This window comes from the organism of the source record quoted next, unplaced genomic scaffold, assembly GCF_019419815.1.
Source record: "Pyrus x bretschneideri cultivar Hongxiangsu unplaced genomic scaffold, Pyrus_bretschneideri_v1 Contig94, whole genome shotgun sequence".
NCBI classification, from domain to species: Eukaryota; Viridiplantae; Streptophyta; class Magnoliopsida; order Rosales; family Rosaceae; genus Pyrus; species Pyrus x bretschneideri.
The window spans coordinates 537,269-608,298 of record NW_025999836.1 but is presented as its reverse complement, the minus strand read 5'-3'; the positions used below and the strand labels follow the sequence as shown (position 1 = coordinate 608,298).

The window sequence follows — 71,030 nt, the reverse complement described above, 5'->3', positions numbered from 1 at the left end:
CCCACTCACGCTTTTGTTTTGCGCCCCTCCAGGTTTTAGCTATCTAGCAAGGTTAGTGGTTTCCCAGAGTGCTTTTCCGGCATTTCTGACAGACGATCACCAGCGTATGTCCACCTTCGGGTGCACTGTTGTAACGCTATTTTAATTTGGACTGCTTTAGGCTTTCTGCTCTGAACTAGTGTCTCACTTACGCTAGCACTTATTACTTTGACCTTATGTATGCTAGTTTTTATTTATTCGTACTTTTATATTACTATTCTATTAGCTTCCGCACGGTGCACATGGTTACGTCACCTTCGCGTGACGGCCAGCACGCCCTGATCCCGGTCGGGGTGTGTCAGACCATACATCTTTGATGAAGATTTAAGGTTGAATCACTATTATTATTTGTCAATATTGAACTGATAAATCAATATGACTAGATTCATATCCAAGAAGAATTAATGAGTACATTCTACTCAAAAGTGTTTTGTTGATTAATTCTTGTTTGTTGTTTAAGAAATTGAACTTGTGATTTATTTGTTATTGATGGATAATTAATATGATCGAAGGTGTTTTCTTATTTAGTCAAACTATAAATCAATGTATTGTTAAATATGAATTGACAAGATTGTATATGTTTCGTTTGCTCAGAAGTATTGAGGTTATGTATGAATGCCCTTTTGTTTTGTGTTTTAACTATGAAAACCCAATATAATTTATGTCTAAAGATGATTATGGAATTATATGTTTTTATTGCAATTAAAAAACATTGACTTAATTTTTTTTTTCTATCAAATGTTAGATGAATAAAATTGACCGTATGATTTTGTATAGTTTTTCAGTCACTCACTTCCTTGCAATATCGGCATAGAGATGAAGTCAACAAAATTAGTAGTTGATATTGAACCCTTAAAGTTCATAATTATGGATCATTTGACTAATGTTTGATTAGTGGGAGTGTTTAAGTGGTATGTTTGTTTATTTTTTTTACTCTTTTAATCAGTGGGAGCAACTATGTGTTTACCTGTATAGTATTGTTTCTTTTAATTAGTAGGAGTTTAAAAATGCCTTTTGTATTACTAAATTGAACTGTTAGTAGCTGATGGTTTAATAGTAAACCTTTGTTCATAAGTATTAATAAGAGATTCTAAATTTGTAAACAATAAGTTGTATTTTACTTGTTCTCTTATCCGTATATCAAGTTTTACATTGACAAAAAAGTTGGATTTTACTTGTTCTCTTATCCGTATATCAAGTTTTACATTGACAAAAAAGTTGGATTTTGTTACCAACATTATTGAGTTCTTTTGTGAACTAATTTTATTATGATTACTATAATTGAACACCATCTTTGGTGCCCTAATGTTTTCGGCAACATATATTATTAATAGTGTGGATGTGATTACAGAGTACTGATACAGTAGAATTCATATCAACATTTCTATAATTCTGCATTACAAAGGTTTTGGTTACAAAATTTTGTAGACTCAGTTATCACTGTTATTTTGGTTAATTTGGCTAATTTTGTGTACAAGTTCATTGAAACTTAAGTGGAAGAATGTAAGCATAATTATGAGTACCAATGCTTTTCAGTCAATCACTTGATTCTTGAGTGACTTATTATTTAAGTGACTACTATTCTAGTAATTTACAGCCCCAATGTGGCTAGTAGTCTTAAGTCTGATAAACCAATTACATAATCCCTATTTAGTAAGACTTGTTATAGTGGGACCTAAATTATATAATTGTGATTAAGAGTATCTCTCATTAATAATAGGCTTGACTAAGAGATATCCTAGCAACTATATAAGGATTATCCCTGTTCTCACAATAATTGTTCTATTATGTGCTAAACCCTATTCATAGCAAGAACATATAGTTTGGAGATAGTAGAAGATATTCATATACATGCATTGATCCCTCTTCTACAAATAAGTTAAATGTAATTGGTTTCTTGCAATTCGGTTTATTGAATTTGTGATCATAATGTCTTGTTGTTCTTATAATTCCAAAATACATCTTACATATATAGGATTACAATATGTGTTACACACAGTAACTACAAGTGAAAATAAATAACCTAAGACGAATAAGAATGGACTCACCTTAACAAAATAAGAAAAGGGGACCGTGTCACATCCCAGCCCGGGCCCCCACCACCTCTTGGGCTTGACTCCACCGTAGCACGATATTGTCCATTTTGGGCCCTAACCACGCCCTCACGATTTTGTTTTTGGGAACTCACACGAGAACTTCCCAGTGGATCACCCATCCTAAGATTGCTCTCGCGTGAACTCGCTTAACTTTGGAGTTCTTGCGGAACCCAAAGCCAATGAGCTCCCAAAAGGCCTCGTGCTAGGTAGAGATATGAATATACATATAAGGCTTAAAGGATCCACTTCCCTGGGCGATGTGGGATGTTACAATCCACCCTCCTAGGGGCCCGATGTCCTTGTCAACACACTTCCGGCCAGGGATTGACTCTGATACCAAATTGTCACATCCTGGCCAGGGCACCCATCAAATGCCAGGCTCGACTCCACCATAGCATGATATTGTCCGCTTTAGACCCCAACCACGCCCTCACAGTTTTGTTTCTGGGAACTCACACGAGAACTTCCTAGTGGATCACCCATCCTGGGATTGCTCTCGTGCGAACTCGCTTAACTTCGGAGGATTAAAGGGTTTGGACTTGGGTTTGGGTTCTGATGAGTTTGGTTTTTAAAAGGGATTGGGCTTGGGTCACAAAGGCCCAAGGTTTTGGTTTAAAAGGGACTTGGGTTTTGATAGGTTTAGAACCTGGGCTTAGTCTAACGCTTGGGTTCGGCCTTAAAGGCTTGGCCCAAAGTCTTAGGTAAAATGGTTGGGTAACCCGGCCCAAAGGCCTGGGTTAAGGGTGGTTTTCAAGCCACCCTTTGGCCGGTTTGGTGGTTGACATAGGGCCTGGAATGTGTTTCCTCTGGCTATTAGCACAGGGACGAGGAACCGGCATGAGGCCTAAAATGTATTTTCCTCTGACTGTTTGCTCAGAGACAGGGAGCCGGCATGGGGCCTGGGGGTTATCGGACATTCACTAGTGATTATTATATATACAAGTTATGATTTGAGACATTGCATGGCATGTTAGGTTTCGGAAAACCTATGTTTATCATGATATATGTTTTCATAAAACCTGGGGGTTAGTACGTTGATAACTATTTTATTATTATTATATATATATATATATATATATATATATCAACTTGGTCCACTCATGTTTGTTTTGCGCCCCCTTTAGGACTTAGAATCGAGGCGTACAATCCCGGCGTCAAGGCACTTCCGCATCAACATCTTCGAGTCCTCTCGATGTATAACCCATTCTTTTATTCATTCAATTTTATATTATTTCTTTTAGTGTTCTAGTTAGTTGTATGCACTGAACACGTTCCTTAAATGCATATTCATTATTCTTTTATATTTATAAGCCTTATCTACCCCTTGTTTTCAGCATTTGCACTCAATAAATGACTTTCGTCACCTTTGGGTATCGGCCAGCACGTGTCTATCCTGATATTCGGGGAATATCGAGATCGGGACGTGTCAAACCGTGTTAGTGATCAATACTGCCCTTTTATTCTTGAGTATGCAGCCTCTTCCACCTTCGCTTTAACATACAACCCCATCACCCTATTGATCAACACCACCTCATCCTCCTCAGACCTCATCATAATCAGTTTCTTTCCACACGTCAAAACTGTAAACATTACTTAATTCCTTCGGCGTCGCCCTAGTCACAAACTCAAATGCCAAGTATCCCAGCATCCCAACGACACGTGTTGTGTTGGGCACTGCCCCGTGCTCTGCCCCGTGCTGATACAATTTTGCTAGCCCAAAAAGCCTCCCTCTTATCTACTCGTCCAAAAAAATATTGCTCGACTTAATGTCTTCGTGAACCACCATCTTGTCCAATTCGTGGTGAAGATAATTCAACCCATCTGCCACATCCGCCAGCACGCATTCCCGTTTCACCCACCCAAAATTGTCTTCAGCTTGCAAAAATCCACCCATCTAGGCTCTCGTTGAGCTGGCTTGTACACTAGCATCAGTTCATTCCCTTTCTTTCATCAACTTCGCATTTAGACCAAGTTCTTGAGCTACAGCCTCCTAATGCTCGCTATCTCCACCATGAACTCCCCCACCCCTTGCGACAAGTCATGGTTGACGCACTTGACGATGATTGCGGTGACTTTTGATAAAGTTTCCTCACTCAACTTATCGTTTGAGAATCTGTGCAGTCCCAATCTTCAATCTCATCGATTTCTACAAATTTTGTCGTGTTCTTTCACCAATACAAGTAAAACTCAGATGCTAAATCAATACAAAAACTATACCTAAGATTGAATCCCAACAATCACCATATACGACAAGGAAGAAGACAACGAACCCAGCTGAAAACATGAGAACTCATCGAGACACTCTCTTTTGCAACACCGACATCACTAAAACTCCAAGCTAAAACCCGTTGGACTTGATTGACTCCGTTTTGGAAGCCAAAAACCCGACAAACATCTCTGTCAATACGTAATTTGCAATCTTTGGATCCTTGTAAGTGGGGTGCATTTCCACTCATGACCTTCTAAGTGGTGGTAATGTTCACCACCCTATTTATCAACATTGTATGAGTTTAAATTTTAAGATTTGTATCTATATACTACACAAATCCGAAATTTAAACTTATCTAACGGTTATAAATAGGGTGGAAAAAATATTCCCTACAAGGGTAATAGTCCCAATATATAAATTAGGGTACTCATATTACTACTCCCAAGTATCATGAAATACATACTTGGCTATCATTAGTTTTTTTTAGTCTCACTTTCACACCTAAAGTTAAGTCTTTTTCTCCCATATTCATACTTATGTTAGCATGGACATCATGGCTTTGTAAAATGTGAAGTGGCGCTTGACTAGACAATGACTATGCAAAAACGTAGTACTGTGGGCTCTCCGCCAAAGTGTACGAGATGGTTCAAGTTGAAAATTGAATTAAATTCCTGCCAAATTAATTTTTTTTTTCTTTCAAAAACTTAAGAGCAGAATATGCCCTCCCCCGCCCCCCACCCCCCCCCCCCCCCCCCCCCAATTTCATCGTGAGCCCATGAGACTTTAGATGTTTTGATTTTGCAGGTGCATTTTCATCAAAGGAGAAGACAGCGAAAATTTGCATCCACATTAAAGTTCCAAAATAGTGAGGGTGAACATAATTGACACTATTGGGTGAAGCTGTTTTTCCAAAATATATGTACCAAATCACCAAACCAAAATATCAATATATAACTAGTATACAAAATAAAAAAATAAAAAAAGTGTTATAGGCACTTCAAAAATCTCATTCTACACTTCTTACAAGTGTATTTTTCCTTCCTAATATAGAAAGTTTAGAGTGTAATGTGAGATTTTTTGAGTGTTAATAACAATTCCAAAAAAAAAAAAAAAAACCTAAACCACCATTTGGGGCATATATACGTCTCTTCGAGGGCGATGGCGACGAATTGATTTTCGTTTCACTAGGGTTTGGAGGTGATGGAATTTTGGGTTTTGGGTTTAACTTTTGGAGTTCTACTATTGAGTGTGGAATATTAATACCAACGTCTTATTTCTTTTTTTTTTTTTTTAAATTTTTATTTTTCCAAAAGAACATTTTACATTTTTTTAATTGTTTCAGTATAACCATCGTCTAGTAGAGCGCCACGTCATGCTTTAACGGAATCCTTGACGTCCAGGTTAATAAAAGTATGAATCAGGAAGTAACACGTAACTTTAGGTATGAAAGTAAAAGTAGTACAATGAGAATTATGCTATAAATTAATACAAATAATGAAATAAGAATAGTTTATTGATAATCGCTAAAGAACGGTAGTTCGTTGTTCTTAAAACCGAGTTATCTCCCCCTAAAGTCGTAATGCGGTGCCGTAGAGACAGTAAGTTACGGCGTCCGGTCTCCAGAAGATAATCTAAGAATACTTGGTGTCACTTTGCATGGCTATAGCCTATAAATTGTTGCGGAAAAGCAATGCCCCGTTGCTGAGAAAGAAATGGCAAATAATGCCATGGCTTGACTGTAATTCATTGACAGTATCGGTTGAATGTAATTGAACAAACTCAACTGAAAATATTTCCTATCTCAACAAAATAGTAATAGTAGAAGGGAAGTGAATATAAATATTAATTATGAAATACATAGTAATACTCTTAACTATTTGAACTAAAAATGGGGTGTACAAATGATGTGTGAATTCAAGCATCTAGAAGGCCTTGCTTCTTTTGTTTTCAGTTCCGAGAATTCCTTCTGGGCTTTTCAGTCTAAATTCTGATTCCTGAATACACGAAGTAACCGCAGGATCAAAGCAGCAAACAAACTGCAGTATTTGACAGGAATTCAAGTGTATTTTTTAGGTCATCTGAATTCTAAACCCACCATTTCTGGGAAGTAGTACAAAAAGCTTTTGTAAGGAAGGCTTACTTATATCCAGTGGTTTTGGTCAACAAGGTACATAAACTCTGGAATCTTCTCCCCACTCATGAAAGTGTTCAGTCAAATGAAACAAAGTTCCTCTTCGTTTATATGACAACTAGGTAGAAACAGTACTTCTTGTTAGTACAACAAAAGCTTTTGTAAGGCTACGATACCATGACTGGATTTATCGATGTGGTACTCATAAAATATAATATCTCACAGCAAAATCTATTGGTTCGAAGCACAGCTGCCATAACATAGGAGATTCTCACCTATCGTCAGGATATGTCCAGTGGCGGACTCAGTTATGTCATTCAGGTCAATGAATTTATCGCCAATTATATTCCAATAGTACAATGAACTATGTTAAAAAATTTACACATATCATTGTTTTATCGAGACGAGAATGTCACAATAACAGTGAATCCGTTTTATGTAAGTTTTGAACATCAAATATGCAAGGGCATCAAAGCACTTTCTGGTTGCAATGGGGTTCAATATTTAAATACGAATACCGTCTTCAACCATATAATGGGCCAAAAAGCACAAGGGACTGAGATTAGTGATCAATATTATTCTTGACCACTTGGTTGTATAGATATTATAATTAAGGGCGTGAATTGTCAATTTAGTTCATGAATTATCACCTGAGTGAAAATTAAGTCGCTAACCTATTTTTTAAGAAAAATTAGTCCTTGAATTATTAAAATCTACCAATTACATCCCTAATATTAGATTCGAGATACTATATTCAATTTTCCGTCAATTTAAGGCACATTATTTGCAAGTGATACACATTGGAGAGTACATTGGTAATTTTTCATAAAAAAATAGTGTATGGAGTTAACTTCAGAGGGTAAATTAAACGTTAGATTCACAACCTATATGAAATGTTAAGGGTTTGTAGGCGAGAAAATTACTTTATTATACTCTAAAGTGTGTCAAGTGACTTCAGTTGACGAAAAATTGGATAAAGTAGCTTTGAATATAATAGTAGGGATGAAATTAGCAATTTATTTTACCGAAAAAATAATTTAAGGACCTAATTTTCATTGAAGTGATAGTTCAGGGACTAAACCGGTACTTTACCTTATTATTAAAGGTTGAACACCTTGATTAAGTGCGGGCACATACCCATACTTGGCATAGCATAGGTTAGAAGAAGTTAGCGACATGATCACGTGATGAGTGCTATAAGGACATGGAAATGTACCCGTGACGTTTGGTTGAAGCTGATTATCCTTAATTATGTATTTCAAGCTTTTTTTTTTTTTTTTTTTTTTTTTTTTGGTGGATAGCACCAAGCAATCTAGCCTTACAAACTGAGTGTTAATACCTTATGCTCTTTTCTTTGCATGCTTGCTTCTTGTGGCTTTATACTTTGATTTACTCACAACTCAAGCAACCGTTGCTAATCAGGCTCGACTTGTGCAATTGTAATAAAAGCAATTTATAACATACTTGTTTGAGTACTTCATGTTTATGACCTAAGTTGGAATCACTAAACATTGATAAGATTTGTAGCTTAAATGGAGTTGAGAAGAGATTTTTGCCTGTGTAAAGCGCATTGAGTTAGACTCTCATTCATAAAGCTTGAAATTCATGTTTACAAGTATTTTTCTTTACAAGATCAATGCAATGTTGTTAAGACCTAGCTTGACGTCTTCTACAATTGCACAGAGGAATACCAGATAGAATACAACACTCAATATTTCATTAACTCCTTAGATTCTCTTACAAGCCAGTATTTGTAGTAGATTCTCCCTAACAACTTGTAACTACTAACCAACTATTACATCCACAACGAACACTTGGCATAACAAGATGATGCCAACTGTCAGCATCCTAACAATACTTCCCCCTTGAAACTATGGTTGCAACAAGCATTAACAAATTGATAGTGTCCATCAACAACACAACCAAAACAGAAAGTCATGGAATGAGCTAAACAATTGCTTCACAGATGCTCAACTTCAAGAAACTTGAGCTTTAAGTCTTGATACAATTCCCAGGTAGCATCCTCTTTGGAGTGATTGTGCAATTGAACTAGAACTTCAATTGCTACAGTATTGCATTTCTTGATGATTCTTCTGGCTAGAATGGCAACTGGGACATCTTGCAAGACTCCTGAATCTGTAATCATAGGTAGTGGCACAGTAGGTTGTACATTTACTCCCAAATGTTTCTTCAAACATAACACACGAAACACTTGGTGCAATTTGGAATGCTCTAGCAATTGCAGCTTATATGCCACAAAACCAACCTTAGCTATCACCTAGAAAGGTCCATAAAATTTGGGTTGTAGCTTATGAAAGGGATGTGACGCAAAAGACATGTATTGGTATGGCACCAATATCAAGTAAAATCATCAATGTCAAATGATCTTTCAGTTCTATGCTTATCTACTTGAGCTTTCACCCTACCCTGAGCAGCTGCCAAGTTATTCCTGAGCAATGATAACACTCTGTCCCTTTCTTTGAAACTGTGATCCACTGTCATAGGCAAAAATGACTGGGGTTGGTTGACCATAAACTATCTCAAAGGGAGTGGGTTTAGAAGTAGTGTGGTAACTGGTGTTAAAGCTCCATTCAGCCCAAGATAGCCAATAAACCCATTTCTTAGGTTGGAGACTACAGAAACATCTCAAATAAGTTTCTAGGCATCGATATAAAATCTCAGTTTGTCCATCAGTTTGAGGGTGGTACCCAGAACTAAGACATAATGATGAACCTTGAAGCCTAAAGAACTTTCTCCAAAACTTGCTTAAGAACACTTGGTCCTTGTCACTGATTATCTAATTAGGCATTCCATGGAGCTTAAAAATGTTGTCAACAAAAAGTTGAGCAACTAATGAAGCAGAATAAGGATGCCCGAGTGCAGTGAAATGAGCATATTTCGAAAGTCTGTCCACTACCACCCATATCACTGTGTCCCTTTGCAAGGAGGCAACCTAATGATGAAATCCATTGATATCTGTCCACACTTTTGTAGGAATGGGAAGAGGGTGCAAGAGTCTCAAAGGAGACAATGTCTCATATTTATTATAGTGATAGATGGGACAACAAGCAATTGACTGTTTAATAAAAAATTTCATACCCTCCCAATGGAAACACTTGGAAATTCTTTTGTATGTCTTCAGGAAACCTTCATGACTAGCAGTAGGAGAAGCATGATGTTCTGCAAATATTTTGTCCTTCCATATGCTGTGTGGACTTAATACAATCCTATTTTTGTATTTCAAAAATCCATTATCCACTTGGTACTTGAAAGTCGAAATAGGTACTGAATTCACTGTTAAGGGACAATACCTATTATGTTTTTTCCATAATCCAAGGATCCTTTTCAAGGTTTCGTCTTAGATCATCTATTCATTGAGAATAAGGATAGGATATAGCTAAGAACTCCATTTCATCAATTCCATCTATTTGATGCAAAGAAGAATCTCCCAGAGGCTCAGGTACTCTTGATAAAGCATCTGCAGCTTGATTGTTGCACCCTTGCTTGAATTGTATCTCATAATCGAAACCAAGAAGTTTAGTAACCCACTTCTGCTGGAATGGTGTGTGAGCTTTGCCTTGGGGAAAATATTTCAGACTATGATGGTTAGTTTGAATTATGAAGTGGTTGCCCACCAAATAAGACTGCCACTTATGAATGGCATGTATGATGGCCAACATTTCCTTCTCATATGTTGACAATGCTTGGTTCCTTAGACATAAGGCTTTACTGGTAAAAACAATTGGCATCCCCTCTTGTTGAAGCACTGCTCCAATTCCATGGCCCAAGGCATTCGTTTCAATAATGAAAGGTTTGCTAAAATCTAGCAAAGCTAACATTTGGGGGGACATCATAGCCTGTTTAAGAGTTTGAAAAGTTGTTGTAGGTTCATCATTCCATTTAAAAATGTCTTTCTTGGTGAGAGCAGTTAAAGGACTGATAATCTTCCCAAAATGAGGGATGAATTTTCTATAATACCCTGTTAATCCCAAGAACCCTCTTAGAGCCTTGACAGAAGTAGGAACAGGCCACTTGGCAAAGACATCCAATTTGGTAGGATCCGCTGAGACATTATGCTGAGAAACTATGTGAACCAAATATTCCACTTGAGATTACCCAAAAACACATTTGGATTGCTTAACAAACAAGGTATGTTCCTTCAATGTATAAAAACTATTCTCAAGTGTTGCAGATGCTTGGACCAAGAAGTACTATAGACCAATATGTCATCAAAGAAAACCAAGATAAATTTTCTAAGATACGATCGAAAATTTTCATTCATCAAGCATTGAAATGTTGCAGGAGCATTTGTTGGGTCAAATGGCATCACTAGGAATTCGTAGTGGCCATTATGTGTCCAAAATGTTGTCTTCTCCACATCTTGTGGATGCATACGAATTTGAAGATAACTTGCCCTCAAATCGAGTTTAGAAAAATAACTTGCACCAAACAATTCATCAAGCAATTCATCAATAAAAGGGATAGGAAACTTATCATTGACTATATTACCATTGAGTTCCCTGTAGTCCATACACATTCTTCAGTTCCTTTTTTTTTCCTTGCAAGAATGACAGGTGAGGAATAAGGGTTGTTACTCACCCTTATAAAACCAGCTTCTAGTAATTCTTGCACACATTTATGTATTTCAGTTTTTCCACATGACCATATCTATAGGGCCTTATGTTGGTGGGTTTGCTGCCTTCTATCAGTGGAATCCTGTGATCATGTACTCTATGAGGAGGCAAGGAATTTGGTGTGAGAATGACTGCCTCATATTCTTGTAATAAGTTGGTGTGAGAAAGACTACCTCATATTCTTGTAATAAGTTATGCAACTCTTGTTGCTATTCTGTAGATATATTCTAGGAATTCAAATCAGTTTGGGAATGAACTTCAGCCAACTCAAAAGTAAAATGAAAAATATTATCTGATTCATGCTTAATGTGGTAAAGAACTGCTCCCATTGTTGTATCTTTTTGTAACAACCTTTGCATTTGAAGTGCTGATGCAAAAAGTTTTTGCATTCCAAGTAAACTGCGTGTAAAGCTTGTCGAAATCCCACAGAATAGGTCCCAAGGTCTTAAGCCACTGAACTCCCAACACAACATCACACCCACCCAAGGTTATAGCATAGAGATCATAAACAAAATAAAAATCTTGAATCCTGATATAAGCTTGGGATAATGTTCCTTGTGTAGCTACATTTCCCCAATCTGCTATTTTGACATTAAACACATACCCTTTATCCAAATAACCTTTGAGTCTACCCGAATCTATAAGGATGGTAACAGGGCAATTCTTAATATACCCAGAAACCTTCATGACGTTAATAGTAGGAGGTGCAGGGATTCCAAATAAAGCATAAGCCGTGATTTCAAGTTCTTCATTCTCCTATTCATCCTCAATACCCAACTTTGAATCTTGAACATCAATTAATAACAATTGCTTCCTTTCACAATTATTCCCCTTAACATATTTCTCTCTACAATGAAAACAAAGGCTATTTCTTCGACAATGATCTACCTCTTCAGGTGTTAGTCTCCTTACATTATTGGCTTTTGTTCACTTCTCATAGGATGAATTAGAATTGATAGTTTGCAAAAGAGATCGAAAATTGGGTTGAATTGAAAAAGTCTTGGAAAAAGATTTCACCTTAAGATTCGTTATCTTTGCATCCAATTGCTGAGCAAAAGTAGAAGCTTCAAGCACATCGCAGGGCTTCAAGATCTTAACATCATGTTGCAATTTTGGTTTGAGTCATCTCATAAAGCAAGATTTCATAAATGCAAGGATGATATCTCTTGTTCGATTGGCAAATCACCTGAATTCCATCATGAAATCACGTAGGGAACTCGTCTTTTTAAGATTGACCAAACCCTCTGCTGAATCGTCTAATTCTGAAAGGCCAAATTCTTGGCACAATACCTTTGTGAAATCATCCCAATTTGGGTAATTTTCCAAACACCTAGCCCATTGAAACCATTGAAGTGCATCACCTTCCTTCTTCACTTTCTTTGAATCTTCGATATTAAAGAAATCGAAGTAGTGCTCCACCTTGAAAACCCATCCCACAGGATCATCGGTGTCATTGAATCTTGGAAATTCCATTTTCAAGAATGGAGGGCGAGAGAACTGACTAAAATTTTGCCATAATTCTTGTTGACTGGAATGGAGATTCATCCTGTCACAGAGTTGGGAATCACTCTATGTAGTTTCGGATAATTCGCCCAATGACCCACCGTTTAATTCCGCCATGAGAGATTGTAATTGCTGCAATAACAAATCCTGGGTCAATTTGAAATTCGGCCGTGTTGATCGAAATTCATCCTGAGACTTCTTGAATTCGTCGCATTTCTCTTCCAGGCTTGAAACTCTTTATTCCATGGATTTACACAAAGCTTGCTGTGTCATACAACAGAGAATAATTAAGTGATCGAAACTGGCTGATACCAATGTTAAGACCTAGCTCGACATCTTCTATAATTGTACAGAGGAATACCAGATAGAATACAACACTCGATATTTCATTAACTCCCTAGCTTCTCTTACAAGCCAGTATTTGTAGTAGATTCTCCCTAACAACTTGTAGCTACTAACTAACTATTACATCCACAATGTACACTCGGCATAACAAGATGATGCCCACTATCAGCATCCTAACAAATGCACGGGATCGAGAATAGGTACTTTTGTATATGCCAAGAGCATTGTGTTGGATTTTCATATATGAAGTTTGAATTCATGTTTCACACATACATTTCTTACATAGTGTGATGTAATTTTCGAGTTTCAATTGAGAATTGGAGCCCTTGTTCAATCCAAACAAAGCAAAACTTGTTGTTAAGTCACAAATGATTGGTTTTCTTTAGTATCCGTTTAGAAACAAATGAAAAGGAAGAACTCGACTTTAACAGCAAGTCCCTGAAACCAAAGTAGAGAAAATTCTCCTGTAACCAAAGTAGAGAAAATTCTCTTGTTTAGTGAAAGGTCTTCTATCTCCTTGAGAGCGTTTCTCTCCGCTGTGTGAGAGTCTCAAAACTTCTAATTTCAGTTTCTCTCCCATTTGGTTCATATGTTTTTCCACACCCTAGTTGCTAATAACCCTAGCTGCAGCCTTGGTCGGTGGCAACCCCTGTGCCTCCTCCTTTTTCCTTTGGCTTGTTTTTTATATCATTTTTGGATGGTTCTTGTTTCTCTGATGTATCCCTATATAGATCTATGATATTTCCTCTTGGACTTCCCATTCTACCTATGCCTTTGACTAGACCTTGTAATTTCTTACACGACCCGTTAACTCGACATGAAAGGACATGAAAATAAGGGTTTCAAATCAACTTATTAACGAGCCTAGTTGTTATCGTGTAACTCAATAACATTTCGAATCATTATCGGGTCACCTATTAAGAACCTGATAAGATATCATTTGCCAGATCTAGACATTAGACAGATAATTTCTTGCATGACATATTAACCCGACATAACCCTGTAACGAATCAAGTCGTTATTAAGTCACATGTTAAGAACTCGTTAAGATAACGAGCTTAACACGACACAACCATTAAGATAACCGGTATAACTTGAAAACGACACGAACACGATAGACACAACTAGTTTACCATGCCTACCTTTGACATCCAGTTCAAAAGTGAACTTTCCATAAAAGAAGGTTTATTCATGCACATGAAGGTGCGAAGAACTTCAGTTTTGGTCCTTGCACCACCACCTTCCATTGCGACTGCTCTAATGGGATTGAATTCCTATGTGTTTGAGTTTCGATATGGAAGATCCTTGGGTGATGGGGTTTCGACTAGTAGTACGGCCTTCGTTAGAAAAGCATGCATTGTGGTGACCTTGGGGGTTCGCTGGCTGATTTACATGGGGTTACGATGGTGTGTCCTTCAGTTGGGTTTTTTGCTTTTTTTGTGTTTGTCTGCTTTAAGGTTGTATATGGGCCAAGGTTATGTTATTATTTTGCTTGGGTCTTTTGGAGGTGGGGCTGGCTTTTTTTTTTATATTTTTTATTTATATACTGAGAAGTCCAATTGAACCTGTCACATCCCGGCCCGGATCCCCATCACATCTCAGGCTCGACTCCACCATAGCACGATATTGTCTGCTTTGGGCCCTGACCACGCCCTCACGGTTTTGTTTCTAGGAACTCACACGAAAACTTCCCAGTGGGTCACCCATCCTGGGATTGCTCTCGTGCGAACTCGCTTAACTTTGGAATTCCGATGGAACTCGAAACTAGTAAGCTCCCAAAAGGCCTTGTACTAGGTAGAGATGGGAATACACATATAAGACTTACAGGATCCACTGTCTTGGGCGATGTAGGATGTTACAAAACCCATCTAGCAAAAATTTTATGGTGTATCAAAGAGATTTTGACTACTCAATAAAAAAGTTAACGATTAAAATATCAAAACATAAAAGGAAAAATTATATTTTGCACAATAAATTTTTTATAATTAAAAAAATACATTTATAAAGAATGCAGAATAAATTTTTTTTTAAATACTAATAACAATTATCAATATAAAATTATAGCCCAAACTATAAGAACGTAGCAAAAACAAAAAATTAGGTCAAAGTATCCACTGGGCGTGCGTTATAGCAATAAAAAAAAGCCCCCACATTGCCACAAAAATCAGCAGACAAGAAAAAACACCGAAAACACAAGAAATTTTTTATTGTGCTCGGAACACGATTAGTATATTACGTGTTCCTATAAGTGATGAAAGTTTTATTATTTAAGTTATTAATATTTTAATACAAGCATCTAACTACTTGTATAATGATACATAATGTATTATCCCGTATTCCGAACACACTAAAAATTCTCTTCGAAACCGGTTTCATGAGAACGGATTAGGATCCTAACTGGATCCTCTTTGTGAGGATTTAAAAGATCAATCAATCGTGTTCATTCATTGTACATCATGACCAAGAATTATTTTGAATTTTTTTTTATTGAAAATTGAACACAAACTGTATTTAATAAAAATTTATAGTACGATGTATAATAAACGAACACAATTAGTTGATCATCCAGATCCCTACAAAGAAAATTCAGATAAGATTGTCCTTCATGAAAGATTTTTTAGTGTGACCGTCACACGAGATGATACATCACATGTCCCTATATAAATAATGGTTTATGTGTAACTTAAAAATTAAAATTTTCCATCACTTACATAAAAACACGTGTTGTACTATCCATGTTTCTGTTATAACTAAAAATTTCTCTTCATTCACAAGAGCGTTTGCTTTAAAAACCCGAGAACCGATACTCGATAACAGAAACTGAGTTCAGTAATCAATTCATTTGCTGATGTTAGAAACGCTATTAATAAAGCTGTCCAAATGGACCTTGTCCATGGGGTGTTGCGCATTGCTCATGACTCATCAGTATTAATAACCAAGAAATATGCACACACAGAACTACAGAAACACCAAACAGACAATAAATATAAAAAAAAACCTGCAAAAATTAATTTGGATGAACGCTATACAGACAATAAAAAGTACTTAACTTGTTTTATATTAAGGGTTTATGTCCGTTTAATGCGCATGGTTATATAAAATTTTGTAGGCAGCTTAACTTCCTTTTTCAAAGCACAACCCTCATTTTACACTAATTGGAAAGGAAAAATGTTTAAACTCGGAAATTAGCGGATTTAAGAACAAGACTCTAACTACCAAAGCTTCTACAACTTACTTGTAGTTGGCTAACTTACATGAAACGAAAAGGCCAAAGTTGCTGCATCTCAAACCAATTATGTGACACTAAGTGTGAAACTGAAAACACATGGTTTTGTGTTATACGACGTGTCATCATAGCATTTTTGTGCAATAATAAAATACGTGTAATGCTACTACATACATACTACAATTCATACCTAATCATTGATTAATGTGCAATTCAAATGATGTGATTATTTATGATTAAATTATTACTTAATCATTAATTAACGTGTTTATCTTATTTTGATGACGCATCATTTAATTTACAAATTTTGTTTAAAATTTTAATCTCTCAATCCTATTTTCACCAATCCAGCTACCAAAAAGAAAAAAGAATTAAATGAGACTAATAATTAATTAATCACAAAATACTGGGTGAGCATGAATCAACAATTCCCAACCTTCTCGTCTTCCAGAAACACAACTCCGGGTCGAGCTTCTCCGCCGCCGTTCTCGCCGGCTCCGATTTACACCTCGTCAGTGTCAGCGGCCGACCCGACCCGACGAAATCCCAGTCTTTATCTTCGGTGCTCGCCGATTTCGCCATTCTCTCTCGAATTTCGCTCTCCAATTCCCTGAAAAATTCCAACTTTTTTTCGCTCTCCGATTCCAATCTCGATTCCTGACCGGAAATCGACTCCCCTTCTGACGTAGCTTTCTGTTGTGCCTCTGTTTCCTCGGCTCTCACCGGCGACCCCCAAAATCTGCTCGCCAGAGACGACGCCCTGTACGGCGCAGATCTGCATCGGGTTAACAGCAAAGCGTTCTTCGGCGGCGTTGAGGCAGAAGAAGAATAGATGAAAGCTTTGGCCTTTCTTTCGAATTCTTGGTCTTCTTGTTCTTCGATAAAATCTTCCCCATCTGAACAACCTTCAATTGGGTCTTCAAATTTCGATCCAATTTTTGGTGGGTACTCTTTGATTTCGCCTTTTCTGCACAAACCCAGTTGAAAAAAGGGTACCCATTTGGGCCAAACGGGTCGAAAAGACTTGGCCTTGATTTTCCCGGGAAAATGGCGGCAAAACAGGCCGTTTGAGATCCATTTGCACCTTCGTCGGCTCGGAGCTCCAGTGGCCCGTCTAGCTCCTCCGGTCCGCGAATCGCCTTTCTTAGATGACCGCCGGACTCGGACTTGCCCCATGCACGTGACTTTAGGAGAAGATGGCTCTTGGGTTTCGACAGCGGCTGCGGTGGCGTTCTTCCTCACGAACATTGGGCTCGAACGCAACCGGCCTCTGCTTCTGCTCCCGACGTTGGTCCTCAGAAACCTCACCAACGGCGGCGGGAACTTGTCCGTCCGCCCCGGACTCGATATGGGTTTTGCAGATAGCTTCATTTCCGTCCAACCCGAATAACAATCGGAATGAACGATTGACTTGATTTGCTTCCTCAGGCTTTTGAGATTCAGAAGAAAGAAAGCTGCTTTCTTTCTTTCTCTCTGGGGAATGGGTGACTGTGGAGAGCTCCGTGTGTTGGCTTCCGATTTCTTTTGTTTTTTTCTTTGAATTTTTTTTGTGTCTGAAATTTGGTATTTTAATCTTCCAACGGATGGGTGAATAGCGGCTCTATCTCTCTCGGTCAGTTTCTTTTTTTTTTTTTTTTTTCCTTCCAATTTATTAGTATTTTAACTGTTATTTTGTTGAAGCGTACGCGGTGCAGTGGGAGTGAAATATGGTGTGCATCTGTGCTCTGCATCTTGATGCAACGTGGACCGTTGGATCTTGATGTTGGGGTCGTCCACTAAAATGATTTTTGCTCAGCAAGACTATGGAATGGTGATTGATAATGATATGCCTATTTTTCAAGGCAGAAATCATTACCTATTAGATTTACGTGTGAAGGTTGGATTTTTGGTTGTAAGAACGCGTATGCAAAAGACAATAGTTAAAGCTCAACCAATAATTAGGTTGAATACAACTCTCCATTCAAATTCTATAGTGTTTCAAAGTATCTGTACTTCATCTTTTAAATTGATCCATTTTTGTGTTATTTGGAAAAAAAAGGTTGCTTTTTTTTATAAGAATCCTTTTATCCGTGTAAGTGATGCGCACATTTGTCCAAATTAGAGAGAATTTAGATGTAAAGCTCGAATTAGATTGAGATTGACAAGTTTAACCACAAAGTGTCACCACTTGAGTAAGTAATATTGATCTATGACAAAACCATATGGTGGATTTGTGCTATTTAACCTTTCCAATTAAAGATAAAGACAAACTTATGAATCAAAAACAATAACTCCAATATAGTAACCTTACAATGAAAACTCAAGAAAATTGCTCTTTTGAAATCAATAAATCCAATCACACGATGTTAAATAAGTTACAACACATGACTGGCTAGCAATACACGATAAACTTAAAATACCGCTATCTTAGAATTCCGATTGCATAAAGATTTATCTCCTTGATGGGGAATTATAATTATTGTGTCGAAAGCCGCCACTCCGACACTACTTTTTTTGCGAGACTCAAAATGTACACACAAAAAAGAATAATATTTGGCTATTCAAATAATGAGTAGGAGTTCATACTCAAAACTGTTCGTTGCCGATTCATAGAACTTCCTGTTTATGATCAGAACCGTTCATGTTATAAATCACTCAATAAAGATCACTTCTACAAAAAATCAATTAAAACTAAGGTCGTTTAGTCATCGAACTGTATAAAAACAGATGAACGGAATTGGTAAAAGGTATTTGCTACAATAGAATGATCAAACAACTTTAGTTTTATATTTATTTTATTTTTTACAAAGATGATTTTTACAGAGAGATTCGCAATATGAACGATTCTGATCATAAGCACAAAACTCTGTGATTCGAACACAAAGAGTTTTGGGTAGGAATTCCTACTCATCTTTAAGCAGTCAAAACATTTTTCCATAAAAAAATCATCTTTGATAGGAAAGGGAAAGGCAAACTCCCAACACGCCACTTAATGGCTCCACTACATTTCCTATCGATTCTCTCTCTGCGACAACCACCGCCACTAGAGTTTTCATTAGTCTCACACTACTTTTTTACTTTCCCATCTCTGCCACTACCCAGTTCACACCACCCTATAGTCTCATCAGGTGCAATACAGTAATTTCTGTGTGACTGGGTCTCCTAACAAAATAAAATTCATCCTGGGTTTCAAAAACAGGCATGGCAAGAAAGTCAATTGGGAATTTTGGGAATCACTTGGTAAATAATATAAGCATTTGAGAATTTAATATTACATGTGGCTGCAGAATGCAAGAAAAAGCAACTGCAAAGTTTTGAGACTGTTAACACAGGAAATGTAGGGTGCCACAATCTGTACTAATAACTATAGCATTTCATACAGCACAGGAAATGTAGGGCTGTTATGATTTAGATCGGTAGGGCCTATCGACGATAAAATTAGTGAATTAATACCTTCACGCATACCCCTATGCGACAAAAGATACTTACCGACAACGGGATTAAGTCTTATACGAGACAGTTTCATCATGCATTGTAACTGCAGGATTCGGAACCAATAGGTCGTTTCATCCCAACCATTGGTTTTGTGGACTCGCATCCCTCCATGTTGCAGTTCCATTCAATGCTCTGCTCTTGTCCAATGCATGTCTCGTTTTCGTCATCTGGGGAACAATGTTTTGTGTTAAGAGTGCTGAAGAAATATTTCATTGTCGAATAACCAAATAGAGCATGAAAATTTAACTAACGAAAATGGGCAAGGTCTTGAAAGGAAAATATGAATTCTTGCCTGAGATATTTCCAAGAGATAACTCAGTTAGGCGTCTAACACAGTCCTTCAATGTTTCAAGTTCAGTTTCTTTCTGTTGGAGTTTTGATTGGGCTGAATGCAGTTCAGATTCCAGCTCCACAATTTGGCCTTCCTGCTGTTCAATGAGCACATGGCATAATTTCTGATCTAGTTGAGCTGGCAATACTCCGTGGAACTGCTCAGTATCCACACCCTGTCCCTCTAGGTTATGAAACCCTTGAGCTGTAACTTCGGAGATAATGTCCTGAAATGGTATTTGAAGGGAAAAATCAGTTAGGCTGGCATAGCGTGAATGTCATCATCTAGGCATTTACAATAGCATATTCCATTTCATTCGTAGACCAACAAAACGAACAAAATTACAATCCTTAACTAATCGTAATATGGAGAGTTTGAACGTGAAGTTCACCATTTAAGCATTAACAATAACATTAGCCTTTTCACTTGTCGACCAACAAAAGGAGCAAAATAACAATCCTTATAATACAAAATGATCAAGTCATACACAGAGAGTATGATTGCCAAATTTTGCTACATCGAATTTGCTACTTAAAATCAAAGCAGTGATTAGTTTTGAAGATTGTGCAATCCAATAAGGATAAAGTTGTACTGTTCTTGGTAAATAACTCGGACAAAGTGTTGGTTCAGAATCCACTGTATTTAAATAAGGATGCAAAACCAGCATCCAAACATTTTCAAAACACTACTAAATTGTATAACCTACACTTGATCATCAAATGTTAGCTGTAGATTTTAGCACCAGCAAAAGGTACACCACAGTAAGGTAAATCAACCTATTTGAAGAATAATATAACGACCTTAAAAGACTGACCTGGCCCAGATTACTCAATCCATCATGGCAAGGAGTATCCATGGCACACCATGGAAGTTTTTGTAGTTCAGACTCGAGTTCTGCTTCCAATTGATCCATGTCCATAACCTCAGCATGTAGCTCCTGCTCTTCTGTAAGAACACTACTAGCACATTCACCATCCTCAGATACAGTAAAACTGGACATTTTCATACTACTGGGGCCTCTGTTTTCTGTACTTGACTTGTTGAGTTCTGGCTGAGTAAGCGTGCAACTAGTTGTATTGGCTTCACCTGCAGAGCCCGAAACTTGCAGATTGTGCGGTGATTTTCTTTGATGAAGCTCAGATTTTAACTCCTGCACAATTCTTGCAGTCTCATCCATAGCTGTATTCAGCTTATTGATCTCAGCTTTTCCAGCAGACATCATGTACATGATCCCAACATTAAGTCCCCAACCAAATAACGTTGAATCTGAATAGTATGAAACAAGAAGTAGCTTGAAATGTTAAACTCCTAGGATCACGAATATTATGTTTGTAAATTGTGACTCTAAAAAAAACAGACTAACAAAATCATCACAGGTTCATGCCCAAGGAAAAGCTTCTAGAAGACTACTACAAAAATGCTGATCAAAACTTGGATACCAATATTGTATTTAGAGGTTGTGTGGAGTTAAAATCGCAATATAAAGATCAAACGCTTTCAGGGTTTCCACTTTTAATTACAATTTCAAGAGCAAACTTCAAGGATCACTTGACAATTATGACCACCTAATCATTTGAATTTGGAAATTACTTCGGAATCAACTGTTAATATAAAATCCTATTTATCATTTGGCAACCACTTAAGCACCATCGGTAAGAATTCATATAAGGCTGCGGCAGCCAGCCTGCAGAACGTAACCTACTGGAACTTGTGCAATTAGCTTATCTGAACATGACAAACAGAATTGCAATAATATACAATCAGCATCACCGCCTTTTTGCAGGAAATACGAATATGTAACAAAACAGAACAAATCACCACATGAGAGATTTCGATATGTTTAGATAGGCTTTGTAGCAAAACAACAACTGTGGTCCACTGAATGCTTTCTCAAAAGCGATTAGATTTCAAATGAAAATTTTAAGGCTCATCAACGACATTCAACACTAATCCGATAACCGATATAAAAGGTCAGAGAACTCTACTTTTCCAATGTTGATTGTTGGGTAATGATGGTTGACATATGCTGTAAAGTATGACTTCAAAAACGATCAAACATAACAACAAAAACTTTCCAAGAGAGCTTTTCATAAAATCCCAGATTAAAATAAACCCAGAAAGCAATCCAGGGCCTACATTGTGCACACTGATGTTGAAATATCATAAACAATTGGGAATCTGGGACCTGACTATCAATAAATACTTCTTGCATGACTAATTAGATATAAATTCCGAAAAGTTAGAGACATATTCACAATTTTACATGATTCAGCAATCAGCAGCATCATAATTCATAATTTTCTATGATCAACGTCAAAACAGTAAAACCCTTTTTTCTTTTTGCCTTATGATTTTCTCAGCAACCAAACAAAAGCAAGAAAGAGAGGGAAAATCGCGAAGCTAACCTTTGGAAGAAGACGATCCACATTTGGTAGCAGCTACATTCTTCCCAGTCTTCCTCCTCTTCAAGCAAACACCAACACCTCTCCTAGCAGTCCTCCTCTGTTCTGCACCGTTAGATCTCTCAGCGTCAGCAGCAACCCCCTTCTTCTTTATCGAACCGGTTCTCTTCCTCAAACGGAACCGCGTCCCACTCCCGACGCGACCCGACGCCGCCTTGCTCGAAAACCTGAAGATCGTCCCTTCTCGCTGCTCCTCGAAGTCGCTGGTCTCCCACGGAAGCGGCTGAGACTGAAATGCCGACGCGACCGAGAAATTATAGGGGCCTGGGCAGGCAGTGTCCGCATTGTGATCGGCGGGCGGATCGGTATCGGCGGTGGGTTTGAAAAAGATGTGTTTCCCGGCGAGGAGCCCGGTGGAGGCCGCAACAGCTGCGGCGAATAATTGCCACATTGAAAAAGGCACTTCAGTCTTCACTGTGCCTCACACCGTCACTGGAACTGAAGAAATGGCAGCTCTCTCTCTCTCTCTCTCTCTCTCTGTGCAGGTGCAAGACATTGTAATTACCAATTTACCCAGCGTCGCACCTACCTCCACGAGGAGCGTTGCCCTGTCCGCTTTGGGACCTTTCTGGTACTCCACGTGCTTCCCGCTTTCACGGGCTGTCCGCTATCGAGGTTGGGAAAACAATTAATTTGAATTCCTTTTTTGAAAATTTTCAATCTATTCAAATTTCAATGTAGTCATTAGTCAGCACCAAGATGCCAAGGCGACTACCTATCTAAATTATATTTTATAAATTAAATAGTGTGGTTATTTATAATTTTATTATTTAAATGTTAATTAACATGTTTAAGTCAGATTGGTGACACATTACATGGTTTAAAAATGTGATCTAAAAAATTGGCCTATCTAGCATTACTCATTTCTTTTAACATTACTTAATTTCTTATTCCTCAAGTCTCATATTATACATATACACTTTTGTATAAGTACATGTCGTAAAAATTGAGTAAAACCAGTGTTCTAAAAAACACCCTAGGCGACGCCTTGGAACCGAGGTGATTTTGTGCAAAACGGCTGGAAAAATAGAGGTGGCTCTAGGTGGCCTAGGCGGCTGGGTGGTTTTTTTTTTTTTTTTTAGTGAAATTTGTTTAAAGTCTAAGTTCTAATTATACCTTGAAATTTTGTTAATTTTATAGAATATGTGTGTTGTGTATCAACTTAAATTCCGGGATGCTAAAGATAAGTATCTTACATTACTAAATTTCCTTAAATTTTTTTTCTTATTTTCCATTTTATGTTGTTTTAAATTGTGAACTTGTTGTACATGTGTCATCCTACAATACTCCTCACTATGGTTATATGGCATATATGCTTAATGTGTTTTTAAATTTTGGATTGGTTGGATACTCTTTTTTCATTTTATCATTCTTTTATTATCTTATCTATGAATTTCATACAAATATAATTTTTTGAAAGTTTCCTATACTAGTGATTGTGTCCATACAGACCTTTTAAGAGAAGGAATGCTTTTTTTTTTTTAAATGGAAATTAGTTGTGGAACTTAAGCTACATTGAACTTCAACGATCCGATTGGTTTAACGGAAATATGGCTGCCGATTGGTTCCTAGAGCATTCACAAATTCATGAACCATGCAACTGGAAAAGTGTGCTTAACAATTTACGCAACTTCTATTGAATCTTGTGTGCTCAACAAACATGCAAAAAATTGCCAGCACACAGTAACTCAGGACTTCAAGTATCACAACCTACTATATTTCCTAACGTAGAAGAGCAGTTTAAACTCCCAAACGATCCGTCTAACTGGCTTCTAGTAAGAGACACCGAGTAAAACATTTGTCAGTTGATTGAGTTTTTCTTAAACATGAAAGACACCGTCCTCCACGGCATGGCACAACGATGAAGTTTATCAGATGAAGGAACAAGGAAAAGTTTTCCGAGGAATTCGATCGGATGTCCGAGTTCCCAGTTGTATGAAGTTGAAAACAAAAATTACTGCAGTAGTGCTGATTAGTGAAATAGTGTAGTTGAGCCTACAAGTTACATGTAAAGCAACTAGATTATGATCTTTAGAGAACCATAAAGCATTCACAAATTCATGAGCCATGCAATTGCAAAAGTGTCCTGAACAATTTACGCAACTTCTATTGAATGTTGTGTGCTGAACAAACATTGTAAACAATTGTCAACATGCGGTAAGAATCTCAATCTATAACATTCCGTTCACAACGCACTCTCTTTTCTAATACAGAAGAGCAGTCTAAACTCCAAATGATCCGTCCGACTGGCTTCTAGTTTAATTATTTTTCGAATCAAGCAATACAAACGGAACAGTATCGCATCCATACAAGTAAAATCCGAATAATTGGACAGATATCTTGAGCAACTTACCTGGAAAAGAGAAAATAAGAGCATTTAATAATATAAATGTGAATACCAAAAGGTTTCAATTTTAACCACAACACAGAGACGCAGAGGAAACATTTGTAAAATGATGGAGAGTTCTGTAACACGAAGGGCAATTGTCTGCATGATCGAAAGGAAGTAACATAATATTGCTTTGTCATCCATGGCACAAGAAAGCAAAATTTAAACTACGGAATCGAGTGGATAGGGGACTCAACAACTTCCAATTTGCTAGTCTGTGATATATGTTACTTACTATGTAAGATACGCAAGTATATATTTATTAGGCATCAACAAAACCTAAAGTTTCTTCAACTTGGATTTTCTTTATCCAACTCTGTTAAATTGCTTGGAGCCAATCTTTGAACAGTAAACACATACACTCAATCCAAGTAAAGAATCCCCATTAAAGTTTAGAAAAGAGCATGAGAATGGGTGAAGTTGAAGCCCCATTACAGCGTACAAACTATATCGAACATCCTTGATTAAGCACAATTATAACTATGATCTCACGAGTTATGACAACGTGAACCATTTTCCTCAAGACAAAGACCTCCTTCAGGAAAAAGAAAACCAAAATACAGAGGACAAGAACGAAAAACTAAAGCTACAATATCTTGCAGTTATAAGTCTATATAGAGGTATAGAGAAACTTCCTCCGCCTATTGAAAAAAATACACTCTTCCCCCAACCCTACAATCCCATGAACAATTATAAATACTAAGTTACTAAGTCAACTGTGGGTGATAACTTTAAGCTCTAAATATGCAATTCATGTCAGCTTTGCAGCTAGACACCCTCTAAAGCTAAAGGGCTGAAGGGTGTTCTCTGAAGCTTATCTTTATAACCCCAACAGGGTCTTCTCTGAAGCTTATCTTTATAACCACATAGATAACGCATTCACTAAGTATTTTGTCACAATTTCTATGGGATTAGATTACAAATAATTATATTGTGTATCGTCATAACTTCCCTACCTAAACCCCTCCCCTAAACGGTTATGTTTCCAACTTCCTCAAAACTCTAGGAATATCCTTTGAAACTTACTTCGACTTAAATTAACACCAAAACCGACAAGGTTTGCACTTGAAAAATGGACAGCATAGCCTTCAAGCAACAAAGCCACAAAAATTCAAGCGCAGTCCATAGCAACAACAAAATGCTAGAAACCTATGAGCCCCTCTTCCCTAATGTACCCAAATCACTACTTGATCAACTAATCAATAAAAATGCAACACTCAATTAAGATAATGCAATGACATTCCGTTCAATCATAGCTCACCAAAACATATTCCAAACGAATATATCTAGCATCTCTAGCATAACTTCCATAGCTCAATTCAGGAACTAAAAAAGCACAGAAATGGTTACATCGCACATACCCGAATGAGCTTTCATCAATTCAGTTAATCTTGGCAGCCAGTTTGCTCCTCGCATCCCGCGCATTATCATACTCAAACCTCAACACATTGGGTATATGAGAAGTATCCTTGATATAAAAATACCTCCCAAACCAGCTCTCTTCGATCATCGGAAAGCTACGGTAAAGCACAGAGTTCACAACCCAGAACCACACCGCCCCCAGAAACACTCCAAAAGCCGATCCTGCAAACACCTGAGCCACCGTGTGGTAACCCAAATAAACCCTCGAATATATAGTCAGCAAAGCCAGAACCCATGGAAGAAAAACCACCGCCAACTTGTTATTGGTGTCCCAGAGCCCAATCCCCTTGTAAGTCAAGAGGGTGAAGTATGTAGCGAAGAAGAACATGTACTGCGAGTGACTCGACGGCCACCCGTGCGAATCGCACATCTCGAGTATAGCGCAGGTTTCCGGCCGAGCTTGCTGGAAGAAATCCTTGATGAGCTCGTTGATGATCTGGGAGATTACAAGGCCGACGAAGAAGAACATGCCCTGGAGTTCACGGCGGAAGAAGAAGTGGCAGAAGAAGCCGCCGAAGCTGATGAATACTGGGACGAGGGAAATCCAAGCGAGGAAGTGACCCAGTTGGTCGCCTCTCTGGTACTGGACGTAAGTCAGCGTCACGGCTTTGAGAGACGCCGAAACCATGGCGGAGACGCCGAGAGAGGAGGAGGATTCTGGGTTTTGGGTTGAATCCGAGGTTGTGGGAGTTGGGGATTGCGAATGGCGTCTCGCCGGCTCTGGTTTGTGAGGGAAAGGATTTTTGCGATGCGTTCGAGTGAATCTGTATCGTGTATGGAGAAAGTTGAAAAACACGTTGACGCGTGAAATTCATTTTTTATTTATTATTTTTTTTTTATAAGACGGTTGGGAAAGAACCGCCAAGAAATGTTGGGCTCTGTCGGGTGCAGATGGACTTGGTAGGGTAGAGACTGGAAGACCGAAGAGACTGCCCGTAATAGACCCTTGGACCCAGCCCATGAAAGTACCTAATACAAGGTCTTTTTATTTTCTTGTTACCAATTCACCATGTGACAAAAAAATTTCAAACGGGTGGTTCACTTTTTTAGCCCATAACATTAATCGACTGCACGCTAAATCACAACCAATTCACTTAGATTATAAATTGATTGCAAGAGACAATCTTTTTATTAAAAAAAATATATATTTAGACCCTTCATTTGGCAACCCATAATGGATCTGTGGCTGCATTTGGCAACCATTGAAAAGAAAATAAAAACATGGGCACCCGCGTGTGTTGGGTGAGTAAGTAGCAGTCGCACAAATAGCACTCAATTGGTGGGGTCAACATTTTCATTGAAATTTCCACTGAGCCCACTCCACTCCAATCTTTATAAAGTCCTCAAATGTAGGGATTTTATACAAACTTCGACAAGGCCTTTATACTATAGAGTCTTGTTTAGACGTCCATTGTGAGGCCTTGTTCCTCATGTAAAAGATCATACGGTGGTAGACCCTAAATATTGGGTACCATTGGAGATGCTCTTATTATAGTAGGGATCACAGAATCCGACATGCATAAACCCCTCACGAGGAGGGGCAATAGGAAGAGCAACCCATTGAATGGTGTAAGGATTGCAGATGTAGTAATCACGTTGATCTTCCGAGGTTGATGGCACAAAACTAAGGGGGAATGTAATTAATTTGGAGTTCAGATAATTTTAATAGATTTTTTTTAAGTGTCAGATTTTTAAGGATTTTAGTGGGTGTAATCAATTTGGATTTCAGAGGATTTTAAATGACATTTTTTAAGTGACAGATTTTAAAGGATTTTAATAGACTCACAATTCTATGTGAATTTTGGTAGATTTGTATAGATTTTGTATGGTGACAGATTTTAAAGGATTTTAATAGACTCACAATTCTATGTGAATTTTGGTAGATTTGTATAGATTTTGTATGGACTTCTTTCATGAATTTCTTAGGATTTTATTGACTCCTACAACATAAAATGAATTTCTTTCCCAAGGCACAATTTGAACCTCTATTTTGTATGTCTCGATTTATAGATCATCTTTGCAAAAATTCAATTCAATCCGAAACTATGTTCCCATTTAATTGTCACGATAAAAAATTTCACTGTTTATTAGAATATAGTGTTTGTCAATTTCTTTGAATCCTCATTCTCATCCACTTTCATTTCTTCCACATCTTCTTCCACTTTCATCCTCTTTTAAAATCCTAATTAACTACATCCTAGTTTTAAAATCTATTAGAATCCTATCAAATCCTAATTTGAATACTCCCATAATAATAAATAATTGGACTGAGGTCATGTTGGGTTTGGGTTGACATGGACGAGCAAAGCATCAACCCAACCTAACTAGCGTTTTACTTCATTCTAACCCTCTCGATCGGGTTTGAAACCGAGTTGGGAATGGACTGATTCGAGTTTCCAACCTAACTTGCACTCCTAGTAATAATAGGCACAAAAGACTCATGGGTATTTTTTATTTGGGAATTTTGCACGAGTACCACTTGAACTTAAAAACATGTGCGTGAATACCACCTGAACTTTCAATTGTAGGTTTTTACCACCTGAACTCTCTTAGTTGTTAGAATCTACCTACAGTTGTTTTCCATCCATTATTCTGTTAAAGCATGTCACTTGTGGGGGTAATCTTTGTCAATTAACTTTATAGGGCTTGTTAGAATAAAATAGCTCCTAAAAAAACTGTACAAGTCAATATGGCACCAAAATTGGAACCATAAGTCAAACCCCCAATTTTATAAAAAATTACTAGATTTTTACATAAATTCGTTGAGTATGCTATAGTTATGATTGCATAGTCCTAAAACATTTTAATGGCAAGCCAACTGATGAACAATGTTAGGCCTCCAACTGTGCAGATTAGGGGACAACTTGTGAACTAAAATTCTGGTTGCTACTCTTCTTAGAGAGGGTAAAATAATTGATGTGGTGGGGGAAATGATGACTATCCGGTGTTTTTCATGGCATGTAAAACTAGTTTCTTCATCATAACAATAGATTCATGATTTTTGTAATTCCATGAAATTTAAAAATATAAAGTTTAAAAACAACATAATTCACCCATAATAAACTTGTGCTTCATCAACTGTAACAAATAAGTTGTGGCAAATAGCCTTAACCTTGTACCAATAATTTATGGTCAACTTGTAAGACCTGCAATCATTACAAAAATTCCATCTCACATCTTCTTTGAATTCCTTGGAACTTGGAAAAGCCATCCCCAAATCAAACTCTATAGTTCAGATATCTGCTTCTCTTCTATATTGTTTAAACTTGGGTCGTTTCTTCTTCCTCCTATTCCTTCTCATTAGATCCGATTCTTCATCATCATATGAGTTTTCAAATAAGCTTCTAAGTTTTTCCGAGTTGTACTCATCAGACTCTGGTTCTTCTACTCCAGTTTGAGAATGTACCACTCCGTTGTACCCATCGGGTTGTGGTTCTTGATCATGCTACTCATAATCCAAATCAACAAATTTATCATCAGGCTCTTCCATTGCTTCCACTTCTTGTACATCCACATCCACCAAATTACTTTCTGAATTATATGGTTAAGTAGAACTTCCTCTGTATTTTGCACTCAGTACCTGATACTCTATAGCAATAATCAAGAGGTTCTCGGTATCCCAATGCTTTAGCAGTCATCAAAATCCACACCAGCACCAGAATATATCTTGTGCCATGATGTATTTTCAGCGATCCATAAGGCTGGGTGTATATTTTCCAATCAAATGACACAAGTTATTACAACGAAATAGTCTAAAAAAACTAAATAAAATGATTAAAATGAAATTCAAGTTTTGATATATTTGGCTATTGCAATTGGAGATTGCAACCTACGAAACTAGTTCAGAATGCAATCAGAGATTGCACTCAATGAAACTAGTACATATTGCAATTATAGTTTGCAAGCTATGAAAAGGAACTCAAATAAATTGCAGTTACTGATTACAATCCATGCCTTCATTTTAACCTTTAATAAATTTAACAGAAAATGAATTCAAATCACAACGAAATTCATCCATCTTTACTTGACACCAAAATAGATGCCAACAATCAACGTTTTCTTCAATTCTTCAACAACCCTTGCCAAAATCAAACATAGTTGTTTTCCTTTCTCTCCATGAAACCCTTTGTATCCTACTACAACAAAGATCCTCCCTCCGAATGCTACTTTCTCATTTTCCTTCGTATAAAGTGATTTTAAGAAATTTAAAAGGTTAATTGACAAAAAAGCCCACACAAGTGATATGTTTTTTCAACGAAAATGGATGGAAAGTAACGATAAATGGTAGATTCTAAAAATTAATAAAGTTAAGGTAGTAAAATTACAAAATTGAAAGTCTGGTATTTGCTCACGTGCTTTCAAGTTCATGCGGTAGTTGTGCAAAATTCTCTTTTTCTTTCACATCCGAACGATGACGTTTTGACCACGTCATCATCACCTTCTAAATACGATTCAAAACCCTCCTTTCGTACATTTCTCTGCTCCTAGGCTTTAAGCTAGTTTCGAAGCTCTCTTCTGCATCTCTAATGGCGGATGATAATACGGCTTCCCATAGAAGAGACCCTATCAAGTCCTCTGGTAAGTTCCTCTACACTATTGGGTTGCTTATAAAATTAGGGAAATGGATGGGAAAATCAAAATTTCAATGGAATTTATGTTGAATTCTGGATTGGGTCTCTGTGATTTGTGGGTTCGGTTCAATTCAGAGTTTGATTCTGTAATTTTTCCACCTTTTTTTCTTGTTATCCAAACGGAAAATCAAGCAATTAGATGTTAAGTAAGAACAAAGAGGGGATTACTTGAATTGGGTTCTGTTCTTTTGGGGGTCCTAAACCACTTAACAAGTAATTAGATACAAAAGTTTTCAACTTTTTATCATTGGCCTTGCAAGCGGACTACCTGTAATTTTTGTTAATTTTGTTGGAGCCTTATTGAGTTGTTATGTGTACAATGCTGATTGTGTGGAAAATTTAGTTGCTAATGTTGCCGGACAGCGAAGGCGGCAGCAAGCAGTTTCTGTAGGAAAGGAAAGAAGAGAATCGCTGGTGCGTGCGAAGCGCTTGTGCAGAGTAGGGATTAGCGGGGATAGTGATGATACGGTTGACAGTGAAATGATCATTGATGAAGAGCAATCTATCTTGGAGGCTCAAACTTCTTCAGCAGTGGAAGGGTTGAAGTCTGTGGTTGCATATCAGTATGTGAATCTAGTTCGTCTACACAAATACTGTGAGAATTTTAGAGGAACATCAGGCTCTATTTTGTGAAAACATAAGATATGAAAACAAATCTTCATCTAAAGATACGAAAACATGGAGCCGTTCAATGGTTTCTGCAGACCCATTTGACACCATTTTCGTTGTGTACTTTATAGGGGAAAAGGTGCATTGCAAAAGAGGGTGAGTGCCCTTCATGAACTCAGACGCTTACTGTCAAGATCAGAATTCCCTCCTGTTGAAGCTGCCCTTAAAGCTGGAGCAATACCTTTATTAGTGCAATGTCTTTCATTTGGCTCTCCAGATGAGCAGGTCCAGCCAATTTTTTGCATAATACGGTTTCTTTTGCTTTTGTAAATTCTAATTTGTATATCCAGCATAGACTGTTGATAAGTAGTGCTTTTATGGAACATTTTTTCAAGAAAAAAAGGAAAGAAGGAACTTTGATGTTATTTTCTGTTAGGTTCCATTTAGTAATTAGCAGCTTTCCGAATTTCGGGTTTCTAAAAACCCATAAGACACACCTATGGAGTTTGGGCATTAAAGTATCACACGCCAGAGAATGTTTTCAGAAATGATTTGGAATTAATAAACTTCTTGAGAAATACTTGAGGATATATTCTGTCTCTTCACCTTTTTTTTTTTAATTTTTTAATTTTAATTTTTATATAATGCAGTTGCTTGAGGCGGCTTGGTGCCTCACGAACATAGCAGCAGGGAAACCTGAGGAAACAAAAGCTTTGTTGCCCGCTTTACCGTTGCTTATTGCTCATCTTGGAGGTTGGTAATGTCTTCTGTGCTCCTTTTAGATCCCAGTAACAATTTCTTTCTCCTGGTTAAGTTTCTGTATCTTTGCGCATATTTTATACCAAAATTTTTGGCTCTACACTTTGCATATGTAATGTGATATTGGCATGGGTGGTGGTTGTAAGGACCTAACCTTTGAAGTACCACTTCAAAGTTGAGATCATGGCATGCGATACTTAGTGCAGAAGTTTAAGCTGTCTGATCAGATGGCTGCTTTTGATATTGCATCTATAATTGCACGTCTTTTGCAGAAAATGGTTCCTTGCCTGTTGCTGAGCAATGTGCATGGGCATTGGGAAATGTTGCTGGTGAAGGGGAAGAGCTGAGAAATATTTTGCTATCTCAAGGTGCATTGTTACCTCTTGCAAGAATGATGCTTCCAAACAAGGGTTCAACCGTACGAACAGCTGCTTGGGCACTATCAAACCTAATCAAGGTGCTAGATTATTTGCCTCGTGAATAATTTTATAACAACATGCACATTTTCTTCATAAGTCGAACTTGTTTGGATTTTGGTGGCCTTTTTGCCCCATTTGCCACCATAGTGTGACATTCAGGGTTCCTTTCTTTTGCACCATTAGTGTGTTTTTCATTTTATATTTCACTGTGCTTTATTTTGGTTCTTAATAACGTATCACCATCAATGTGGACTTACACATCATCTTTGAGAAGAACTTGCAACATAACATTGGTTGTTAAATATGCAGGGACCTAAGCCAAAGGCTGCAACAGAGCTCATTAGAGTTGATGGCTTATTGGATGCACTTGTTCAACACTTGAGAAAAGCGTAAGTTGTGTTTCATCAATCTAAACAGATTGCACTATAGTTCTGTCATCATGATTTCTTGCCATTAAACTTATGGATTGCCTTTCCTTATGATTATAGTGTACCATAAACTCTTTTCTTAAATTCAGAGATGATGAGTTAGCAACTGAAGTAGCATGGGTGGTTGTGTATCTCTCAGCCCTTTCAAATCTTGCCACCAGTATGCTAGTGAAGAGTGATGTCCTTCAATTGCTCGTGCAGAGATTGGCTATGTCCAATAGTTTGCAGTTGCTTATTCCGGTAAGGTGGAATCTAACTGTATATATAAGCTCTTTATTAATCTTCTCTTTCTTTAGATAATGCCTCGTGGAGCAACTTTTTGTATATGTATTTAATTGAAGGTTAAAATGGTTTACAGTTTTTAATGCTTCATTTACAGAGTGGTTGTACTAGTTCAAGTTTTCATTCCGTACATCTTATGTTTTATCTTATCTGTATGGCTGTACATGTTCCCATTGCAGAAGCCTCCCCCCTGGCCATATTTCTTTGGAAATTTTGTACCGTATGTGAGTTGTGTGTCAGGTCCTAATATCCCCTTCTGTGCCCTAACCAAAAAGAAAATAAGTTTCTCTGTGTTTCTTGACCTATAAGATGCTGCTAGATTTTATCCTGATGATAAAATCTAGGCGAACATTTAAATTCTAAATTTTACATATTTTTATAGGAAAACTAAATTGACAAGGCAATTTAGAGAAGTACGACATGGTTCCATTGTTGAGCTAAAATTGTGGTCTTGTAGTTATAATGTATCATAACTCAGAGTTCATGTGATGTTTGATGTACTATCATAAGTTGATCCATTCATGAGTAGATGACACTGTAATTGCTTTCGGAGTAGATAGATTTTAGATGTTTTTAATATTTTATGGTATATGGATCGTACTGACAAATGGGCTCCATCAAGGTGCTAAGAAGTTTAGGCAATCTTATAGCTGGTGATTCACAGACAACCCAAGCTGTTATTGTTCCTGGGCATGAAATCACAGGCTAGTGCACTGCTCCTTTGATGGGAAACTGTAATTGTGATCACATATATACAAGACCATTTTCGTTGCCTCTTTGTTTTTCCTTTAGAAGTATAAGACAATTTCATTGATTTATGATGATAAAATTTTCAGGAAACATAATTGAAGTCCTGGTAAAATGTTTGAATAGTGAGCACCGGGTCCTGAAGAAGGTATATAAGCTTGTAGTTAATGTTATGAGGTGGATCTTTTACTCACCCATGCTTATTCAAAGTTCAACCATTTATGTAGGAAGCAGCTTGGGTGCTATCTAATATTGCGGCTGGTTCTGTAGAGCACAAGCAGTTGATATATTCAAGTGAGGCGGTGCCGGTGCTATTACGCCTCCTTTCTACAGCACCATTTGATATAAGAAAGGAAGTAGCGTATGTACTAGGCAACCTCTGTGTGTCTCCTATTTCACCTACAGAAGGTGATGGAAAACCAAGCTTGATTCTGGAGCACTTGGTTTCACTTGTTGGTAGAGGATGCCTCGCTGGTTTCATTGATTTGGTTAACTTGGCTGATACTGAAGCTGCAAGACTAGGACTACAATTCACGGAACTGGTAAGCAAACATCTGTGAAACATTGGGTGTATTATACGTTTCACTTTTTGATGAGTTTACAGAATACGGTTCATAGAAAAATTGATTATGTGACTACCGAATGGTTCATTAGGTACATTTGTTGTTGTCATAAATGTTATGAAGTGGTGCACCGTAAATTAAAGTTTGCCACTCCCGAATGAATAATGGAACTCCTTGACAACTAAACCACAGTATAAATCCTCCATATTGCGGTTCATGCAGGTTTTGAGAGGGATGCCGAACGGTGAGGGCCCAAAGCTTGTTGAGAAAGAAAATGGGATCGATGCAATGGAAAGGTTTCAGTTTCACGAAAACGAGGACTTGAGAAACATGGCGAACAGTCTGGTGGATAAGTACTTCGGAGAGGACTATGGGCTTGATGAATAGGCAGACTGATGCAGGAGTTTCCAGTGACTTTTATCTTGTATCTCTCCATGCTTGTATGCCATGGATGATTTGTTGTTGTAAGAGATGTACAATTTTGATGATCAAGTGGTTTCTCGTTAAATGTGAGGAATGGAATACGATTTATGATTTGTCCCTTGGTTATAGAGATTTCAAATTTTTATACATGATTGAAGAGATTGTTACAATTTTGTCCGCAGAAATTCTTATTGTTCCCAAAGAAAATAATAATTTTGCACAATTTTCTCTTCTTACACCCGCTCAACAATGATACTGAGTTGGCCGTAGTTGAGGCGCGAAACCAATTAAAATTGGACCGAATTTTCTACTAACATTTGAAATTTGGGTTAGTGTATCTGATGCCAATGCCCTCGCGCTATGCTTTGATACGTATCAAATATCGTTGTGGTCCAGTGATAAATGACAGATTACGAGATTTCCTTCAAATTTAAAACTGGAAGTTTCGGGTTCGAAATCCGCTACTTGTGTGGAAGCTAGAATTGTGGCCAGGAGAAGGTTGAAATGCCTCTGTGAGTCTTCCTAGCCCTCGAAAGAGATGGATAACCATGAGTTGTCACCAGTTCTTCTCATTTTTGAAAAAAAATAAATAAAAATATCCACAATAGTGTATTGTAACCATCGTCAACTTTTTTTCTTCTATTGACTATTTTTGTTCTGTTGACTGTTTTGGGGGTATATTTGAAAATTTAGAATTTGGATTGTAATTTCCAAATTCAAGGTTTTGTATTTTGTTTCGCAATGAAAGTACGAACTTATCATGGAATGGGCATGCTTTAGGCTTTGTTTGGGAAAGGGACTTCCAAGTCCAAAGTGATTGATGTCGTCAAATTGTAAGAAATAAACTACAAAATGTAACTATGTTAGATATAGGAGACTAAAATGCATTTCATGAGCATTGCAAAGACATGCGAGATATATTTGTAAATAATGAGTTTTGGACAAAGTCATTTACAAAACCCTAATGCATGTTTTTGCAATAAGTATGTGATGCACTTTAATGCCACTTTGTACTATATTTCTTCGTCACTTATCTAAATTCTTTATGACTTGGAAATCACTCCTCCAAACATAACATCTTATTTCAATTTCCATTTGATGATATGAAAGAATATATATATATATATATATATATATAGTTCATATATTATTTTAGTTGTCGTATCCTTGTCGTCCCGTGTCCATGCAACATACCCGTTCATACCAAAAAAAATGAGAAATTTGATGTAAGTCGATAAATATTTTCATATTTCAGTATAAGTGAATGATCATTTTATTTTAGGAAAACTAAGGAAAAGTCTAAAAAAATTTTAGTTTTAATGAAAAATGACAAATAAAGATGCAGTAAATAGTACTAGGGAAATGTAAAAATGTGGTTTTTCGTTAAGAGTGAACAGTACCAAAAGTATTTTGTTACAACTCCCTATTATTTTCTAGTATAGGCTAATAAAAACAATTATCCTCTACAACTAAGGTTAATAAAAACAATTTCCTCTCCAACTAAGGAGTGACAAATCTAGGATTCCACCTTTGGGGGGCCTATTTTAAAGTTCAAGTTTTTTAGATAAAAATAGAGCGTAAAGCTCGTCAAAAATTCAGTTTATTCACTAAGATATTTCATCGAATGCTTGGTGGTCTTGTTGGAGTAAGTTGAACCATGTTACACACATGTCAACAGATATCGACATTACCGAAGCAATATGATAAGTGTTATCAAGAGCTTTTTGTGGAGTGATGTCAAAATATACCTAACGAACATTATATAAATCACTTAGTGGACACAAAAGGAATCCATACCAAACATTCGCAGTGTCCCACAAAAACTTTACATGTGTGTTTCCCGACCTTCGGGTGGTTTTGGGATCACCTTGATCTCAGCATACATTTGCCCTTGCAACTAAGGTGAATACCCCCTTTATATTTCTCTTTAGACCCTAATCAAAAAGCTCGAATATTGATTGACTCAATTCTAATATTCAAAATATTTTGTGACCAATAATAAAATCCCCGTAAATAAAATTACGTTACTGCAATTTAAAGTAACTATATGGGCAGAGATATCATTTTCAAAAAGTTAAAGGATGTCCATGTAATTTAACTAAAACAGCGGTTAAGGGAGCACTCGCGGTCGCGGGGAAGAGGGAAAGCCGAAGGGTTTAACGAGCGACTCATAAACCCGCAAATTGTAACAGAGCTTCCACTTCACCGCTGCCACTTCGCCGCCTGTCACCCGCCGCCAATCATGGAAGAAGGCACTTCATTTTTGTTCTCCGGCGTCAACTTCAACCGGAAAAAGTTTGCCAGGGACTTCTCCAGATTCCAGGTCCGATTCTTCTCTTCTCAGAAAAGCGTATCACATTATTTATTTTTCCGTTATTTGTCAAATTAAAATTTTGAAATTTGATTAAGAAGAACAAAGAGAGCGAGAAAGTGGTAGAAGATTCGAGCTTGTTCGAAATTCCAAAATCTGAGGCGGAGGTGGAGGCAGAGAAGGAGGAGCCAGTAGTGCCGGTTAAGAAGAGGAAGCGGAAGGGGCAGGTTTCCGGTAATTTCATTGTTTTTGGTGTTGAATTTGTATGCATTTGAAACCTAAGATTTTTTTTTTTTCTTATGATTTGTTTGATTTTGTGATGGCATAGAGGGTGTGGAGGGGATTAGTGTCTTTAAGACCTCAAAATCGGCGAAGGCAGCGAAAGCGGAGAAAGAGAAGCCTGGCAATGAACTAACGGAGCAGAAGAAGAAGTTGAATCGGCAGCTCGAGGTTGTGCTTCTTGTTCCTTCATCTTTTTCGTGTTTGTCAGTTTCCTTGTGCTTAAATTAAAGTTGAGGGATTTATACGTTTTTATATGATTCAGCGGGATTCGCTGACGCGAAAGAAGTATGACATTCATGTGTCCGGGAATAACATCCCTTCACCACTTGATAATTTTGCAGACTTAACCTCAAGGTATTCCTTATTTTCTTTTTATTTTAGTGTTTCTTAGATAGGATATGTATAAGTATTGCCTTTGATCTCCAATGCCGAGGATTCGTATGTGGATATTATTGTTTTTGTGAATGGCTGGATGGATTTTTTTAAAGTTCTCATTTACGAGCTTGATATTTTCCTTAATAACATGATAAAAATGAGAGTTTTTAATCTTTGATTATTTCCAGATATGGATGCGAGCCATATTTACTTCAGAATTTGGCAGAACTTGGATTTAAAGAACCAACGCCAATCCAAAGGCAGGCTGTTCCAGTCCTCTTATCTGTATGGTCTCTTACTTATGCTATCTGCTAAATTTTACGTTGTTTTGTAAGAGATCACTGGGTTATATAAGGCTTCAGTTTCAACAGTACTTCAGCACGGGTTGACTTTTGGTTTTGAAAGATGTCCTCATCGCCTTTGTCATCGTTTTTTATTAGGGTCGAGAATGCTTTGCTTGTGCTCCAACTGGATCTGGAAAAACTCTTGCTTTTGTTTGTCCCATGCTAATGAAACTTAAGGTATTGCTCATGCATTCAACTGTTTCTTTCTGCAAATGTTGATGGCTGAGATTTTCTGATGAAATTTTTTCATATAACTAGCATACATCTAAGGATGGCATCCGAGCTGTTATTCTTTGTCCAACACGTGAGTTAGCTGCTCAGACAACCAGAGAGTGCAAAAAGATGGCAAAAGGAAACAAATTCTACATCAAGTTAATGACCAAAGAGCTTGTAAGAAATGCCGATTTTTCAAAAATATGCTGTGATATACTCATTTCTACTCCACTTCGGTTACGGTTGGCTATCCGGAAAAAGAAGGTTGATTTAAGCAGGTGCGTTTGATGCATATATTCATCTTGTGTTCATAGAAAGTTTGATAAAAAAGATGCTGGTAGAAACAAGAAATCATTGTGTACAAATGAAGATTTTTGCGGTAAAAAAGATCATTCTTATAGTGGCTCATTGGTATTTTTCTCCTCATAATTTTTTTTTTTTGTGTTGTACAGGGTTGAGTATCTGGTATTGGATGAGTCTGATAAGCTTTTTGAGCTTGGCTTGTTAAAGCAGATTGATTCTGTGGTCAAAGCATGTTCAAACCCTTCAATTATTCGCTCCTTGTTTAGTGCTACTTTACCTGATTTCGTTGAGGAGCTTGCCCGCACTATAATGCATGATGCTGTTCGAGTTATCATTGGCAGGAAGTGAGTTTGACTTTATCTTGTTGAAAATCATGAAGTGGTTCGCTTTACTTGCATCAGTGGTTCCATTGACTTGCATCTTTCCTTTGCATGTTTCCATACAGAAATACTGCTTCTGACACTATCAAGCAAAAATTGGTCTTTGCTGGAAGTGAAGAAGGGAAGCTATTAGCACTTCGTCAGAGTTTTAAGGAGGTATGCTTTGTTGGTGATAGAGGCAACAGTTTGCTTTTAAGAAAGAATGGTTATATTCACAACCTCTTCTAAATAACCGCTCCAGGATCAAGTTCAAAGATGATATGGAATACAAGTCCTCGTGTATCAAATAGTATTCCAAGGGCACTTCATACAGTTTCTGACCTTGTGTTAATTGAATAAGGCCATTATCTACTGTAGGCCCTGTCCTGGAAATACACAATTGATAGTAAAGCACAGGAGAGGCAATTTTGAAAATGCTACAAGATCTAGATAATGGCGAAACAAGGAATTATGTGAAGTTAACCAAACGTTATTTAATATCCACCAATTATCTAAGTTCTTAGAGAATTTAATTTATGTAATTGGCATTTATGTTTTGTTAGTTAAACATTTCCCGACTTTCAGCTGGATCGGTTTGATGTGTTGACCAATTTCTTGTTATGGTTTTATCTTGTTAGTAGAGTCTGAATCCACCAGTGCTGATATTTTTACAAAGCAAGGAGCGAGCTAAGGAACTCTGCGGAGAACTGTTGTTTGAGAATGTAAGAGTTGGTGCTATACATTCTGATCTGTCACAAACACAGGTAATTTGTTCCCAATTGTTATCAGATGATCAACCTTAAGCCTTACATAGTCTACTTATGTCGGCGCTCTACCATTCCACTCGACATAAAGGAAACATTTAACTGATGTTAAAACTTGATTATGCACTTGTTTTCATGGTATCATGAAAAAGGCTGGGTCTGGATATCTGTGTGTTCTGAGGAGGTTTGCATGGAAATAAGAACGAACTTGAATTTTGACATTTTCTTGCTAACATTTTCATTTTACAGTGGATTGGAATTCCATAATTAATACTTGGGCACACTTCATTTAACATTAGATTCCACTACTACTATCATGCTCGATTCCCCATGTTATATGCATTATTATTTCTATGTACTTGAACAGTAATTTCAATCTCCCTTGTACTAATTATAAATTGGAATGCAGCGAGAAAATGCAGTAGATGACTTCAGAGCTGGAAAAACATGGGTTTTAATTGCCACTGATGTTATTGCTCGGGGTATGGATTTCAAAGGTGTCAACTGTGTAATTAATTATGATTTTCCAGATTCTGCCGCTGCGTACATTCACAGGATCGGTATGCCTCTCCTTGTCCCTATGATTGTAACCTATGTACATGAAATATGGGATATGTTAAACAAAAGATATAATGGTTAGTAGTTTCTTTCAAAAAAGAATTCTATAGAAGAAATATCGTATATGTTTTATGGGAATGTATTAATAGAAACTTTAATCCGTGATTAATTTGTAAGACTATCGAACAAATATGACTGGTTTTTGGGTTTGTTTCATAAGACTTATTTTTGTCAAATTGAACTACTTTTGTTGTTAAACAGATCTTGAACTCTGCAAATTTATGCATGAATATTTGTTGCGCATCTTTTGCAACTGTCTTTTATCGTTCCTAATGATTCTGTTTAGGGCTTTCAATTGCTCGTTTGATGCCTGTGGAAAATTGTTTTACGGTGTATGTGATTTACGTAGTCATTGATTGTATCACTTTTTCCCGAGACAAGTTTCTTCGCGTTATTGCTATAACCATTTGAATTGGTTTTTGGGGATGATTTCACGAGCTCACTGAATCTAAGTTTGTAATTTTTTTTGTGAAGGTCGGTGTGGACGAGCAGGGAGGAGCGGAGAAGCTATTACTTTCTACACAGAGGCAGATATTCCATATCTACGGAATATAGCTAATGTGATGTCAACATCAGGTTGTGAAGTTCCGTCTTGGATCATGGCCTTGCGCAAACAGAAGTGGAAAAAACACCGACCCGGAAGAGAATCGATATCAACCCAACCGAAAGATGAGAAGGAGTAAAGCAATTGTCATATCGGCAACCAGATTTTGCAATTTTGACTTGGAAGTCCTCAAAGCAACCATTTGTTATCGATGAGTTATATTTACAAACTGAAGAGTTTGGGATGCTGTACAGATCGAATGTACAAGAATTATATTTACAAATTGAAGTCGAAAACAAAGTAACATCTATTTTATTCAAGTTATGAAACAACTCAAAGCTCCTTTATCTGCTTAACCATCAATAAGCTGTTCGTAATTTCAGTTTGAATGTTGTGGATGTGAGGGAAAATGTTGTTTCGTCGTCTTAATATTTTCGTTTTTCTTACTTGCATCCATCTGAACGGTCCAAGTTAGCTTCAGAAGTCCATAACTGCGTCCCAAGTCCAAGCTAGTTTGATTTTTTGCAGTCAAATGTATGCTGGCAGGTCTAGAATTCGACAACGAAACATCCTCCATTGAAGGTAGCTTGTCCTTTGGTCGCTAGTAGCCTATTACACCCATTACACAGTTGTAGAAGAACTAACACAAGTGAGATAGTCGATACAACAGGGCAAAAAAATTGAAGCCTTAAGCGGACTTCTCGCTCCAATGATAACTTTACCTGTGGGAGTTCGATGCCCGTCCTGTCATCGAGTATCTTTTTACAGTTCATAGTTTTAAGCCTCAAAACTTTGGAACGTGAAAAGATTTCTTCTTGACAGCAGACTTCAAGTCTGACGTACGATTGAAGAGAGCCGCTGTGTACTACCTGGTGCTGCAGGTCTGACTGCTACCTTGTTCTCCAGCTGCTCCAATCATTGTTAAGGGTCTAAGGATTTCCTCAGGTTCTGAGGACACACTGGACGCAACCACTCCCTTAGGTGGGGACTGTGCCTCCCTACCTTCTGATCGAAATGGGAGCTTAGATCATAACTTACTCATGCAATCTTGTTTAGAATAGAACTTTTAGATGATCCTGGTATCGCTTTCCTCTTGTTCCGGAAACTATAATTCAACATTGTTACTAGAAGCCTATGCCTGAAGTGGTTCATAACCATCATCCAGCATCTGCAACCACAACTCCTCTAGCATTGCATATATTTTACCTCTCTCAGGATGCAGGCAATCTTCAACAAAAAATACATGGGTCCTATCCTTAACCTCAATCCAACTCTGCCCCGGAACTTTCCTGACATCCCTTTCTCTCATCAAGTTCCTTAACCTGGCAACATCATCCCAACTGCCAGAAGAAGCATGGATGTTGCAAAGCAACACAAGAGCAGCAGAATGGGTAGGATCTAATTTTAGTATATTCTCTGCTGCCCGTTTTCCAATCTCAACGTTCCCACGGGTTCTGCAGGCAGCGAGTAGAGTCATCCATACCAGAACGTCCGGTTCAAATGCCATTTGCTTGATAAAATGCCTCTGCTTCATGTAAGCATCCGGAACGAGCAAGTAAGTCAACCATACAAGAACAATGCTCTATTGTCAGTACAATCCCATGCTCGGATTCCATGGTTTTATATACTTTCCACGCTTCCTCTACCAGTCCAATATGACTGCAAGCAGTAAGGACACCTACCAGTGTTACTTCATTGGGTTTTATGCCCAATTCCTTCATTCTTTCGAAAAGGTCAAGAGCTTCCTCTCCATATCCAAACTGAGCGTAACACATGATTAAACTACTCCACGAGACAACATCTGTATCCTCCATCTAGCCGAAGAGCTTTTGCGCACTTCCAATTGATCCACATTTTGTATGCATGTCAATTAATCCATGGCTGACAGTAACATCAAGCACAATCCCACTTTTTACAGTAAAGCAATGAATCTGATTCGCAACCTCTAGAGATGCTATATTTGCACAAGCTCCAATTACATTACCCGAAGTAATATGATCAGGCTTAGTTTCAGAAATACGCATTAAATTTAGTAATTTGAAAACCTCCCTGGCCTGGTTGTGCTGCATGCACGCGGGTAATAATAGCATTCCAAGAAACTGAATCAGCGTGATTTCTTATATCTTCAAACAAAAGAAATGCATCATAGAGATTTGAACACTTTGCAACATGGTTAGCAAAGTGTTGGACACAATAACGATAGAATCAAAAGCCCCTTTGATAATGTAGGAGTGGATCTGCATACCCTGATAGAGCATTGAAGGGCTTGTGCAAGCAGCAAGTATTGGGAGATCACTAACTTCATCGGGGATCAGTCCCTTATGCCAAATCTGAGAAAAGAATGATAATGCTTCATTAGAATCTCCAGCATTCGAGAACCCTGAAATAATTGCATTCCATGACACTAAATCCGGCCTGTCTATCCGATAAAACACTGTTCTTGCAGATTTTAAACGCCCGCATTTTGCATACATGTCACAGAGTGAGCATCCGGCAAAAATGTCTCTCCCTAAACCAAATTTTATGCGCATCCCATGTATTTGCTTTCCAAATTCTGGGTTAAGAAGGCGGCCACACGCACTGAAAGCACTCCCAAATATAAACTCATTCGGCTGGTAAGCTCCCTGACGGAGCATTTCTTTAAAATGATCCAAAGCTTCTTTGTCAAAACCAAGCTGAGAAAACCCTGCAATCATCGAACCCCAAGAAATCAAGTCCTTAGTCAGAACACGAGAAAATACATCAAAGGCGTCCGCAATTAGACCAAACTTTGTGTGCATTGAAGTAAAGGCATTCTGTGCAATAGGGTGAGAACCAGTCTCTGATTTTATAACATGGGCATGCAGCTGTCTCCCCAACAATTCATTCCCCAGACCCGAACAGGCTTTTACGACGCTTCCAAAGGTGAAATGATCAGGCATACAACCCGATCTCAGCATTTGGAAGTACAATTCAATGGCTTTATCCTCTTGACTATTCTGAGAGTACCCAGAAATCAGTGAAGTCCAAGAAACCACATTTCTCTCAGACATTGCATCGAAAACCTTACGCGCATCCGCGAACGACCCACATTTTCCACGCATGTTAAGAACATGATTCTGGAAAATAATGTCCGGGTGGTAATTGGAAGCCAAAATATGGCCATGGATTTTCCTGCTACGTTCGAGAGACCTCAGAGATGAGCAAGCAGAAACCAAATTTGTGTTCTGGGATATATTGGGAAGTTGGTGATCGTTTGTAAAAACTCAAATGCTTCAATGGCTTCTTTGTAAAGCTTTTGCTTGCACAAGAAGATTATGTAGCCGTTGCTAAGCTGTTCGTTCTTGAGGTTTGGTAAAAGAGATGGTGGAGGTTGACTTGGTTGACTTTTATTGAAGGTCAACGGCAGTGGGGGTTTTAATCTTTTCATCTTGGTCAGAGAGAGATTTTCCGTTTGTGTTTCTGGCCTATGGTGCTAAGTTGAAAAACAGAGTGCTACTTTTCTTCGTCTCATCTCCCGCTCTCCTGGTTTGTTCGAAAAGAAAATAATTTCCGCTCATTCATTTTCTCCCTACACTCACTTTTATTTATAGCGTTTGAATTATAATGGGTTTCAAGGAAATCGAATTGCTAACGATGTTCAGATGAAATTTGATTCAGATAGTCATACAAAAAACTTGTTCGTCTTTACAAAATAGCAAAACGTAATTTATCCTCCACCAAGAAGGGGTTTCCGAACCAGGTGTTATTTATACTCGGACCTGTTTGCGTTACTGTCACCTGTTAATTTCCTATACCAAAATATATTCTTACACCCTCACCTTCTCCGCAGCCTCCTTAATTTGTGCAATGGTAAAAATGCCGAAGAAATCATCATCTCTGATTCCATTGATTGCGGCAAGTGCAACATCATCGACACTAACAGGTGGAGCCAAGAGCAGATCAGATGCTGGAAGAGAACTCAACGGTTTGGTAAAGTTTTCGGTAGCATTGATAAATCTTTCCAATGGTTCACCTATCAAATCCAAAGGAATCTCAAAACCATCCACCCTCCGTTTCCCGTATATGAAACCAGGTCTAAGCACAATACCTGCGGAAGTTGGAATTACAAAGAAATGTTGGGAAAGAAATACAGGACACACATAAATATGAGGGGACGTGACAAAGTTGGAATTATATATCTTACTTCAGCCAATAAAATGGGAGTCAATGAAATAGAAGTGATCAAATCCAGAAAAGTATGTTTAATTAGGTTTGCCAGAAAATTAGTGAGTATTAAATTAAAAAAACTACTCCCTCATTTTGCCAGTTGATCCAATATACCTGAGAATTCCTAAACATCCTAAACGAATGGGCCGAATGGCTTCAAAATAATAATGCATTCCAATTATTTAAATCACTCATCTCCCTCGCTTCTTTAGTAAAGATAATAAATAGCCAATTCTAGACAGTCCTCACATTTAGTCTCCTAAAATTTCTGAAAAATGAAAAGGAAAGACGAGAGTTAGGTATTACCAGAATTGGGATATTTGGAGAGAACCTCTGATTCAGCTTTTCTCTTTCCTGTGAAGTACCCAGATGAAAGCAAAAATGGAGGTAGATTGTAATCATGCACTGAGATCAAGATAAACTTGGGAACTCCTGCCAAAGGAAAAGAACAAGAAAATGAAAGCTATATATCTCAGCCGTCCTCTGCGTACAATTGAAGAAAGAGTAGCATAAAGCGACCATGATATACATAATGAGAAATTAACATCATTGTTCTAGTCAGGAATATATTGATACATTTACATCTAACGAGAAATTTTCAAACGCACCAATATGTAACTTGTAGAAAAACTACTCGTTTGGGTCCACCCGGCAATATGATGGTTCATGTAAGTTTTCATTTCAACCATCCATGTAAAAATCAACAAAATTGAAGATCGATTAGCCATTTGATTATCATCATGATCACTTCAGTGCTTTTACCAAAAAATATAGTTTCATCTGATTATTTGATTAGTGTTACATGGCTAATTGAATTTTTATTTTTTCGATCTTTTGCATGCATAACCTTGGGGAACCTAAACCATTCATATCATGGAGCCTGGAACCCAATATGGGGTTAACACAAATGATTTGATTTATTCAGTGTGTATTAGGTTGCATAGTGCTGTGCATTTGAGGATTTCCCAACATATACTTTGACCTCCGGCTTGACCAGAGTCAGACCTCAAACTTTGACAGTCTCCCTGATTCAAATAATCCTGCTTTCACAGAAATTGATAAGAAGAATTCCTAAGCTTCCTTTAGACATTCCTATTGAGTGCTAGCTCTCATGGGAATACAAGGGCCGTAGGCAAGGTATCTTACAAATTTCTCTTCAATTTTTGAGAGCCCTATGTCATCCTCTCTATTTTGACTTACAAACAAAAACTCAAAGTCCTCAATTCTAACAAAAACTGAAGAAATATTAATGCAACTGATAGATACAGTGCCTTGTCATGGAGAAGTGATACCAAAGGGTAGTAATGAGATGGAATGAACAAAAGAGAAAAGGGAGGGAGGGGTGAGATAGAAGCTTCATTACAAAGACGAGTGAATCAAATAATAAAAATATGAAAGGAAAGCAAAGGACTAATTTACTGCAATATGATAATTGACATTGCTACCGTAATCCTTCGCAGCATTCACAGCAACAACATTTGCCTCCCCATTAATCCTCTGCATCTGTTCCTCGCTGCCAAAACCACCAATGGTTGAAACCACAGCGGTGGCCCCAATAAGTATTTCATCCCAGTTTACATAGAAAACATCTCCTGCAAAACAAAACTTACTTCAATATATGCATCCATTGAAACTGCAGATATATTACCAATACTACCAAACTGCAGATAGATTACTTCATCCCAGTTTACCGATGAGTTAATATTAAAAATGGATTTTGCACATTTTTTTGTTTAATTGCAGTTTCTAATAATAACTTTCAAATCACAGCTGATAGAATCTTAGTCACTGAATGCAAAATCAGTAAAAGCAATGTTCTAGGAACACAATGGTTCTAAGCACAAAATTTAATGAAAGACCAAAGACTAAAACAAAAACCCCCATATTGCAATACTTCCAATCATATAATTGTTTTTTCCCCTTCGGATATCCTAATCACAAAAGGCAAACCCGATTTTCACATTTCTACAGCAGCAAAATGAAGTTTGAAAGCAGAACACTTGACTGACAGCATTACATGGCAATAAGCTGTACAAAAATTTAAAGAACGTGACATACCTGGCACCCAGTTAACCTGATCTATCCACGCACCGGAGTAAGTGGGACGCCCTGACCTGCGAAACCAAGCAAACAATTCAGACACAAAAAATCAACTCAGAAATGAAAAGGTGCAGGCCAAGTAAAAATATAAAAAAAGTTTAAAAAAAGAGCAATTTTCAGCACCTGCTCACGCCAACGACCTCTATTCCTCTGGATACCGCAGCCTTGCATATAGCAGAACCAACAAAACCGGTGCCTCCTAATACAACAACCTACTAAGACAAGAATATATCACATCATCTACTCTCTTAATTTCTAAATAATTGCAACCTAATTTATTTTTATTTAAGCGATATTCTACTTTAAACTAATATAAACTGCTGGAAGGGAATTTGAACTCGAGTGTATAACGGGAGCATATCCGCTCTAACCAATGTGGCTGCGCCCGCAAATACATATCACAACATGAAATTAAAACTGAGGGATTGAAAATTAAAAAGCAATGTCTTAGGCTTACCCGTTCAGGTTTAACATCGGCCACAACGTCTATTGTGGTGGAATTGAAATCCGTTTTTACATTCATCTCTGCATATCTGCATTTAACGCTGAACATAGAGCAAATATTAATCACAGTTTATACAATCGAATTCTAGAGATAGAGAGTGGGAGAGAGAGGACCGGCGGTGGAGAAGCGAGGTGGGTTTGGGCCGGGCGGGGAAGAAAGCTCCGGGAAGAGAAGAGGGGAGCGTAGAAACGGCAGGGAAGTGCAAAAACGACGACATTTGACTGGAAACAGTCGACGGTCACTCAGCTCTGAGGTGGGATTGTTGTCTGCTTTGACTTTCCAGGACTTCCGAATTTGGGGAAGACGCAGCGTTAGCCGGCAAACGACTGGAGAGAGAGAGAGAGAGAGGGGAGGCAGGAAGCTAGTGGTGCAAAAACACGAAGTGAAAATGTTGAGGGGGGACGCTAAAATGGTTAGGCCCAAAAAATCTTGTGGCCTACTGGGTTTGGCTCTATTTTTCATGGGTGATGTCATTGGAGCCACCAAGGCTTCGCTTTGTCTACTCAGAAGTACGATTCCCTCCCCTTCTGTTATAAGTCTTTTCTCTCGTTTTTTCTCGCACTTTCTTTTGTCTTTTTCTTTACACAAGAAAAATGATGGCTAATCGTAACCGTTTAAATAGAAGGAGATGAAAAAAAGAAGCGATTAGAAGCAGAGATAATCCTATTCCCTTATTAAGACTGAGATAGTTCCAGTCCATTTGATTTTTTTGGGGTGATTGAAGCTCCACTTATATACTCAAAAAGGAAAAAAATAGTCAAGGAAGTTGTACTTGGGCTGGACTGTTGGGTAGGTACAATCTGATTCGATTCGGTTTGCTGGCAAAATTGATACTGAGCTGAAGTAAATGACCGGTTTGGCTTGACGAGTTCTACTTTGTTTAGGCTTTAGCCCATTTGAATTTTTTTGTTGAGTTTGTTCTAATCACTTGAAGTCCAAACTTAAAAATGAACTCTCATACACGAATTTACAAGTAATGTTAGGTAAATTAATTTTTTAGATCACATCTACAAATTATGTGGTGTGTCAGACACACCATGTGATGACTCGTTCCTAATTTTCTATGTAATTTCTCTCCAAATTTGTGAATTGACATATATGCCCTTGTTGGCCTGTGACGTGGACACATTTATTCGTTTTTTTTTAATTATTTTTCTCGCTATCGTGATTAAACTGTACTCATCATTACAAGTGTGCATTAAATTATTCAGTGTCGAAAACACTGTTTTTGATAAGGCGGTAGATTTCTTGTGATTTCATATGTACAAACCTTATCTGTTTTCTTCTTAAAAAGGGTGACCCGTGCCTTGCACCTCACCACCAATTATTTTGTTTCCCTCATTATTGCAACCGATCAGATTTTCTTCCTCTTAGCCAATCAGATTCCACCTTCACTCTCTTTCTCTTCTTCTTCCTTCTCTTTCGCTAACCTGAGCTCTCTTTCTGTTGCAACACTCAAGAATGACATCAAACATTCACAGATCGAGACTCAAAATACCACCATCGTGATCCTCTTGTCCTTATGATCACAACCATACCAACTGATTCTTTTGTGGTTGAGTTTTGAGTGGTCAACGTAGAGTGACTCGGAAGTTCTGACTCGATTAAGTTGGCATCATCATAATCCCAGCCGAGTTACAAGGTTTTAGGACGTGGGGAAGCTTTTACTCAACTCCCCATGGCCATTAGACTAGCTTTGGAGAAGCGTTGATGTCAAAACAAGCACGTTTAAGGAGTTGAGCTTTTGTCCGAGACTTTCGAGCCATTTTTAGGCCATTTTCCATCCACTTTTGGACTTTTGGAAGGTATAACTTTGTTCTACTCTTCATAAGCTTCGAATCCATATAAATTTCATGAAAAATGGTTGAGAAATGAAGAAGTTATAAAGGTTTGAAAATTTTCCAGAAAACATATGAGTTTTTCCAGTTTCTGGCGAAACCAGATGGCGGCCAACGGGGTGATCAGCGAGGACCACTGGAGAAGGCGACAGAATATCCTAACGACGTCAGGTAATGGCGTTAACATTTAACTGAATATTCCGTCACTTTAACAGAATATTCTTAACAGCCGTTAAGGCATCTGTCAATCTCTGTATGCGCTTGGCCGCTCGTATGGCCATGGCTTGGACTGTGCATGAGAGCACGTCTGGCCTCCGACCGACGAGTGGTTGACACGTATAGGTTTGTGACTTCGAGTAGAACATTTTCGTATATTCAAACTTTCCATTTGAGAAAATTAAGGGGAGTTATTCCTAGTTTTTAGAGTATGTCCTTATTAACTAATTTAATTTAGTTGTTTCACATATAGGGGAGACTTACCCCAAGGTTATACGAGGACAAACGAGACTAAGGGGCTACGATCCTATGACATACTAGTGAGTGGGCATTTTGTTTTCATATATATATATATATATTGTGTAGTTTCGACAAATACTTTTAAGTTGATTTATGCATGTTATGCCACGTTTTACTTACTTTTAAAATAATGCCATGGTGGTTGAGATTTATATTTGATCATGGCATATTCATATGCATTTTACCTACTCATAAATATTATGCTATTGTGAAATGCCAAGTCGTTCTACAGGATGTGCAAGTAAGTTTAGGTGAGTTTATTGTGTTGTTTGGAATGATTGAATTGTATGGCATACTCATATTCATATAGTTCGCTCATCATTGCTGCACCGATGTTAGTGCTCGCCCTAGACCAAGGCCAGTCCTTCACATGATGTTCACCTCGCACCCCACGCTTGCCTTGGATCCAAGTAGGTGCTAGTCTTGTCGTACAGGTCGCATTAGGACTCTGACTCGTAGGTGACGCGCATAGCGCTAGTCTTCACGTGATCGTAGCACTAGAGTGTATATTATTACACCTAGTCTTGTCGTACAAGTCGCATTAGGTGACTCCGACTCGTGTGTTAGTATAGATTGATGAGCCATAGGTGCAGTCGTACAGGTCACATAAGGTGACTCAGACTTGCGTGCTAATATAGATTGTTAAGCACATGCATGATTTTATTCATATTGTCATTGAGATATTTTATTGTGGCATATTTCAGGATTTATTATCAGCATGCATTTGATTTCATACTTAGTATGATTTTTGGGAAACTATACTTGTTTTACAGCGAGGGGTTAATATGTTAAGAAAACAAATGGATTTTATAAATCTTTATTTTTGTGCCCACTCACCCTTTTGTTTTTCACCCTTCCAAGTCCTAAATAGTTAACCTACTCTGTGGCACTCGAGGATCACCCGGAGTTTCTGACATATCTTCATTTTAACGTAGGAACCTATCTCTATTTGTGTAATAAGTACTTCTCTCGTTTGACTGCTTTACCTTTATGTTATCTATGCTCTGAATATTTTTTGGGTTGTAACCACTACTGCACACTCACCTTAATAGTTAATTTAGTTCTAATTTCGATTTTAATTTATTCACATTTTTCTTTCATCACTTGCACTTTTGGTTACTTTACCTTCACGTGACGGCCAACACGCTTTGATTCTGGTCGAGGTGTGTTACACCAATTGGTAATAATCACGTTAATCAATATTTAAGTGATCATTTAATCATCAACAACAACTTTATATGGTTTACAAAATACTGTTTAAACAGATGGTTTCCCTAGCATTACTCCGAACTTACAAAACAAATTCAAAGATTACAAAATAAATTCAAAGATTAACAACTGTAGGTTGTTATTGTTTATTGCCAAAGTGGGTGTGTTGAGGGTTCCAACACTAGGCCAAAAAACAAAGTAAAATAAAGCATGTGTGTGTATTGACGGTGCCTTGATGATATTTGATGGCAACTTGTGACTAATGGATTTCGATCTCATCTGGATTCAAATTATGGGGATTATAAGGATCCTCACTTTTTAATCATTCATCGTGCATTGTGCGGTCATAAATTATTTGACTTTTTATTTAAAATTAAACACAAATAGTACTTAACGAAAACTGACCACATGATGTACAATAAACGGCTAGGATGTGAGGATCCCTACAAAGTGGATCTGGAGAGGGATCCTCTTCCGTGCTAATGACATGAAAAATTCATCTTTAATGACTGGCTTGAATCTAAGCATCCATAAGTTTAGCAAGAGATTTTTTTTTTTTTTTTTTTTTTTTTTTTTTTTTAAGTTTGATTATGCTTGATGTGAATCAAAAAATAATCCTAAAAAAATCTGGAAGATGACACGTGAGCTTTTTTCAATAAAGACAAAAATACCTTCATTAAATGGGTAGGGTTCTCAAATACTCTCATGCACAGCTCTACATCCATGAGCAGCTGACTACAACTGCCTGCTCGTGGTGTGGAAAAGTTAAAAACATTAAAGGTAGGATTAATTACTAAATTCTATCTTTAATACATTCTCGATTGAAAAATCAACTCTATCAAGTAAGGAATGCCTCTCACAATCAATCTTAAATACGATCTGATTCGATTCGATTTGCTGGCAAAATCGATGATAAGCTGAAGTAAATGACCGGTTTGGCTTGACGAGTTCTACTTGGTTTAGGCTTTAGCCCATTTGAATTTTTTTGTTGAGTTTGTTCTAATCACTTGAAGTCCAAACTTAAAAATCAACTCGCATACACAAATTTACAAGTAATGTTAGGTAAATTAATTTTTTAGATCACATCTACAGATTATGTGACGTGTCAGACTCACTAATTGGTAATAATCACGTTAATCAATATTTAAGTGATAATTTAATCATCAACAACAACTTCATATGGTTTACAAAATACTGTTTAAATAGATGGTTTCCCTAGCATTACTCCAAACTCACAAAACAAATTCAACGATAACAATTGTAGGTTGTTATTGTTTATTGCCAAAGTGGGTGTGTTGAGGGTTCCAACACTAGGCCAAAAAACAAAGGAAAATAAAGCATGTGTGTGTATTGACGAGGAGGATAATCCTCTCCAGAGCCGGTTTCACTAGATCCTTCTCCTTCCTCTTCTTTCTCTGTAGGTTTTCAACCCCCGGAGTCGGCGTCGTGCTCCCTCGGAGTGGGCGTCAGTCGGAGTCGACGTCGTGGCCTTCCTGGAGTTAGTTATCGAAAAACTTCAAAACCACACAATCGGTGACAACTACTATGACGTTGCTGATAACTAGCTTGGCCATGACGCTGACTCCGGTCGACGCCCACTCCGAGGGAGCACGAAGCCGACTTCGTGGGCCAAAAAAGTGCAGAGAAAGAAGAGGAATGAGGAGGATTCGGTGGAACCGGCTCTGGAGAGGATCCTCTCCCTATTGATGATGCCTTGATGATATTTCATGGCAACTTGTGACTAATGGATTTGGATCTCATCCGGATCCAAATTGTGAGGATTCTAGGGATCCTCACATCTTAGTCATTCATTGTGTGATCAGAAATTATTTGACTTTTTATTTAAAATTAAACACAAATAGTACCTAACGAAAACTAATCACATGATGTACGATGAACGACTAGGATGTGGGGATCCCTAAGATCTCTACAAAGTGGATCTGGAAAGGATCATCTTCTGTGACTAATGAAATGAAAAATTCATCTTTCAATGACTGGCTTGAATCTAAGCATCTACAAGTTTAGCAAGGGAGATTTTTTTTTTTATTATTATTTTTTATTTTTTATTATTTTTTATTTTTATTTTTTTTAAGTTTGATTGTGCTTGATGTGAATCAAAAAATAATCCTAAAAATCTGGAAGACGACAAGTGAGTTTTTTTCAATAAAGACAAAAAAACCTTCATTAAATGGTCAGGGCTCTCAAATACTCTCACGCGCAACTCTGTATCCATGAACAGCTAACTAAGACTGCTCAAAGCTCCCATGCTCGTGGCGTGGAAAAGTTAAAATCATCAAAGGTATGATTAATTACTAAATCTTATCTTTAATACATTCACAATTGAAGATCAACTCTATCAAGTAAGGAATGCCTCTCGTAATCAATCATAAATACTTCTGTCATCATCCTCAGGCATTATCTCCTAATTAATATTTTGGAAATATTCTATCCTCATTCATACAATGGATGACACACCTTGGCCAACGTGATGCCGCCATGTGTAGGGCAAACCTTAACCCTAACGTTATGACCGGTCACTCCCCCAATAAATGTACCCATCTCCACAAAATTTTGGTAAGTTTTTTGCCACACATACAAGTCCTAAACACTCAATCTTTTCAAAGATCAGAGATCCTTGGCCAAACCCCCTCATTGCCTCGTGGGTGAGTGTGGCTTTGGTTTTTGATCCAAAGTGTTAATTGTTTTACAGGTAGAATTCATCAACACTAAAAATGGTGGATTTTTGCTACCATACTTGAGATCTATGAGGTGTTTGTATAAGATTTTTATGGTGGTTAAGGCTTTTAAATATGGTCATGAGAGGAGTGCTTTAAAGCTCACTAGCTCAGGTGTGAAGATGATTGACATGAGATTGAATCTCCCCCTTGATACAACCATGACATCACTTTTATAGAGGCATTTCTTAAGTTTCAGGTAGACGGGCCAAGGGCCTACTCCAACAACATCGACACTGTCCCTACTTAGCCACCTGCTCAATTTGTCAGGTGTGGGGTTTTATCACGAAAGGGCTCGATGTTAGTTAGAGTGGGGTAATTCTATTTAAAGAGCTTATTCTTAAGCCTTCTGGATAATGTGGGACAGAGGAATTCTAACACTCCCTCGCATGTGAGACCCCATTTTATGGGTCACACGTGGAGTTCCACACATCAGCAACCATGTGGAGACAAACTGGGGCTCACCCGTTCGTGTAGGGCCAATGGGGACCCACCCATTCACATGGCATCTCTTGGCCTACGTGGAGCCAAGTCGGGGCTCAACCATTCACGCGGGGTCAAAGGGGACCCACCTGTTCATGTGGATGTACGAGCCCATCCCCTAGCTCTGATACCATCTTAAGTTTCAAGTAGACGGGCCGAGGGCCCACTCCAACAACATCGATATTATTCCCACTTGGCCACCTGCTCAATCCGTCAGGTATGAGGTTTTATCACAAAAGACCTCGATGTTAGTTAGAGTGGGGTAATTCTATTTAAAGATCTTGTTCTCAAGCCTTCTGGCCAATGTGAGACAGAGGAATTCTAACAGCATTGGGCATCAATACTCCATTTTTGGGAAGATATTACACAAGTGATGAATCTTTTATTTCTACTTGAGTTCATCCTAAGTTCTTAGTTTCGACTCAAGTACATTGGATTGAGGGCTTCCTGAAGAGTAGAAATTCCTGCATCTTCTAGCTGCTCAACTTCACAAATCGTCTCTCTTAGGTAAAAGGGTCGTTCTAGCCAAGCAAGATATTAAACGTCTATAACTTCTTGAATTGCGCTTGGAGTCAAATTGATTTAGTTGGTTTTGAATGGATTTTTGATTTAAATGAGGGATGAGATTCGGTTAATTTACGATGAAATTTGGTTTGTTCATAAGGGTTGGCCAAGAAAACTATCTGAATAACTAACACCATCTCTCTACTCAGTCTTGAGGCCCATAAAAGACCGTGTTTAAGACCAGTGGCTTCTGGTTCCAAAACTAAAGAATAGCCTAGAGGAAATGCTTTTGCAACTACAGTGTGACCATACAAAAAAAAATTAGTCATGTATTAGACCACGTTGTTTTTTTATAACATAATTACTTTAGTCTAAAGAAGCTGGCAAAATTGCACTGTAGAAATGAACAGTGTTTTGCACCACATTTCAGTTTATTTACAGGATTGCCACTCGGTTGCTTTTAACACACTTTCGTTTTATTTACACAATTGCCACTCAGGCTTAAGAACTGATTTTCAACCGTTCGCAGCTTTCGACTCGGGGAGAGAGGGGAGGGGGATGTCATGCCTGACAGATTGGAGAGAGACGATGACTCAAAATTTTCACTCGGACACAGCTGGGTGTCGCTGTGTCGAGCGGAGAGAAAGGGGGACAGAGCGACTACAGAGCAGGGAGACACAGGGACTGCATTTCAGCTTTGACTCGGGGAGAGAGGGGAAGGGGACATCACGGCTGACGATTTTGAGAGAGACAGTGGCTCCCATTTTTGACTCGGAGACAGCTGGGTGTCGCTGTGGCGAGGGAAGAGAGGGGACAGAGCGACTAACATAGCGCCTGACAGATTGGAGACGGATGGGAGCTAGGGATTTGGACTGAGTGAGAGAAAGATTTTGCTAGCTCCTCTGCCAGGATCTATGGGATTTTCTCCCATTTTATAGAGAGAGAGATGGACAGGGAGAGAGATACACAGCGGAAAGCATGGGTGTGTGTATTCTTTAGGGTTGACGGGTTACGCACAGAGTCGGTGAGGAGGGCATGCCTCAGGGACGAATGGCAGCATCTGGGTTTTCATTTTTCTCCCTTGATTCAAAAGGTATTGCACTGCTTTTGTTTTCATTGTTTGGTGCCTAATTGCCATTTGATTTGTTAAAATTTTCTTTTATATTTTGTTCTTTCATCCAAATTCTAACGAATGTCTATAAATTGTTCAATTGGGTGCTAGATTATGTCTCTGTTTTTGTCAATTAGGATCTTCCGCTGATTTAATTTGTTTTTTTCTTGATTACTTTTTGTGTGATTGATCTTGTTCTGTTTTAGAATTGTTAGGGATATTTTGTTCCTCCATTAAAATTGTCATAGATCTTTATAGATTGTTTAGCCCACCTTAGGATTTAACTCTTTTTCAGTTTATTGTTTTTAATTGTTGTTTACTGTTTGATTAGCCATTTCATTTATTAAAATTGTCATAGATATTTTTTCTCTCATTAATGCTATCATAGATATTTTATATTGTTTACTTAACTATTAGGGCTTGCTCTTAGTCTTTAGCAGGTTGTTTAGATCACCTCTAGGATTAGCTATATGTCCACATTTTTCCTACAACCTAATCCATTGTGCTGACAACCATAATGTAGATAAATTTGTGCTGCTCCATTGCACATACGCAGTAAGCTGTGAAGTATATCAAATATTCCATAAGATTAACCAACGTTTGACAAGTTTAAGCAGATACACCAACACAGAGAGAAAACACCTAAATTTACAGCAACATGAAAGCTTAACAAATAAAAAAAAATTTCGTAAAACATATATAAGTTTACACAGTTTATTGTTTTCAATTTGCTGTTGACTGTTTGATTTGCCATTCCCTTTATTAAAATTGTGATAGCTCATTTTTCCTTCATTAAAGCTGTCATACATATTTTAAAGTTGTTTAGTTAAGTTTACAGCTTGCTCTTTGTCTTTGTAAATAAGGGGGCTACACTGTTAAATTGTCACGGCTAATTTTCCCTTCATTATAGCTGGTCATAGATATTTTTAATTGTTCAGCTAACTATTACAGTTTACTCTTTGTTTTTCTAAATTAGGGGACTGCACTATGTTGATATTTGTGTTTTTCAGAAATTTTTTTTCCTTTGCTTATGTGTAAACAAAATTCAGTCTCCTTTTTAACTTTATTGTTTTTTAATTAGGGAGTTTAGGCTTTTTAGCTTTCTGTCTTTATAAATAATGGGGTTACACTCTGCTCATTTGTGTGTTTCTTCATACTTTCCTACTATTTGCTTCTCACCAAATCACCTTCAGGTTCCTTTTCCACTTCACATCATTCGAGTATCTCTATGTTCCTAGGTTGTTTTTCCATTTCTTGGTTGCTTCTGTATTTTTGGGATGCACTTATAAATTTTATTTTTCATATGCATGTAGATCCAGCAAAAGCATACACATCAAACCCCTCATTCACACAACAGCCACCAAAGAGACCATTACTGAGGTATTTCTCAATCCATTTAAAAAATTTTTGTTAACTTTTGTTAACTTTTATACAAACTAATTTCTAATATAATTCTCCTTACTGTGTTTGGATACAAACTCTTTTTCCCTCTAATTTTTTGCCATGTCATGTATCCTTGCAGCTCAACCACCTGCAAGTTTTTGAGAAACAAAGAGCCTCATCCACAGGAATCTGTAATTCATAGCAGCAGGTATATCCTAAACCTTTCGTTATCATCTCCTTATTCATGAAAACTTTTTCCTTCTATTTTTTTGTTGATACAGTATATAGTGTCCTTTTTCTAACTTGGAGAGAATCATTTCGTATTATTTGGTAACAATGTTGTTCTTCAGCTGCAAAAATCATCCTTTTAATCCATTTCAACTTAGGCTCAACTTTACTTTCGTTTCAGCTTCATTTTCATGTTAATCATGTCCTGTTTGTGTGTGTTTTCTGTTGGCATTGGAGGGTGGTGCTTAAACTGAAAGCTCTGGGTTTATTTATTTATTTATTTTATTTTAAAACCAAGCCTACATTCTTTAAAGCCACTATTAGTATTTAACTACGATTTGAATTAATTGATCTGTGAGAGGACTGATTCCAAAATACATCTTAACAGCTTTATCCGGCTGATAATTCAGAACATTATCAAGTCTAAATGATTGGTCGTCAGTTAAACCCTTCTGAGATATACCCTTTGTTTGTTGCACTCTCACAAATTTAATCCGTTCCACCATCACAGTTTTTTTAGCTTTTACAATTTTCCCACGGTTTCTCGAATGCTTTTTCGATCTTAATACTATCTGCTCTGTTGCTTGCTGTTATCAAATTTTAAAAATTGAAACAACGTTATAGTTCTAACCAAAATTTGTCAAGGCCAAGGATGTAACCATCTTTGGTTTCACATTGTTAATTTGAATTATGAAGTTATGAGTGAATAAATTGGGAGTCTGAAATGTGTGTCTGCCACATGGGTTGGGTTGGGTTGGGTTGTATTAGCAACTCTGTGTGAGTGTAGAGGTGAGTGTGGAGGTGGAGGTGGAGGTGGTGGGATGGTGGTTTTGTTTTTGCGCCATCCCAAGACCAAGGAGAATGCATGTGAGAAAATGTGATGAGTTTTAAACTCATCACTCACTTATTAGTCAAGTCAACCATTTTCCACTCAACACTGATCTGCCAATTTGCCAATTGGCATATGGTTTTAATTTCAATAGGTTTATGGACTAGGTTTGGTTGGATTTCAACCATTAGATTTCGGATTAAACGCATTAGGTTGAACGATTAGATTTGGTTGGATTTCAACCATTACATTTCCTAGATTTGAAATCTGTTTACTATCTCATTTAATTGTTGTATGTTACCTCATTTAACTCAAATTTAATGATATTTGCTCCTCCAATTTCTCGGATTTCCTAACGGATTTACTTTCTTTGGAAATTTCAGGAACCCTGATTCTGGGACGAAGAATACACTGCATTGCCATCTTTAGGTATACAATTCTGCACACTGATTACATGTTCAAAAGCCTAATTAGTTATACACCATTTTTTTTTATTACCTTTGCAAAGCTTTTGTACTTAGATTTTAAATATGTGATTAGTTTATAAAGAATAAACGAGACAACTAATCATGGGTACATACTTCTTTTTCGATTTTATCCTCTGCATTATTTCTTGAATGAAATTGGTTTCATAGATGTAGGGATACAGCAACAACTGAGGTGTGAATGAAAGGTCTAGCCGTAACAATTTTAGGGTTTACAATTGATTCAAAAATATGAGAAAATGCTGCATTCTCTGTTTTTTTTTTTTGTTTTTTTTTATTTTTTTTTATTTTATTTTTTTTGCTGTAGTGATTCCAACTTAGTATATACCCATTTTTATAGTACCATGAATAAAGGATATCCAATTGCTAGGATCTCAATTTGATAATCCGATTATAAATGGATCTATATAAATCAAGGCTAATTCAGTCCAACTTGATATAGTATGACTTAATATAACATATCCTTTGATCTTTATATTACTTATGGTTTTCTGTAGTGGTAGTTTAATTAAAATCGAAAAATAGAATAAGAATGAGGTTACTCATTCATTATATTTTAATATTTTCTAGGTTTTAAATTAACTTTGATCTATCCAAATATGATGTTAATCGATTCTGAATCAATAAATAAGATTTGGTGATCCAAATAGGATTCAAAACTGTTAATTCAATTTCAAATATGATGTTACATGTACTGTAGATTGGTCACAGCCTAATAAGAAGACTAACTGGAAGTGATTTAGCCCTTCATTCTCATTTTTTTTGTTCAGTCCAGTGGCAAGAAAAAATAAGGGTGCCTGAAAATCATTTACCTAAGCATATATGTTTAACAGCTTCCTTCACTGTAGATTAATATCCAATGATTCTAACCTATATTATATCGTTTATATACTTTTGGAAGTATGTCATAATCAATTTGATTTTCTATTGGTATGTGTCAAACCAATTTGATTCAGGTTACAAGGTTGTGGGTTGCGGATAGTTAATCATGTTCAATAACCTTAGTTATAGGGGCATTCACTTAAATTTTGTTTTCAACTTATAGAAATACGGCTTTTCATTCTTACTTAATATAAGCTTTCATTACATCTTCAGTTTCACATCATTCATCATTGTATTTGCTAATATCAGTTTTTAGTGTGATAAGCTTACTGGTGTATTGTTAAAAGGTAGTGAAATCATCTGTGCTTGACGACTTACCTGCACAAACAGCGCTTTTTGTGTGTTTTGTTAATTGCTAAGTAGGTTTTTAGGAACTTTGTATTTTCATGTTTTCACGAATCACACTTCAGTTTTGAAAAAATTAAAACCAGAAAGTCTTCATGGAACTACCAAGTAGAAATCTCACAAATTTGTAAAGCTAATCAAACGTAGATTAACACTATATAATTTTGTTTGAAGCTCAGGTTGGAATCTGTGCTTAATGGTTTGCATTGGTTGCTGTTTTTGCATAATGGTTTGAATCTGTCATGTTCTTTTCTGATGGTTTATAATTGTATATTTGCAAAGATGCATGGCTATTAGACCTTCAATTAGAGTTCAGCATGATTGCATTGTGATAAGACTGAAGCTATACAATTACTATTTGCTAATTATTACTTCTGTCATTTAATTGAGGTTCGTGTAGAAGATGACTCAGGCATGTTGTTAGTATAGATTTACATTTCTTATTACTTTCATGCAGTATTTGATTATAAGTCATGAACAAGCCAATGTTTTTCAGACTTTACAGATGCCTATGTTCACATATGAATAATTTGGCTTATGGATATTAATGTTGTAAGCAAATATGGTAATTTTTCTATGTATGGAATATCTATTTAAGGTCTCATTGGTTTAACATTATCAAAACTTTTGCATACGTCTGAAGTTTAACGAATGCTTATATATACATATATATATATATGTACATATACATAAATATATATATATGTATGTATGCATATATATATGTATGTATGTATGCATATATACATATATGTATGTATGTATGCATATATACATATATATGTATATATACGTACATATGTATATATACGTACGTATATATACACATACACATGTATATATATATGTATATATACATATATATATATATATATGTATGTGTATGTATATTATATCTTTGGAAATATGTACGTACCAACCGTCAAAGCATGTATATACCGGTATCCAAGTTGAGCACAACAATAACACCCCATTCTATTCAATCTCACTTATTGATACAGCGTTTGATGATCTAATTCACCTATTTTCTCTATTGCGATTTTGTCTCCATGAGCCTTGCACTCACATGCACTTGCACACAGTTTGCAGGTCATGTCTCAACCTTAGTTTTTCTTGCCTTAATAGCTTAGTTTGAACTAAGGCAGTATCAGTGAAGTCATTACATGTGGCTCTCTGATACTCTAATAGGGTCACCGTCGACACTGGCAAGAACAAGGTTAGCATAACCAACTCTCAACTCATCCGGTAGATCTATCACTTGGCCATAATCCAGCAAGGCAACCTAACTTGGAAGAAAGGGAACGGGTAAGGGAGGTACGAGTATGGTTTTTTGGGGCCAATTTCTAGGGACGTGGTCTGGTGTTGATCCCTTCACAGGGTGTGCAATTCTAGAACACATTTTAATAGCTTTATCCGAATGGTCGTTGAGAACATCATCAAGTATAAATGACTGGTCGTCAACTGCCAGTGAAACCCCATCACTGTTCCTGGATAGAATAATTTAAAACCCATAGTGGTTTGGGTTAGATGGGTATTTGTTAACCCAGAGTGCTCAACCACATAAGTTAGACCTCTTAGTTGCTTTCTTTTGCTCTAATCCTGTCAATTTTTTGGCTGACGTGTTCACTTAATTAAAGGTTTATATTTCCCACTAGGAAGTATCTGGGAAAAGAAAAGGGGAAGGAAACAAGAGCCGAAGTAAAGGCTGTTTTCTTTTCTTTTAAATTGTTTAACGTTTACGCTTTTTATTTGTCGAGTTCGTAATTTACTTCATTTATACCGTGCTTTTGGCATGGTTAATTCTTTTAAGTGTAGGTTACCCTATAGACGTTACAATTTAGGTCCTTAGTTGTTTCATAGAAAATTGCTTTGATTCATCGTTTCTTATCGAATAGTTTGATCGCTACGCTCTTATTTCAGATCGTAACTCATTTTGATTGCGAGTTTGTTCTGTAAATTTTTTTTTCCTCTGCTATTAATAGCTTACCAAATGTGGTAGCAGAGTGATTGCATTGGTAGCTTATGTATACAAGTAAATTCAGATGACACAATGAGTTTGATATTAAAAAAAATGTCTGTTGGTTCAGTTTTTGAATCTTTAAAAACTGTCGAATCAATTTGAATATGTAATTTCATGTTTATTGTTAGGTAAATTGCTGTTTTTTTCGCTGATAAAAAGTATAAAGTTTGGTTGTGTAAATTTGTATAGTTTTATACATTTCGCTCGGTTGACAATTTGATAATGGCTGAAGGCATTCTTTAATCAAATGTGTTTTCTTTCCTCAATCGTAAATGTCTTTTTGGTATTTTGCAGATCGAAACAAAGTGAAAGCTTTTGACTGTGAATTTTGCAACTGCTACCTTGCTGCTTTGGTAAAGTCTCAACTTCTTGATAATATCAATTAATTTTGGCTGTAATTTTAGGGTATTGAGTTGAATGCATATGCTACATGGCATAGGTTTAACATGATTAGAACTTTAATATCATGATGTGTGATGCTAATTAAGCACAATATGAGTATCTGTACCAAGAAAGACATGAGCATCTAACGGATCTACTTTCTTCGCAATTTCAATTTGGGAATTGAATTTATTAATAAATTACGATCTTTTTAAAATTTAGAAAAGAGCATGTTAAAAGACCAATTTTCTTTACAAGAACTTGAATACAAAGTAGACCATCGGTGAAAACGAACCAACAACGATCATGGTAATTTAGTAATTTAAACATAACCAGCTTTGAGAGTCATACTCACCCATTGTCGGTTTTCCTTGCGAGCATATTTCCTACCCAAAGTTTCCCAAACTGTGTTGTCAAACTGCTGCATCATCATATCTTTCCAACTTCTAATAGTGATTGGTCCCCATACTTTCCACAATTCGTTTTGGATCTTAATAGTAGCTACTATATTGCTTGGAATTGTCAATGATTTCAGTTTTTCGTTTTCTTTTCTTTTTGGAAAGCATGAGTATGAAGTTTGATCACTGAGTTTGACAAACAAATATATTGAACCTTTCAAATAGACTTTAAATTTATCCCATAGATTTTCTCCTTTTCTTTTTCTGATTGTTGCTGCCATGCTGAGAAAAAAAATTATATTAATGGCTGTTCATTTATCTATGTAGTATTTCATACTTATTCTGATCTCCACCGGTTCTTTAAATGGTGTGGTTTTTCAATCAGTTAACAGTTTTTAAAAATTCAGAACATTATCAAGCATAAATGACTGGTCGTCAGTTAAACCCTTCTGAGATTTACCCTTTGTTTTCTTTAAAATTGTAATGGATGTTTATAGGCTGTTTAGTTGGGTGTTGGGGAGATTAGGCTGTTGAGTGCACTGTTTCGTACAATGTTAGAGTGAGGTTTCTGTCTTTAAGAAATGGAGAAACAATCTAATTTTTCTCATATAGTGGAAGGTATTAATTTAGACTAATCAATGTTATTTAAGATCCAATCTTTTTTTATCTTTTCTAAAATATTTCGCACTCCTGTCAAAATTATTTTTCCTTTGAATATCATATCAAGTGAGATAATGTAAAACATAATTCCTCATGCATGTTCTGTATTTTAATTAATTCTGGACAGATGCTAGCCAAAATTTATTTGTTCTAAAATCCATAATTTCCTTATTTGTATTATGTCTGCTCAACTTCGGTTTAGCCAAAATAGTATATTTATCAATATATACCTAAGAATATGTCTAAATATATGTATAAGCATCTGCATAGCTATATGTATATGTATGCATATATACATGTGTATGTATGCATCTGTGTGTGTATGTACATACCTATATAGGTATGCATGCATAGATGTGTATATAACTATATATGCATCTGTTTTTTTACGTCCATGCATATAATATGATCATTGAATCTGTTGTCAAGACATACTATATCAAGGATCTTGCAATCATGAATTTGGCTGAAATGACTATTAGTACTGATTCAAGTGTTTAATCTTTTTGATTGTGGAATGTTTAATATTTAAAACTATTTAGTCATTATTCTTAAGATATAAAGTGAATAATGAAGGCAAGCGAATTGAGGTGTTTCTAATTTGTATCAGTTCAGGCTCTAAAAAATTAGTGTTTGTTTTCGACAATTTTTGATATTTTCTATTATTTTAGGCTGTACATGAAGTGTAATGTGGTATGCATGCTAGGTCGTGAACCATTATTTGCTCTATTTAGCCTATTCCTTCTAAAACCAACGTTCTCACACTCTAACCCCTGTACTAATTCAAAACCGATTACGATACCTCATCCTTACTTTAGGCCTTTAAATTAATATGGTGACAGAAGATGCATTCCCATTGTTAGCAACTTTTCTTTCGTTAAATGTGAATTTTTCGTACATTAAGTCCATTGAACTGTCCCAGTTAGAGTCCATTGCACTGTCGCAAATTGAGTTACTTTTCCTGTATCCATTTGTTTGCGCTTCGAATTCTAACTCTCAATCTCATTGATTTGTTGTTGTTTAGATCAAGGTGTTATTGCAACGTTGTGATCTGCTCTTCTTGCTGCCTTTCATCTAGGGATCCGCACCTATTGCATCTGAATCAAGGCTTTGGTATGTCACCTAAACTAAGATACATTGTTTCCCCGTGCTTTCTGGTTGAGTTAATGCAGATTTATCATGTTTCAGTCGATTGTTTGGTTTTATCAGCTTATGTCATTCGTTTGCTACCTGCTTTGTTTTCATTCTTCGTTATCTCTGTGATCTTTTGATACTTCACAAGTTCATTGGTTTCTTTGTTTTTGTTGGTTTTAACTTAGTCTCAACCATTCTATTATTGTTCAAAGGTGCATTGGTGTCATCTATGATTTTGCTTTAACCGAGTGTTCCTAATTCTTAGTCGAATGTTGTTAGCCATTTTATATGTTTTTTTTTTGTCAATTGCTTTCTTTCTTTGTCGCGTTTTCAATCTTCCAAACCACTCTTCAAACCTTAGTTACTTTGCTTGGTTGGTGTGCTTGGTGTGCTTGGTGTTTTCGTTAGGTTTTCCTAAGAGTCAACCCTCTCATCCGTCCCAAAGTACATTAATAAGTGTTGTTAATAAATACGCTCTCCGAACAAATCTAAGTTATTTCCAAAAAAACTCACCGCTTCTATATTTGAGTTTTAAAAAATTTTGACAATGTTATTTTAAGATCTACAAGCTAAACACATTTTTCTTTCTAAAATACACTTGAAATCGTAGTAATTCACGAAAAGAACAAGTTCCGTTGGATGAAACAGTTTAGATTTTGTTTAAAAGGTTTTTTGGTGGTATCTACACGTTTGGTTAGTGCAAGAAGATTTGAATTTTTTTGCTTTTGCTTTCCTCCACTGTAACGGCTTTTTGGGCTTTCACTGTATAAAGATCGAACAGTTGTTAGATAAGATAAAGCATTACTACAAACAACTAAGGGGAAATATGAAAGATCATAGAGAAAATTCTTAGTAGTTATACAATCACAATTTAAGTTACTTTTATTGTAACTGTTTGTTTGCACTTCAAATTATTAATCTCAGTCTCACTGCTTTTTCGCAGTTTAGATTGTGCTCACATTGTTCAATCATAATCTGCTCTTGCTACTGCCTTTAATCAAGGGGTTCCGAACCATTACGTTTCAATCAACCCTTTGGTATGCTCTGAACTTCAATACATTGTTTCCCCATGCTTTCCATTTCAAATAGTGCGATTTTATAATTTTTAACATAACTGTTAGGTTTTTTCACCTCATATTAAACGTTTGTTCTAAGCTTTGTTTCTCATTCTTCGTTATCTTTGTAACCTCTGATACTCCAAAGGTCCGATAGTTCGTTTTTTTTCGTTTAACTTTTGTCTATGCAATTATGTTATTGTGTGAAAGTCTCTGGGTCTCTGTGATTCTTATCTAACCCAGTGTTTTTAATTGTTTATCAAATGTTCTTTGTAACCTCTGTTTCTCCATAGGTCCGATAGTTCTTTCTTTTTTTTGGTTTAAATTTTGTCTATGCAATTTTGTTACTGTGTGAAAGTCTCTTGGTGTCTCTATGATTCTTATCTAACCCAATGTTTTTAATTGTTTATCAAATGTTGTTGAGCATTTTATATGTTTTCTTTTGGTTGCTTCCTTTCTTTGTTACGTTCTCACTTTACCAAACCGTTCTTCGAAGGTTAGTTACTTTGGTTGGTTGGTCTTTTCGTTAGGTTTATCTGGTAGTCTACCGTCTCATCCTCCCCGAAGTGCTTTAATAAGTGATGTTAACAATTCCAATCTCTCAACAAACCAGACATATTTCCAAAAAAAAAAATCACAACTTCTATATTTAAATTTTAAAATTTTTTTACTGTGTTATTCTAAGACCTTCAAGCTAAACAGATTTTTCTAAAAAACATAAGTATTGACACTATATTTAATTTGTGATTTAGGATAGATAAAATGGTCAAAGAGATTGATCGAAGCGAACAACAAATTCTAGGAGGAGTTTTGGTTAAAAATTTAAAGGAACTGATTGAGGCTCGAAACAATAACAAGATTCGAAGAAGGATACAGATATATAGAGAAACTCCCCCAGGACCCAGTACAAAGGAAGAAGTCAAAATAGAAAAAACAAGGATGGGTTTGCGTGTTTATGGTAAGGGTGCAAACCGAAACAAATTGGTCGTCCACACTATCCAATTGCCTGAAAATCGTAGTAATTCGCCGAAAGAACAACTTCCGTTGAATGAAGAAGTTTAACATATTTTTTGGCGGGTTTTCGATGGGATCTACAAGTTTGGTTGTTGCTACAAAATTGGAATTTTGTTGCTCTTTCTTGCCTCCACCGTAACATCCTTCTAGGTTTTCAATGTATAGAGACTTAACGGGTGTTAGATAAGATAAACGCCATGTAAACCTCTTTTGTTTGGTCATAACATCAATAATGTAAACAATTAACCCCTTTACCGTTCAAGGATGAAGTGTTGGCGTGCTAGGAATATGTTTCTCTGCTTATATATTTTTTCCATTTCTCTTTTTCTTGATAGGATCATTTGACTCATGCTTCTTTGTTGGTTATACACTAATAAAACAGTTCTTCTATTAATGTTTTGATATTATTCGTTTGTTTTTAAATTGCAAATTTAGTTGTTTTTATGAAGATTCTATTCTCATTTTTAACTTTGAAAATTTTGGTTGGTCCTTCAACAATTTTTAATTGGTTACTCCAACACATATGTTTTATGCTGTGTTAGTTCATTCTTTGCAGCCATATCTGAATTCTTGAAAACTATGGTAATTAATGTGGTTTTTCGGGTGGTTTTTCAAATGGGGAAAAAGGGGTGAGCGACGAATTTATATTATTATTCTCGGTTGGTATGTAACTATTTGAATATGGAAGGCATCATATTATGCAAACAATGCAACAATTGTAAATAGAAAAGGTCCTTGCGGTGTGCAAAGGGTGGGTTTAGAGATGGTGAGGTTTGCCTAGGTGGCAAGATTAATGCTCATGGTTTCGTAGTTGTGTTGATAACTGTGAAAACAGCCGACATTGGTCACCTCACTGTTCCTCTACAGTGATTTTAATGTTTGGATCTTTAATGACTTCTCAACTTAATGGTTTTTAACTACTTCAAAGTGATTCATAAAGTTGGATACGATTTTATTAGAGGGTGTCAATTTAAAAGTATGGATTAGGGGTTTACATTTTTAGGGTCTTCAGCTATGGATACAAAGTTGTTCATCACGTTAGACAGGAATTTCAAGTTGAATTATGACCGTGATAAAATGTTTCTTATGTTTACTTACCTTGGAGTGATTTCAATCCATTTTTTCCACCATCACAGATTTTTCATGATTCTTTTCAATTTTTATTTCTTATAAATAAAGTTGTTCCAGTCAACTTATCGACGTGTTGACATGTTTAAGTGGTGGTGCTTAAACTCAAAACATCATGAAGTATTGTTGACATGTTTAAGTGGTGGTGCTTAAACTCCAAACATCCTGGAGTATATCTATCATTAATAATTTGTATCAAGCTCACCGTTTAATAAGAGTCCAACCTACAAACTTTGTGAAACGGAACAATGGAATCGCATCATAGATTTCTATGTTTCCCTAAACATATTTAATGAAAAAGTTTTCCAACGTTTACAGGATCTAACATATACTGAATGCAAGCTTTAATCTTCGAACTCTCAAATGATGCATATCCTTTAGCATCCATCACAAATGTTTCTACATATGTTGTTGATTAACTACGTGAGGTACAACTCCGTCTTCGACTGTTAAAATATATTTATTGTTGGAAATTAAGGGCTTAAACTCTTAAATATACACTTTTCATCTTGCACTATCTATCGGTCTAAAGTAAGTCAAACCTAAATAATTTGTTTGTTTCTGTCAAATTTATAAATGCATGTCTTATATTAATGTCGTTGAGCCGTGCATTAGTTTTTATAGTTCGATGTTTGTTCTGTCTTTGGCTTCTCTTTGATTATATATGTGTTTATATTTTGTCTTCCTATTTCTCTAGGTTTTCTTTTTATCGTTGGAGTCCTGCACTGTTCTTTCGTGGCATTCATTCACAGCTACGCTTTCGTCTCTACAACGGTTAGATTTTTATCCCTTTAAAGAACCTTTAACTTTTTATTTTTTATTGTTACTCTTTTCTCGGTTTACATGTTCAATCGTCTATGCATGCTTTTTTGAATCATAGTAACGTCGTTATTCAATATTTATGCTGCTTTCCTTTATCACCATTTTTTTGCAATCATCGTTCACTTTAATCATTAATTTTCCACTCTGCACTGACAAACCACACTATTTAAGGAAGCAATTACAAATCAATTGTCTCTATTCTTCATTCTAATCTAAAACGATTAGGATTATGTTTTTACTATTATGTTAACAAAGTGTTTGCGATTCTGATGACCTCTTGCTTGAATGGCTTTTGGTTCACCGCTCATTTCATATGGTTAACATAGTTGTTTCATCGTCACATTCCTTCTGTTAGAAAGTAAACCATTGCTGTGTGGTTTTTTCCGTTTATGTAGATTTATGTCTAGAAGAATAGGGCTATCTAGGAATGCCGCTAGAACTGAGCGTGCTGATTCGCCTACATCTATTGCGGTTGTTAATCTTGATGATATCGTAGTACAAGATGTTCCCATCAGTTATGACGACGAATACAACAATACTTCAACCTCTTTACTATTTTTAAACAAAGGAAACAACCCTCCCCAAACATTTACATCAAGTTTTGAACAACATACTCCTGTTCGAGATCTTCTTACCTCACATTTAGCAGCTGGAACAAGTTCTCATCAAATTTCTGTACCCCTTTTTCTTGCTGACCATGCCACTATGCGCCGGTTGTTAGCCAAAGATGCTCCAACTATTCATTCTGTTAAAAACCCGCTCATCACTGGGCAGGCCACCTATCAGAAAAAAAGAAAGAGTATGCACTCTTTCAATATAACTTTGTTTACATTTTGCTGCTGATTTTAAAATTTGGCTTATCTTCGTTAATTAACTTCTATCAATTGGTTTGATGTATGCTTCTATTATTCATCGTTTTTATAGGGATTGATCCAGAATATGTTGATTTTGGATTAAGAAATTGCCAATGTCAATATTGCAGTGCTCTATTTTGGTCTGCAGAGCAGACAAAGAACCATCCTGAGCGTACTTCTTCTATTTCTACCCCGCAGTTTACTGCGTGTTGCATGAGTCAAAAAGTTCAATTCCCACGTGCTAAACCCACACCCATTTTTCCAGTAGACACCTACATAACAAACATCATGGTAGCATTTGTTAAACTATAATTTATATTCTTTGTTATAGTGCGGAAGATGTCCACTCTCAGAAGAAGTTAACACCACAATCTCCGTGATCGACTGCAGCAGAGCTTTCTACATCTTTTTGCCTTTCAACATTTTAGCTTAAGGACTTGGCTGCTTCAACAACAACGAAACACTCTTTTTGTTTTTTGGTAACTACTGAAACAGATAACCAACCTACAAGACATATTTTGTCATCTTAAATGTAATGGCAAAATATGTGTGGACAACATGTTACTGCTGTTTCTTAAGGAAACAAACGTCTTGCATAGTTTTTACTTTGCGCGTTTGTGCTTCAAAACTATGATGCTAGAATAAGAACAAAACAGTTTTTATATGTTTTGTCAACTGCTCAAACATGTGCCTAACTCAAATGACATCTATTTTGCCACCTTTACTACAGGGCCGACATTTGTGTAAACTACATGTTACTTCTGTTTATTAAGGAACCAAAACGTTCACTTTCGTTCTGTTAATTGATCAATGTCTTTTCACATCAGTTAAGTTGAATGTATATAAAAACAAAACTACATATCTTATCAACCCCATTCACACATCTATCCTCCTCTTCATTCTTCATTGTGTTAAATTTATCCAGATAAAACATATCTTCATCATACAGCTCAACATCATGTATTCAAGTCTCGCGGCATCGCGCGGG

The 71,030-nt window shown here is 36.9% G+C and overlaps 7 protein-coding genes, 1 long non-coding RNA gene and 1 pseudogene across 10 annotated transcripts; 4 read left to right on the top strand and 5 right to left on the bottom strand.

The window, feature by feature from the left end:
* Positions 1-16,475: 16,475 nt before the first annotated feature.
* On the bottom strand, positions 16,476-18,098 carry LOC103948815. The gene has a single exon (XM_009359884.3). It carries the CDS (start codon positions 17,552-17,554, stop codon positions 16,580-16,582), a length of 975 nt encoding a protein of 324 aa, XP_009358159.1. The 5' UTR covers positions 17,555-18,098; the 3' UTR covers positions 16,476-16,579.
* Positions 18,099-19,386: 1,288 nt separating this feature from the next.
* On the bottom strand, positions 19,387-23,104 carry LOC103948816. Its single transcript, XM_009359885.3, has 4 exons — positions 22,394-23,104; positions 20,803-21,254; positions 19,950-20,214; positions 19,387-19,824 (listed from the first exon to the last, which is right to left on the bottom strand). The coding sequence occupies exons 1-4, from the start codon at positions 22,839-22,841 to the stop codon at positions 19,688-19,690; spliced, it is 1,302 nt and encodes a 433-aa protein (XP_009358160.1). The 5' UTR covers positions 22,842-23,104; the 3' UTR covers positions 19,387-19,687.
* Positions 23,105-24,532: 1,428 nt separating this feature from the next.
* LOC103948818 (lipid phosphate phosphatase gamma) lies at positions 24,533-26,889 on the bottom strand. Its single transcript, XM_009359887.3, has 2 exons — positions 26,201-26,889; positions 24,533-24,803 (listed from the first exon to the last, which is right to left on the bottom strand). Exon 1 carries the CDS (start codon positions 26,887-26,889, stop codon positions 26,221-26,223), a length of 669 nt encoding a protein of 222 aa, XP_009358162.1. The 3' UTR covers positions 24,533-24,803; positions 26,201-26,220.
* A 3,793-nt stretch (positions 26,890-30,682) lies between these two features.
* On the top strand, positions 30,683-35,235 carry LOC103948819 (importin subunit alpha-9-like). Its single transcript, XM_009359888.3, has 11 exons — positions 30,683-30,839; positions 31,236-31,455; positions 31,633-31,786; positions 32,152-32,254; positions 32,533-32,717; positions 32,989-33,068; positions 33,197-33,347; positions 34,012-34,093; positions 34,226-34,284; positions 34,364-34,678; positions 34,922-35,235. The coding sequence occupies exons 1-11, from the start codon at positions 30,788-30,790 to the stop codon at positions 35,084-35,086; spliced, it is 1,566 nt and encodes a 521-aa protein (XP_009358163.1). The 5' UTR covers positions 30,683-30,787; the 3' UTR covers positions 35,087-35,235.
* Positions 35,236-37,228: 1,993 nt separating this feature from the next.
* LOC103948825 (DEAD-box ATP-dependent RNA helicase 57) lies at positions 37,229-41,567 on the top strand. Of its 2 annotated transcripts, none has more exons than XM_048576957.1 (12): positions 37,229-37,445; positions 37,532-37,667; positions 37,762-37,883; positions 37,978-38,069; positions 38,279-38,375; positions 38,531-38,611; positions 38,693-38,925; positions 39,100-39,294; positions 39,396-39,486; positions 39,951-40,073; positions 40,483-40,633; positions 41,166-41,567. In XM_048576957.1, exons 1-12 carry the CDS (start codon positions 37,365-37,367, stop codon positions 41,372-41,374), a joined length of 1,611 nt encoding a protein of 536 aa, XP_048432914.1. In that variant the 5' UTR covers positions 37,229-37,364; the 3' UTR covers positions 41,375-41,567. The 2 variants fall into 2 exon arrangements, with proteins under 2 accessions (XP_048432914.1, XP_009358169.1); XM_009359894.3 differs by having other exon boundaries at positions 37,230-37,445; positions 37,535-37,667.
* Positions 41,568-41,751: 184 nt separating this feature from the next.
* On the bottom strand, positions 41,752-44,722 carry LOC103948824 (annotated as a pseudogene).
* A 131-nt stretch (positions 44,723-44,853) lies between these two features.
* Positions 44,854-48,377, bottom strand: LOC103948823 (uncharacterized protein At1g32220, chloroplastic). The gene is given in 8 exon segments (XM_009359892.3): positions 44,854-45,120; positions 45,123-45,304; positions 45,730-45,855; positions 46,869-47,015; positions 47,482-47,537; positions 47,647-47,735; positions 47,981-48,068; positions 48,142-48,377. Coding segments are annotated over 8 exon segments (825 nt in total). The 5' UTR covers positions 48,246-48,377; the 3' UTR covers positions 44,854-45,087.
* Positions 48,378-49,383: 1,006 nt separating this feature from the next.
* Positions 49,384-67,638, top strand: LOC103948822. Its single transcript, XR_007255533.1, has 10 exons — positions 49,384-49,833; positions 49,934-50,037; positions 50,336-50,402; positions 55,843-56,406; positions 57,738-57,804; positions 57,947-58,015; positions 62,891-62,949; positions 65,060-65,148; positions 66,113-66,206; positions 66,977-67,638. It is a non-coding gene; the product is annotated as an uncharacterized LOC103948822 (long non-coding RNA).
* A 1,508-nt stretch (positions 67,639-69,146) lies between these two features.
* Positions 69,147-70,766, top strand: LOC125473736. 2 transcript variants are annotated; one of them, XM_048576961.1, is made up of 3 exons: positions 69,147-69,987; positions 70,113-70,214; positions 70,374-70,766. In XM_048576961.1, the coding sequence occupies exons 1-3, from the start codon at positions 69,588-69,590 to the stop codon at positions 70,403-70,405; spliced, it is 534 nt and encodes a 177-aa protein (XP_048432918.1). In that variant the 5' UTR covers positions 69,147-69,587; the 3' UTR covers positions 70,406-70,766. The 2 variants fall into 2 exon arrangements, with proteins under 2 accessions (XP_048432918.1, XP_048432917.1); XM_048576960.1 differs by having other exon boundaries at positions 70,113-70,766.
* Positions 70,767-71,030: the final 264 nt, after the last annotated feature.

Coding starts and splice junctions, on each gene's coding strand:
- LOC103948825 (XM_048576957.1), top strand. CDS start 37,365: ATGGAAGAAGGCACTTCATTTTTGTTCTCCGGCGTCAACTTCAACCGG. Junction 37,668..37,761: donor GCGGAAGGGGCAGGTTTCCG/GTAATTTCATTG, acceptor GTGATGGCATAG/AGGGTGTGGAGGGGATTAGT. Junction 37,884..37,977: donor AGTTGAATCGGCAGCTCGAG/GTTGTGCTTCTT, acceptor TATATGATTCAG/CGGGATTCGCTGACGCGAAA.
- LOC103948816 (XM_009359885.3), bottom strand. CDS start 22,841: ATGTGGCAATTATTCGCCGCAGCTGTTGCGGCCTCCACCGGGCTCCTC. Junction 21,255..22,393: donor TGGATCGTCTTCTTCCAAAG/GTTAGCTTCGCG, acceptor CATACTATTCAG/ATTCAACGTTATTTGGTTGG. Junction 19,825..19,949: donor ATCTCTTGGAAATATCTCAG/GCAAGAATTCAT, acceptor ATTGTTCCCCAG/ATGACGAAAACGAGACATGC.
- LOC103948818 (XM_009359887.3), bottom strand. CDS start 26,889: ATGGTTTCGGCGTCTCTCAAAGCCGTGACGCTGACTTACGTCCAGTAC.
- LOC125473736 (XM_048576960.1), top strand. CDS start 69,588: ATGTCTAGAAGAATAGGGCTATCTAGGAATGCCGCTAGAACTGAGCGT. Junction 69,988..70,112: donor CTATCAGAAAAAAAGAAAGA/GTATGCACTCTT, acceptor TCGTTTTTATAG/GGATTGATCCAGAATATGTT.
- LOC103948815 (XM_009359884.3), bottom strand. CDS start 17,554: ATGAAGCTATCTGCAAAACCCATATCGAGTCCGGGGCGGACGGACAAG.
- LOC103948819 (XM_009359888.3), top strand. CDS start 30,788: ATGGCGGATGATAATACGGCTTCCCATAGAAGAGACCCTATCAAGTCC. Junction 32,718..32,988: donor CACTATCAAACCTAATCAAG/GTGCTAGATTAT, acceptor TTAAATATGCAG/GGACCTAAGCCAAAGGCTGC. Junction 34,094..34,225: donor TCCTGGGCATGAAATCACAG/GCTAGTGCACTG, acceptor TAAAATTTTCAG/GAAACATAATTGAAGTCCTG.